General features: G+C 38.6%; 2 protein-coding genes and 1 pseudogene across 5 annotated transcripts; 1 reads left to right on the plus strand and 2 right to left on the minus strand.

Annotated features, from left to right (window-relative positions):
- Positions 1-10,825: 10,825 nt before the first annotated feature.
- Positions 10,826-17,601, minus strand: LOC113299134 (mitochondrial inner membrane protein OXA1-like). Of its 3 annotated transcripts, none has more exons than XM_026548088.1 (10): positions 17,491-17,601; positions 16,258-16,743; positions 14,663-14,753; positions 13,629-13,676; positions 13,288-13,346; positions 12,759-12,834; positions 12,521-12,652; positions 11,919-12,026; positions 11,575-11,629; positions 10,826-11,455 (listed from the first exon to the last, which is right to left on the minus strand). In XM_026548088.1, exons 2-10 carry the CDS (start codon positions 16,725-16,727, stop codon positions 11,205-11,207), a joined length of 1,290 nt encoding a protein of 429 aa, XP_026403873.1. In that variant the 5' UTR covers positions 16,728-16,743; positions 17,491-17,601; the 3' UTR covers positions 10,826-11,204. The 3 variants fall into 3 exon arrangements, with proteins under 3 accessions (XP_026403873.1, XP_026403870.1, XP_026403871.1); XM_026548085.1 differs by having other exon boundaries at positions 10,927-11,455; positions 16,258-16,746; positions 17,491-17,599; XM_026548086.1 differs by having other exon boundaries at positions 10,927-11,455; positions 17,509-17,595.
- Positions 17,602-18,791: 1,190 nt separating this feature from the next.
- On the minus strand, positions 18,792-42,623 carry LOC113293198 (annotated as a pseudogene).
- Positions 42,624-42,963: 340 nt separating this feature from the next.
- On the plus strand, positions 42,964-46,586 carry LOC113299135 (putative E3 ubiquitin-protein ligase UBR7). Of its 2 annotated transcripts, none has more exons than XM_026548090.1 (5): positions 42,964-43,285; positions 43,452-43,610; positions 43,954-44,214; positions 45,400-46,098; positions 46,215-46,586. In XM_026548090.1, the coding sequence occupies exons 1-5, from the start codon at positions 43,205-43,207 to the stop codon at positions 46,257-46,259; spliced, it is 1,245 nt and encodes a 414-aa protein (XP_026403875.1). In that variant the 5' UTR covers positions 42,964-43,204; the 3' UTR covers positions 46,260-46,586. The 2 variants fall into 2 exon arrangements, with proteins under 2 accessions (XP_026403875.1, XP_026403874.1); XM_026548089.1 differs by having other exon boundaries at positions 46,249-46,586.
- The last annotated feature ends 25,503 nt before the right edge of the window (positions 46,587-72,089 follow it).

Below are 72,089 nucleotides of genomic sequence, written 5' to 3' on the forward strand. Positions count from 1 at the left end.
GCTTAGGTTCGCGTTTGGTTTCGTTTTCCTAAGGCGGGCAAGAAGGAAACGGTGATGAAATCCGAGTCCTTATCTTAATTTGGCCAGGCCTTGCCCTTTACTAGGAAATTAAAACAACCGTATTCAAATCCTCAGCATATATTCACCTTAAGGCATACAATGAAACCCCTGACAGGGGATTCGCGGGTGTTTCGAAAGCTTACCTCCCGTACCAGACGGGTGAAGAACCGCTGAAGTCGACTCGGGCCACGACTCCTATGTCATGTGCGAACCCGAGGGTCCGAGACGATATTGTAATCGTCGTCCTTCCCTGCAAACAGTTTTATATTTAATATACTCTTCCTTTGGGTTTAAAAAAAAAAAAAAATTGTCCAAGCCCAAAGTCCAATAAAGTGCAAAAGAAAAGAAATAAAAAACAAATAATTACAAAAAATGGAAGGTCTCTAAAAAAATAAAATAAATTCTCTCTTTTTTTTTTAATTTTTCTTTCGCTTTTTTTTTTGTTTGCTTTGTCTTTTTCCTTCTCTTTTGGCTTTAAGCTTTGATTCCAAGTCTTTAGTATCCAACTTCAAACCTGTAATACAAAGACACACCCAAAGAAACGTAAAAAGAACAAATGAAATAAAAAAAACCTAAAAATTCTACCTAAGCACAAATCCGCGTCGGCGGCGCCAAAATGATTTTGTTTTGATGATGTTGTAGTAATGAGGTTCAAACTCTCGGACTTGTGAAGATTAAATTTAAAGATTTAATGAAATTATATACAAAAATATTAACAAAGTGGGTGAGAGATAACCAAGACACTAGAATCCACTATTACACATGAATGATGTCAAATATTTCATAACTCTAATTATCCTTTTAATCCTTTATTTCTTAATCCACAAATAATCAAACATATTATCAAAAATTAATTGTATCCCTTAAGCATAGATTATCTAACCAAAGCATAACCTATCTAATTGAATCACAACTAATGAAGAAAATTATGTAAGCTTTTAAGAACTCTGCAAAAGCAGTGATTGAGTGAATTATAATTAAATATTAGAGAAAATGAAATAGTTACCCATTGTTCATGTGTGAATAGCTTCATCCATTGCCTTGGTTACGAGAGAATTAGCCGCTCATCATGTTGGAAAACCTCTCAAAGAATTTCATTCATGCTAAAAAATGGTTTACAAATGATGAGAATATGAGAAATACAATAAAATCGGGTTTGTAACAATTATATTTGTTACAAACCAGAGAACTACGACTCTCAGTGACCAAATAAGACTGCTGATGTTGTGTCGCAAACGCTGTAGCAAATAAGTCTGCCTGATGTACGACGCCCAGGTGTGAGTCGTTATTACTGTGGGAAAACGACTGCTGGTGCAGGTCCGTTCTTCGTGTTCTTCGTGTTCATCATCAGTAGCAGCAGCAGAAACCGAGTTTTGGAAAATTCGAATTTCTTCTTCTCTGGCTCTCCTCATCCCCCCATACTCTCGACACCCTTTCTACTCAACCTCAGCAACCTATTTATAGCCAACAGACCCATCGAATCTCGCTCATTCACTCCATATAATTCTCTTTAACTCGTCAGTAAAGAAAATATTTCTGGGAATATTTTCTTTCCTATTTCATCTTCTCACGCGTTTTCAAGCCTCCAAATTACCATATTTAACTCCTTCACGCTCCAACAGGATGTGAGGGTCTTCCATGCACGCACAAAACACGTTGAATCTTCTCAAAATCACGTGAAACCCGTGATATACACGAACTGCCTGTTTTCAACCCGTGAATTGTTTAGCTGATTCTAGCCAATTCTGGTCGAACCAAACGCCCACAGTGTGTTTAATAGGCCATATCACAACTATCTACCAAAAATCAGCCATTGAATCTCCCTAGAACACGTTCAACAATTCGATCAAAAATCTGCAGAAGTGTTCTCCATTTTCCCGCCAAAAACAAAATTCAAATGGAGAAGATGACCTCCCCCTAATCCTGTACTGGGGTGCGAATAGCAGATGCCTTTTGGGGTGACCCGGGGTGCCCCTTAGTAATTGAGGTGCCCCTTATCCAACGGTGAGAGTCCGAATAACACGTGTCCTCCGGGGCTTTTACCAACTTTTCGAGCCGAATTTTCCAAAAAATGTTTATTTTCCAAAGGTGCGTAAAAACACATAAAACACCAAAATTAGTGCAAACTCGAGTGCCAACAATATATAGTATTGAGATCAAATTAAACACAAAAATGTGTCTATCAGATAACCCGATCTTAAATCTAGCTTCGAAAAGAATAAAGCTTCATGTAGTTCATCTAATAACTCATCAATGACTGGAATAGGAAACTTATCCTTGACAGTAGCCTGGTTTAAAGCTCTATAATCATCACACATACGCCAAGTGCCATCTTTTTTCTTAACTAACAAAACAGGAGAAGAGAAAGGACTCGTGCTTGGCCTAACTAATCCTGAGTCTACCAACTCTTTAACAATCTTTTCGATCTCACCTTTCTGGTAATGTGCGTACCTGTAAGGTCGTACATTGATTGGAGCACTCCTAGGTTGTAACGTTATGCGGTAATCATGGCTTCTCACAGGTGGCAGCATTGTGGGTACCGAGAACACCTCACCAAACTCTTCAATTAATTCTTGTATCTCCCCTGGTGTCTCTTGACTAATTTGTGCTTCTGAACATTGGTTGATTTTGCAAAAGAACCCAGTTGATCCCTTATTTAAGAGTTTCTGTATGCTATTGATGTTGGCTAACTTTACTTTATTTTTCTTATCTCCTTCTAGTCGAATACGTTCACCATCCCTCTTAAAATCCATGGTTAAATGTTTGAAATCTCAAGTTATAGGACCCAACGTTTCTAACCATTGGACTCCCAGAACCACATCGCATCCACCAAGTGGCAATACATAAAAAGTTCCTTTGAACCCATATTTATTTAACTTATAATCCAGATCCAAGCATCTTCCTTCACAAGTCATTCTAGCATCATTATCTAACAACACCTCAAAAGTCTCATCTTTAATTATCTTAATTCCCATTCTTTTAGGTGCAATCAAATTCTACGTACGTATCTGTCAAAAGTAAGTTATTTCACAACTTCACCATCTGTATTAGTAGAAGAGTTTCGTTGTTATTAGGGTTTGTTTTATTAGCATACGTCAACAACATTACGTCTCTAGCCAGCAGCAGCGATTCCCATCTCGTATACTACAGTCCACAATTTGTCCCAATACCTGTTTTAGACCCAAATCAAGCCTAACGGTCAGACCATTATCTGTGAAGCCCAAAGTTAAGCCAATTATCCGTGAAGCTATCTATCAAGCCAACAGTAAGCCAACAGTTACCCAATTTCTACACCATTATGTACCAAACAGCCGGCAAGAGGTTATTATGTCAGCAATTCGATGGCACAGATCCCGAAGGTTGGTTATTTCAAGCACAATTAATTTTTGAATTCCATTAAATTCCGTTGGAAGAGTTTGTGAAGGTAGCTAGTGATCACCTTATTGGTAGTCCACTCAAATGGTATAAGTGGATGCAAGATTATATTTCAGGCTCTTGGAAGAATTTTTGTTTTGGTTTATTAAAGCGTTTCGGAAGTGATGATCTATCTCTTGTGTCTGCTAACTTGCAACGAGATTTAGATAACAATCGTGCTTATTGGAGATCCGCATTCCAAGATTTTAAGGAGCGTCAAAGAGCTGAAGTTGTTAATGTAACCAGATCTTATTGTTCCATTATTGAAACTTCAAAATCCAGTGAGCCGATTAAAATTTCAGATACAGTCAATATTCCTCTGGAGGCTGTCGAAAAAGAAAACCAGGTTATAGGTGCACCAGAAGCGGACCTTGGGGGCAAGGTTCTTTTTAAGGAGGGTGGAATGATAAGATCACATGTGGATCCAGTATCACTATATGTAGTGGAATTTGAGGGCAAGGTCCTATTCAAGGAGGGTGGAATGATAAGATCACATGTGGACCCAGTATCAATATATATAATGGACTTTGAGGGCAAAGTCTCATTTAAGGAGGGTGGAATGATAAGACCACGTTTTATGGAACCTGTCAACGGTGTTGACCCGACGCGTCACTCAGGAATATTTGACATGTATGATCCTTTATACGGATCAAATCTCTCAAGATTGTGGATGCCACCCTGGCACACAAATCCAATGGAGGCACAAAGCATTGGATAAGCATAAATTATTTATTATTAGAGATAATATATTTATTTAGGTATTTTATTATATTTTAAGTATTTAGAGTTTATATTAGTTTATTTAGAGTTTATATTTGTTTGGAATACTATTTTGGGAGTAGTATTGTTTTCTTATTTTCCAAGTAATGTAGCCTATAAATAGGCCTTATCAGTTTATTAATAATAACAAGAAAATTATTAAGCAAATTGTTACCCCTTGGTTTATCGATTTCTTTGAATCATGACCTTTTGAGCTTGAGCTGCTGGCCGTTGAATAAGAAACAAATCGTTTCTTATCACCTTGTGCTTCAATCATCAAGGCCAACACCTTAAGCTCATTTTGGTTATTCATGCATCATATGCTTCACTTAGCCAATTTGCTTGACAATAACAATACCACTCTTGCATTGCTAGCTTGTTTGCACTGTTCAAGCTTTGGCCCTGCCTTGAACTAATGCATAAACCAACTCTTGGCATATTCTACCTTCTTGCATCATCCTTGAGTTTGGGCCAACTCAATTCCATGGATATGCCTTAATGCCAACATCGCATGTTGCATCTTGTCACTTTGGCTTTGCCTTGGCTTTCCCTCAATGAAGCTTAATTGTGTCGGCCCATAAGCTTCATTACTTAGCCAAATGTCTATACAGTGTAGCGCTTCCTTTGCGCGTCACTGGCTATGTCGGATCTTGTTATTTCATCACTTGACAATCTATGCAGTATCGCGCAATTATTGTCGGACACTGACTTGGCCTGCAACACTGCAACGCACAATCATTATGTGCCACTTGCATGACCGGTCATAGCTAGCACACTGGACTACAAGTTTTTTTGTCTTTTCGGAACGGTAACTACTGTATTAATTTTAATATAAAAACAGAGTTTTTTCGAGCGACGTGGTTAACCGGAGCTTCTGGTTGATTCTGGCCCCACCATTCTAAATTTCAAGAGAATCTTTTGGTCCCACGAAATATTCTTCGACCAATAACATTCAAGAGTTATTATTTTTACCAAAACCAATGAAATCTAATAAAATCTTATACAATTACCAAATATAAATATGGAAAATCAACTAAAATATATGATATCCTAACAAAATCAATATTTGTCAGGAAGATTTAAGCAAAATCAAACCAGAATATAAACTATTTATGAAGATTTCATTTAAAATTAAAATAAAAAAATATTGAAATAAAATCACATCAAGATATGCATTGTTCATCACGATTTCATCATTAAATTAAATCAATCATAAAACTAAATAGAAAAAAAATGTTCAATGTCCAATGTTTAATAACATATATTATAACTAAATAAACCCTGATTACAATTTGAAACTACTAATAATTAAACTGACCCTGATAGCTATTTACAATTACAACTCTAATCAAATTAAAGGAATTGATTAACTTTTTTTAAAAGAGTTATTGATACGTACCGATAAATCTGTGCGTGCTTTTTCTTATGCGAAAAAAATGATTGTCAATCTTGTCCAAAAGTAAAAATACAAAATCATTAATAGAAAATGTTGGTGATACTAAAACATAATATTAAACTAAACTTTGAGAACACAAGAACACAACGGACGGGAACAATGTTATTTTCTTAATATTGTTCATTACATAAAAAGATATTAAAAAAAGAAATAATAATTGATATACCCTAATATATATTTTTTTACCAAAAATAGTGCAACAAGTAAATGTGATAGTCCAAACATATAAAATTAGATATTATTTCTCTTTATATCATCCACTCCATAAAAAAAACATTAATTCTATTTGTAAGCCTTGTGAAAAGAAACTCAATATTTGTTGACCAAAATATAGTGCAAGAAGTAATTTGTCGATCCAGAAATATGAAAATTAAAGAAATATTTAGATATTGATTAATATTATTCTTAAAACAGAGTTGTTTCATATGGAATTTACACTACGTTGTCTCTCTATATAAAGTCCGCCCAAAAGCCAGAAGCCACAATTTTGCACGTTGCTTCTCTCTTCTATGATTTTGTCTTCTTGGGATTTAAGGTTTTTGTTTGTTTAAAGCTCTACTTTCGTTTTGTCTGTTTTGCAGGTATCCTCAGATCATTCATATCAAGCGTCTGTTGTGGTTGTTGTACCCGCGCATACATGATACTTCAAACAATATCAAGGTACAAACTCATTCTTGCAATTTTTCATAAAAAAAAAAAAAAAAAAGCTCATTCTTGCAAATATTGTTGCAATATAAATCAAACACCGTAATTGTTTTTTTGTTTCCCAGTCCCAGGTCCAAATGATGCTTTTTGCACTTATTATTGCCTCAGCTGTTGCTAAATCAGTAAAGTTGTTTGCTCAATTTCGCATTACTGAACAGTGATCATGTTCATATGATTGTTTTCTGTTTTTTTTTTTGTTGTTGTTGTTTTTTAAGGCTTGATGCAACCCTTCTTATGTAGGGAGTTGGGATTAATCGATCTGTATTAGCTGAAATAGTATTAATTGGCTTTAATGTTTGAATCTTAGTTATTTATCAAATATTCGTCCTATTCGAGGTATGCTAATGGTGAAGAAAGGGATAACAATTACATTGAAGAAAACTGCGTGTCAAACCTGAGGAGTTTAACAGTTTGTTGACTTTAATAACTCTCTCAATGATCTCCTTCTCTCTGCTGTTAATTCAAGCCTTGTTTCATAAGGTAATTAAACCTTCATCTATTTATAGAGTTACTGAACCTTTATGCAATTGTAAGTTTCCTATTTCATTTGAGTTTTAATATGTTTTGCTAGATCCTCCTGTACTTTTGCACGTTACTCTCTAGATGAAGAAATAACAAACTTTCGTACTGGGGTTTTACAGGTTTATGCTACGCGAGCCACTCAATTTATTTAAATTTCACGGACTACCAATGCATTAAAAGTGATCAATTATTAGACATTTACTTTCCTTTATTTGAAAATCTTTAGATATTATATTTGCTATTTTTTGTATGACTAGGCATTGATGGGTGAGAACTTATCATTGAGATGACTAACTAAAAACCAAAAATGCTCTAAAGATTGTGTTTATAACCACACTTACTTGCTTTCATGTATAAAAAAAACACTCTTACTTTTTGGTTATTTGTATAGATTTTGGGTTTTGAATCATAAGGTCAAACAAAATTAATTAATATACTGTATTTTTTGTTTTCGCCTCTGTAGGTTCACTGAGAAGGGTAATCACTGATAACTATTACCTCCTCCACTTTTGTCGTCTGATACAATACTTGAAATAATTAATATACTGTATTTTTTGTTTTCACCTGTATAGGTTCATGAGAAGGGTATTACAAGCTTACAAAAAAACCAGGAAAAAAAGGGTATTACACTGATAACTATTACCTCCTCCACTTTTGTGATCAGATACAATACTTGAAGAGAAATACGTAAGAAATACAAAAAAAATATAAAAAGTTACAGGCTTGGCCCATTTTCGTCTTCACCAGCAATGGGAAGTGACACACCAAAAAGCAAAAGGGATAGACTGTTAAGAAGTAAGAACATTTTCAGAAGTAATTCAGGGGGCAGTCATTATTCAGAATAATTTAAGAGCAACATAAAGACGTATTTGCATGTTAAGTAGATATGGGAGTTGATGACCTGGTCGTATTTTCTCAACTGCGATGAACTGATCGGTGAAGAATCTGGAAAAAGCTAACTAACAACATTAGCATCATCCATCTGTTTATCCCATTTGATACCAATTTAAGGCTAACTAACAACATTAGCATCATCCATCTTTTTATCCCATTTGATACCAATTTTTTCGTGGATTTTTATTTCCATGGCAGATACAATGCATGGCTAACATGGCGTGCGCTTGACAACATTAGTGATGTAGTTTTAGATGGAATGACATACGTACAGATAAGGATACCTGGAGAAGATTAAAAATATTATCTTTTACAGCATTGACAGTAGATTTCATAACACCTTGGACCTGTCTTCCAAAAGTTCGAGATGGGATATCATAAAGAAAAAGAAAAATGCAGTCAGCGTGACAAAGATAGCCGTCTTCCAATTTGCATAATGACAAGGCATCAAAATATTGTATAATTTGTAGATCGACAGTGGGCGTAGTTTGCAAAGAAATAATCATGTCAGATTTTCTAATCAAATTCTAATCAAAGTTGGATTAGTATCTATATTTCTAATCACAAATGCTTTAAAGCAGTAAAGGTTGGGATTATAGAGACTAACTCAATTAAGAGTCTTCTTTTCTCATTCTTAGTTTACAAATGCCCTTTCCCGCGTCAAAGCAAATCACTCACACAGTAATGTCAACCATGTTGTTGAAACAATAATATTAATCGTCATATTAGCATCAACTATTTACTTAATGCCATATAAATGTTGCTACTAGAGTATATTCAGTTGATCGGGGAGCTGCTTTGCAAAAACCGGTGGTTTCAGCTAGAATCACATCCCTTTTCATTTGGTCAGTAACAAAATAAAAAGCCCAAAATCCTATTTACGTACTCATCAGTTTCAATGTAATAACCTACTACACTCATAACAGTAACAACAGTTGCCTGGTATCGATTCGATTTGGAAATGTACCCAATGTTTTTTTTATGATTCCGTTTAATTTGGTCATATTCATAATTTATAAAACGTCAATTTGATTAAATAGTTCCCCATATACATAGTTCTAAAATAGTAGCTTTCCCGTTAAAAATCTTTCCTCCTAAACAAATCAGCTTTCCCTGTAACAAAAACCTAGACTAATGTATTACACGGGATGCAACTCCAAATAATTAAATTACCAAAAATATATCGAATAACCCAGCTCTAAGTTATTTCCTGCATCCGTGCTGGTGAAAGGTGATGTGATTTGGTGTTGGTTATTTTATTTTACTATTAATTTGTATTTTGAACTGTATGATATAATCTGAACCAAGCCATCAAAGGTGCTCACCTGATTATTTTTTTTCCATGTTTGTGATTTTCCATTGTCTTTGTGTGTCTAATTTTCAATGGAGATGGAGATATCGTTGAATCACCATGTTGGAGAATCTATTTAGTTAGTGCAATTGTAGTCAACTAGAATGCATACTCTCTGTATCGATTTAGTTGACTATGCTTGTCTTTTGTCTCTCTCGGTAAAGGTATGTAGATGCTTTTGGTATCTTGAACTGTATGCTTTCGGTAGCTTCCTAGTACCAGCAGTGCAATTGAAACCTATTGGTACAGTTGATAATTAGTCAAAGAGCAGCACCATTCAGCTACCCAAATTATATGAGTCGTTCGATCTATGGCTACTCTTTTGAAAATTTGTACTAATTCTACGTGTCACTTAAAGTCTTAAACTCTACATGAACTAACATTTTTATTTCTCGCATCGTAGGTGCAAAAAATACAGTAATTCTTTGTACGTGGGATTTGGAAAACCGGAAAAAAGTTCCACCTTCGAGATTATCTTATTTTACTGATTGCCTCATATGTATTTGTTTTGGCTCTTTTTTCACCTTACCTTTTAAAATTTAGTTCCTACTCATAAAGTTAGATGTCCAGTAAACGACAACGCAAATAGATCATATGAACTTATGGCCAGTTTACGTGTTGTAGAAAAGGACCGCATGCCAGAAGGATTAACAATTCGAGCTAGGAAGGGTTGTAACAATAGACATTTTCAGTGTCCACAGTTATGTGACTTTATGATATCTATATATCACCAGAATATGGGTACAATTACACATCTATGCAATATAAGATCATTATCACGAGTTGATGAGAAATTATAAGAAAACCAAGTATCTATTTCTTTTTTTTGCGAGAAAAGAATCATTCAAGTTTGTTTTAGCATTAATTGTTTAATGGTAGCTTAAGCTTTTTATAGTCCTTTCCCTAATTTTTATACCATACACACACAAGAGCATGTTTAAAGACTTTCCCTTAGTCTTAAATTTATTCCTTCTCAAAAAGTATTGGCGCTACATTTTGTTTTTAAACGATCTCAGCCCTGTGCGATTAATTTTGTGCACTTTTTGCTTCTATCTCACAAATCTACACATTTATTATTGATCCTTTGTTGAGTTGAAATAATCTCAATGACTTGATTATAATCTAACCATTATAAATCTACTAATGAAGTAAAGGCATATGATGACTTGATGGACTAAAAGAGATAAGAATATACAGGAGGAAAAAGACACGGGCTCTGAAAATTTAAGGTGTACCAAAATTTGGAGGAAGACTGAAGCCAAAATAAATACGGCTTCGAAGACAACAAAGTGCAACGCAAGCCTATGACTTAAATAAAAAATTTATTTGCACTGGATTTTTATAAGTTTATAAATGTCCTATTAGTTTTAAAGGTTTTGTGCTTATTAAATTTTTAATAATGTAATTTATTTTTAATGAAATTAATTTTAAAACATAGATTCACAAATTCATAGGTGAAAATAAACCCGTGCGTAGCACGGGTGATAAACTAGTTTTGTTAAAGCACAGCACTTTTCCTACTGCAGGAAACTTAAAAAAGCATTTATTGCAACACAGATGTTTCCACGTATCCTTGAAAACCAATAGTTTTCAGTAAAACAAGTAACCTAACCAATTTGTACAAATATCCAAACGAAAGTGAAGACATGGAACTCCTACGTCTGTTTTCAGTAAAACAAGCCAACAGGATGTTAATTCATAGAGTTTGAAACCCCACTAGAACAAATTAAAATAAAAAAAATTATAAAAATATAAAGGGGAACAACTACAATCATGATCTCTTTCTTTTTCCCATCGAAAAAAATAAATAAATACAACTGATAATTTCTCCCGCTCTCAAAAATAAGATATAAGCAACAACTGCATTCTCGGGCATTGATTGAACCCTATACTACAATTTTTGTATTCTCTACTGATCACAAAATTAATTCAACTGTTGGATTTTTTCCTTTATTTGGTTCACTATACCAGCTTAATGCAGCAACATGTCTATCCAATAAATTATGACAGTTACACTTCCAAGGAAATAAAAGGTTGGGCAGCTCACCTCTTCTTATTTTTCTTTTTTCCCTTAACTTTTTTTTCTAAACTTCTAATCCGCTGGCTCATTACTGAAGACGATGCTGGTTTGCAGTCAGAAATTTTTTCTGGCTCCGCGATTAATGCAGGAGGTGCCTGTTTAGCTATGAAACTTTTGTAGAGTTCAGAAATCGATTGCTGCGGGGTAGAGGTAGTGGATGGTGGGGGCAGATCAGGAAGTCCGAGAACATTTCTCACCTGAGGACGCTTAATAACTAATAAGAGGAATAAATGCATAGATCAAATGTTAGTCAAAAATAGAAAATAACATAAACTTCAAAAAGAAAAATGGACAAGAAACAGCCTTCTTAAAAAAGTTAAGTGCTGAACTCACATAGTCCATAGATAAGTGAAAAGGTGTTGGAGGTAACCCAGTAACAAAATATTGCCTGCATAAAACATATTTCCAAAGATGTGACTGCTTCAATTTTTGAAACTTGTAACATTTTGCTTTGTCGAATTTCAACATTCTAATAGAACTTTAAACATTGTACCAAAAAGAAAAAGAAACGCTAAGCGCCTACTTCAATTTAAAGATATTTTTGTATGTTCAATTAGCAATCGGTAATCCTATATTTTTACTTTTGCAACCTAAAATAACAATAAGAAAGAAAATTCTGTCTTATCAGAATCAAACTTTTTAGATTGGATTCTAGATGCAAAAATGAACTAACATACCTTGGGAAAACTCATCGTAAAGGGAACTGTAACAACAGCAATAAGCCTAGAGAAGTTCTTCATCATGCCAGCATTAGGATTGCCTTCCATACCCTCTTGCATATTGCACTACGAGAAGCACAAACATTAATTAATAAAAATAACAGTCCTCTACCAATTTAAAAACTGGGTACATAAGATATATATCTTGGACATACGACATGAAGTAGTTTCCCCATATATAATACTGACTTGATCACTGATTGGCTATATTCATACTCAAGATATTATTACAGTTAAAAGCATGACGCTACAAACTGAATGTTGCATCAGCATTTGGATTGAAACTGTGAATGAAGCTTCCCAAAGTCGAGAGTTTATCAAGAGCAATATTTTAATCGAGTAATCGTAAGTATGTTTTACACAGGTAAGAATATGTGAGTTAAGGAATGCTAACATGATATCTGACGTCATATAAACACATATCTTTCTAAGCCAGATATCAGTTCCTTTCAATATAAAAGAAAAACTTAAAAGGAAAAACTTGAGCGTCTATACAGTATAAGGCATTAGATGCCTTAGAGAAGCTAAAATTACTTGGTTAAAGGGACACAGATGCCTACCTCAACTGTAAGCAAGAAGGACAGTGCTGTCAACACCGGAAAGATGTATAACGAATCTGGAGTTGTGAGGTCAGTAAACCAAAGTACTCCACCCTCTTTAAAAGATGGAACTTTCTCTACCATGTTATTAATCTACAACAAACAACGACCAAAGAAATGACATACTATTTAGATTGGCTAAAATATAACCCAAAGCAAGTGTTGTCTAATAATATAGAACTGATTCTAAAGCACTTACAGCCAGGAAAAAACTGATCATGATGGGACCTTGGATTAAAAGACCCTTCATCGGAGTAAATGGACTAACGCCATGCCTGCAGAATTAGAGTAGGTAAGCACAACGAAGATGGGTAGGATAGAGAAAAAGTGGTTATCAGCTTTAAACAGGTTGTAAGCTATTAGTCTATTACCAAATAAGGAACACTTGCATGCTGTGTTTAGTAGTGGTGTAATCTGGGTCAAAACTCACCTAATCATTCTTAAGTTTCAGAATCAGATGATTCGGTCAATCAGTACAAGGTCAAGGAGTTTAGTTTCCATTTTTACCATTTCGCACAATTTCTGTGTAGCAAGGGAAAAAAATATAGATTTTGTGGTCAGGTGGTGCCATAAATATTCGACACAAATTGAATAGTATGTACTGGCGTGTGAGTAATTTTATGTTTTACTCTGATGAGACAATGGTGGGCGGACCTAGTAGGATATAGGGACACAAACAAACAATAATAGTAGGTTTCTCTCAATCCCGTAAACAATAAGTAGTTTACTTTTTGAACAGAGCCTTCATTCGTCTCTGACCTTCAGCATGAAGTTTAGGATCCATTGCCTGAAAAAATACAAAAAGCATTGTTGATGAAAAATTGACAACATACCAGTTCAGTAGCTTTATATGCAAGTCCACAGTGGCCATGGGGAAAATAGTATACCAAGATTGTCCTTGTAAAATAAAAAATGCATGGAATTTGCGCCCTAAACTCTTATTAATACAAAATAATACTACAAGAGATTAATTTCAAGTTTAATTCACAGGATGGAATGCTAATATAGAATCGCAGAATCAAGGTTCTTGGCTAATTTTGTAAATAAATTGCATCAATGTGATCCATACCATATTCTGCATCTCATCTTTCAATGCTTCCAACTCTGGTTTCATCAACTACATATAGTAAACATGAATCAGCAACAACGGAATGCAAAAAAAAAAAAAAAAAAATTTAATGACAGACTTAAAAAGAATACATAAAATGTTGATGATCATCGACTACATCATGATAGAATTTCCTATCAAACATGATGGAGGAACATAACAGCTTGCAGATATGACTTGTCAAAACTGGGCATGGACATGCATTGCTTAAAAAGGCAAAAAGAGAACTCAAGTGATGGAAGGTGTTGAAACCATTTTTGTAAATTGTTGGACCGGTTATGATAATGAAGCTATCAAATTCAATATAAAAGAAAAAGAAAGTACAATTAGTAGGACGACCATGTCTACTAAATTAGCATAGCATATACAACTGTAATTCAGATCTAACCAAAAGAGTTGCAAAGTCCTAGTTCATTTTCACTCGGGCGATCACTTTCTCTATATTCATGTTATGAATAATGATCCTGCCATTCTGATAAGTGATATAGATAACCTCCCATGCGCGTGATACATAACACTTAACGAGCCTGTAAAACAAATTAAGAATACAATGAAAGAGAATGCAGTTTCTGCGAGAAATGATTGACAGCCTACTATGAGAAAGATAAAACAACCCCAACCTAAGCGATCAACAAATTGGAAGCCTGACATGCCTTAGCAACTTCTTTTTGCTGACTCAGGATCTGATCTGACTCGGCTCATACCTCATGAGGTATATGATTCAGATACAACTTTGCACCTGAATCTCCAGGCACATATTTGACTGGATTTAAAAGTTTTAGAGTCAAATGTAATAAGTCAGATGCAGGTGTGATAAGCCAGATTCAAATGAGACAATTAAGCCAGACATAAACAACCACCGGGTAACTTAATACATCTTTCGAGTTTCACACCAAATCAACCAACCAATGAGAAATGTTCATTCCCAACATTTATATATATATATATATCTTAAAACAATAATTAGGACAGAACTGAAACTCAGTGCCACTCACAGAAAGTTTCGCAGAGGCTTTCAGCTGATGAATTGATAATGGAAGTGTGACCAATCGAATCATAAGTGTTGTAAATGCTATAGATGCCCACCTAGAAAAGAAAAGATATGTTTTGTTTAGAATAAATATTGAATCCAGATAAGATGCAGCGCAGAAAGAAAGATTCTATGCTACACTGTTACAAATTACAAGCGATGTCTACCAACAACGTTTCACTAAGGTATGCTTTACATTGTAGATCTGTAGTACCATGTCCGTAATAATAAAATTGGATGCAGTTCATGTTCTGTGCTCTGTAGTTACCTTTCTTATAAAATTCTAATGGAAACGACCTGTCTAACAAAAATTTTAAACCTTGAGTTAGAATACGTCAACATCAATTGCTATGAGAGAAAGGTCCGACTACACCCCATGAAACATTATTCTACTATGGTATTGGCTACAAGGAAATGAACTTCCTCGGAATAATATCTTTTAGTGAAGACTTGTACAGTAGAAAAAGGTGCAGCTGAGTTTCTTCGGAGTGTTTTTTAGTTCATTAATGTTCTAGATTTTTCTTGCAGTTCCCTACTATGTCATTCGTTGTTGAGTATATCCCTTTTTACTGTCACTAAAATTTACGACAAGTAAACAAAGATCTGAACACACTTTCTGTCTATGGTTGTCTAAAACTCCAACAAACTTTCACTACAGAGTACTTAAGATTGAAGGACTAGTATCATGGAAGATTTGGACACACTTTTCCGTCCATGGTTGTCTAAAACTCCTACTACAAACTCATACTCCTGCTAATCTATACCTCTCTAATATCACATAAGTACCCTATCTTCCTTCACCTTTCAAACAGTAACAGATTCACTCAAACACAAGTGATGAGATATTTAAGTACATTTCTTGCTTGTGAGAACAATTTATTGATCTTTGTTACTTATAAATCTAATATAACAGTTAATAAAAAGGTTTTTCTTACTAACAGAAACAATACACAATGGCGTATTGAATAGAATTATGCACCATCAAAAGTTAAATTAATCTTGTCAAGCATCTGAGACCTCGAAAAAGATACAAATATATCTAGTAAAATTGTCACTGGAAGGTCATAACATCATTCCATGAATCTAATCAGAGGAAACAAAAACTCCTGAATAACAGAGCCCTATATAATATGCAACCTATTATGCCCAAAGACGAAAAACAAAAATATATCTATTAAAAGTATTCCAAGGTTCCAATCTGAAGCAGCAAAATGCCCTATTTTTAACATTGGTACAGTACCGTAATTGATTATACTTCTAGATGGCAATATAATCCTGACTTATTTCGAGTTACAGGTATTACTTTCATTTCATCAAAGGATCATAAATACAAAATGGAAAAACCACAAAACAGTCGCAACTTTATAGATAAGACATCGGCAATGAGCAATACCCTTTAACAACATGTGAATTTCTTCAAGTGGCTAAGGAGAAAATATAGCAGCCACACACTAAGCAGAATCACCAACCATAAGATTATCCTTAAGAATGAAAAGCAATCAGCATAGGAAGAACAAACATAGTTCAAATAAGCAAAACAGAGGCAAGCCAATTAATTACCAATCAAAGCCAGTCATAGAATGATTAAAATCAATCAGATGTTGTAATGCTGCTATAGAGAAGAACGAATCGGCAGCTGCGATACTAACTTCACTTACAACAGGGACCTGAGATGCTGCAAGTTCCGCACTCGTTTCTGTTAGAATTTCAGTAACATCACCAATGTACTCTATTTTATCTGAGCCTCCTCCAATTGCACCAGTAGAATAACTACAGAATGAGGAACCAATTCCAGGAACAAACGAGAAAGAAGAAGATCCTCCCCTTCTGAAAGCCCCTGACCCAGCAAATATATTGGTCATACAGGTGTTTTTACGTTGCACGGGATTACTAACTGTGGGTCGAGATGGATCTATTGCAGGTGGTTGGCACTTGTTATCATCATCCTTATGAGTAATGTATCCAAAAGACGGGTGCAGCCGCTTCGAGAACAAGATGACCCTTGTGGAGATACTCCTCCTGCAAGCCATTTTTCAAAAATGTGCCCTGCTGGAAGAAAAAGTGGTTGTTGAAAATGCAAGGAAACCATCATAATATCAAAAGAAGAACGCTCTTGAAACAAGTCAGGTAATATCATATCAAAATCAAACAAATTTAATAAGATTTCAATTAGTTTATGAGGCGGGAAATTAGCATCCCAAGTTTTACATAAATGAGTGATTTACATGAGAGAAATTGAAAATTAACATGTTTTAAACTATTTGGTAAATAAAACTGGGTATCAATTAATATAAGGTATTTCACAACTGATTACACAAGAAACAACAAAGTGTATACATTTGATCTGTGATACAAGCAACTTATACTTAACGTCGAGATCTTTGACATTTCAAACAAAAGAAATTAGGAATTGGCCATATAAAAAATAAAAACCCTAAACCCTAAATAACAACTTGGTGGCTGAATAGATGATGCATTCATTCCCCTCACTACAAACACCAGTAATCCATGAAAAAATAAGAAGCATAGTCCAATCTTAGTGAATTATACGCACCACTGATTCATTCAAATATTAGGCTAAAATGCTATTGATGAACGTATTGAATATGAATCACTAATTTCACACATTACATGTTCTTTGACTGAATCAGTTAAGAATAAAAAGAGATAATTTAAACCATAAAAAGGAGAACTTTTTGGATTAAATCAGAAGTACCAGAAAGCAGACCAACTGAGTATTTGATGGCGCGATACTAACAAAACTTAAAAATATTGATAAAATTAAAGACTTACGAATAATATGATGTGCACCTTCTCAAAGATAATATCGTGTTGTTTTTCTCCGAGCAGTCTCAGAAACAAATCGAAAGAACCACTTCCAGTTCTTCTGCTACAAAGCTCTCCTTTCTCGCGAGCTATAGCCCTTGAGTTTAAGGTATAAAATGACAAATATGTCCTCAGGAGTCTTCCCCTAGTAGCGGTGGCGGTTTCATACTTTCATTTGCAAGACTGCTACAAGGGTACCAATACGTGGACAGTTTGAGGTTTTGTTTGAGGGCTACCACTGAAACACCAAATCGAGCCATTGAAGTAAACTCGAAAATCTCTTTTAACCATCTATTTTCTCGATTCATCGTAAAGAATTTGGTATTTGCGAATTTCGAATTCAGGTCATTGGTATTATCATCCAGACTTTACTACTGTATTGTAGTGACACCAATTTTAACTATTTATTTTTGGTATTAAGTATTTTATTTTTGATTAATTAGTGTTAATTCAATCGATTAATATATATTTAATCTTGTTGACCTGAAAATCAACGAAAGTTAATTGATCACCGAAACATGAAAAAGTTAGATTTTTTTTTTTGCAAGAACATCAACCGAGATTCGGTGGTAACCATGAACCCTGCATCCACACATACATATTCGCCTATTCGACGCTAACATTACTGCACAATAAACCCCTCCCAAGATAAACAAATTCAGCAACCAGAGGTTTTGCATCCAAAGTAAAAGTTTAAAAAGCAAGAAAGGCTAAGAAATCTCGTCTAAGTTGGGCTCTACGAAATAACAACATCTCGCCTCTAATATAAGTATTGGTACTTGATGCTCATATAAAAGCAGTCATGAATAAAAATAGAACAATAAAAAAATATTCACCCATGAAGAGCCTGATTTGGAGGATCCATCCCACTACAATCACAAAGAGGGTCACCTCTCTCTCAATGATGATGATAATTTTGAAGACAGTGAAGTATAATCCACTGAGTATAATGCATTCATTGCTTTCCATGTATGTAGGCATGTAATTGGGACATAAGAAAAATCGATGTGCCTTTTCTAATCGCATAATCAGCATGCATTTTGCAAAAAACAGGTCACAGAAAAGAGTGCACCATGGTTTGCAAGAGAGTTGGTATCCCTGTTTCTTAAATTTCTTGTAAATTTTAATAGAGAACTATAAGAGAAATAAGGTTGATGTCGGAAATCTAATAAACCAGAACAAGAGTTTATGTGCGTCTTTTTTGAAGAGCAATAATTAACTTTTAACACAATCGATATTTACAAGATGTTTTATTTTCATCACGAATCCTATCGAGATTCAGACTTAGTACCAGTCATCCTTTTTGAATACAATGAGCCAACTGCTAGAAATTCAGAGGGAGAATATACCATTGAAGAAAGAGGTTGAAAATTTGAATTCTCAATGAACCGGAATAAAGCCCATTTCAGGTTGTAGAGTGTGTATTTAAGAGCCTTGGTCCAGTTCTCTTGCTTGTTAAAGCTCTGTGTGATAGAGAAGGTCTCCACTTTATCATTCTCAATTCTATAAAGCATACAGATGTACAAGGTTAGCACACACAGGAAATTAATATATCTAAAGAATCTAGGCATGTTTACTTATAGATGGAAATTATCCAAGTGGTTTCTGGTCAACTGAAGCACTGACATTTGGGTTGTTAGGCAATCACAACTCTTAGGACTGGAAGTTTATAGTTGTAGTAAAAGTTTAGTTAACCTAATGGTAAATAGGATCATCCCTACAAATGGAACACCTACTCCCAGTCCAATTAGTCAACCAATCACTGAATGTCGCATGTTGGACTGGACCATAAATTTGGATTGCAATTAGTGTTTTGCAGATTGCAGATATCGAACACTAGAAATACGGAAGCTGCTCAAATTTGCATACGCATAAATTCGAAATGAAACTTTTTGTTAACTAGGTCATTTGAGTGTCTACATAGGGTCCAGTGTTTCCATCCTTAAAACCCATTTGACGAGTCAAAACATGTTCGACTCTCCTCTTCCACATTTATTTAGAAACCCTAGCCAAACCCTCGCACAACAAAGTTCGGCCCACAATTACCTGTAGAAGTCATCTATGCAATCGTAAAGCACTCAATTGCACTAAAATCAAAATGAGATGGATAAAGAGAAAACCATTAAACCTGTACGGAGGAATAAAGGGAATCAACCCGGGTTTATTTATTCGCAACATTAGCAAACCCTAGATTTATAAAGGAATATGACCCTAAGAGAACCCAAGAATTGTCAAAGATGAAAAAGATTAGGATGAAGTTGGTAGAGAACACAAGAGAATCGTCAATAGCAAGACGTCAAATTTCCACAAGCACCTGTAAAATTGGTTTGCAGTTGCACTACATAATTTTTGCACTTCATTGCATGCCAATGGATTTTAGCATCACCTGCAATTAATCACCCGGTGGACCTACTAAGACCCACTCCCTCCCTGGACTGCTTTCAATTCCATTCAGATGAATTAGTGAAAATGACGTATCTAACTCTAAGGGAAGAGGGTAAAAACATACTTGTCAGAAGTTTCTATTTACTTTCCTATAATCAAGTCCGTAAATTCCTCCTACATAACAAAATAATTCATTTGGAGACTTGTACCACCACCGAGATTTTAGCGAATCTCTCTTCCAGTAAAAAAAAAAGAGAAGGTGATCTTACTTGTAAGGCAGCTTGAAGCACTTTTCCGGTGGAATGTTGTTTTCTTGATCCTTAGAATTTGCGAACTCAGCAAACTCCTTACGGCATGTTAAGAACAGAGTCATTGCCTTGTCATAGCGAGTGCTCCAAAATAAGTTCACAGGACCAAATCTATTGAGGTCATGGATTTAAATTATTAAAATAAATAGATAAAAAAAAACTAATAAAAGAATGAAAAAGTCAGACATAAACAAATGGAGAAAAATTGAATGAAAAAGTCAGACAGAAACAAATGGAGAAAAATTGAATGAAAAACTACATTTGTGTGGCAAGATGTGCAAATATTTTATTTTTTTATTTACCAAAAAAAACAACAGATAACATGATCTAGCAGTTCAACCCATAGACAGATTCCTGATTTACCCCCACATTTTTCAGTCTTCCAACTAGGTTTGCAATGGCAAAGAATGGTTTCTGAGTGGAACCCACTAAATGGTGGAATCAAACTCCTTCTACCTACCCTTTGTATTGAAACTCTCTAACTAGATCATGAAGTGGTAGATATAAGAGACCATTAACAAACTCCTTTTTTTTCTACAAATTATTTAGTCAAATGCAGTTAAATATCAAAAATACTCGGTACGTACAGCTCGTATGTGTTGTTGTTGCTATCCATAATTCGAGGTTAGCTTCCCATAGAAAGAATTTTGGTTTGGTACCTGGAAACCTATAAATTAAGGAAAACTCATGAACAATTAAATGAAATAACGACTTTCCGAGCGAAGATGATCAACATATCTATTGTGCGTCGAGGTCAAGTGACTTAAGAAATTAGCATTACCTTACTGCTACTAGGTAGTTCAGATAATACCTACTCATATTGGTAAGTAAAAAATCAACGAGGAAGTGGTGTATATGGTGAGAAAATGTTTTCAGGAGGGATCCTTCCAAGTTCAGACTCATAAGATAACGTCAATCTGAAATTGTAATCCTGAGAACTTATATACAGAGAAATGTAGAATCGACTAAAGGATACGGAAACTTTGGCCTGAAGTATTGAGCCATTGTGTGAAGGAGAAGACATGCCTGTCCCCAGGCAACATTTACCTCATCCTCCTCAACCTAAATATTGAAGTAAAGAAACATATCAAAAGTCGTGAGAGAACTATTAATCACCAAAACTGAGAAGAGACCCTTAGTTCTTGAGTCCCTAGGAAACCATTTGTCATGTTTAAAGCTTTAAATGCAAGCAAGTGACCTAGTTGCAAAACATCATATCGGGACCTTCGGAAGACGGCCAAGTCGAAAATTGTTTATGGTTCCAAATTCTCCCTCATGTGATATTGGAAAGGAATCATTGAGAACATTGGTTCGCTTCAAAGATTCTAAATGTGCTTGTGAAACTTCAATCTTTTCCAATATCGAGTCTCTTTCTTCCTATGGATCACAAAAACTTCAGAGTTCACAGTTGTTGGCTTCACGGGAAGCAATAGATAAAAAAATAGAGAACACAAACACCAATTCGGTATAACATTCTCCAATCCAAGCTTTAAAAAAAAACTAAATGTTATTTTTCTGGTAAAAAGCAGGATGATTAACAAATAGCATGAAAGAACATACAACATCTTCTAGATTTAAACAGATTTATTAAGATCAAGTTATTTAAACAGATCTATTCAGATCAAGCTAAAAGGTTTTGGTTGAATGAAACTAGCAAGTGTGTTAGAGCACTGCTCGGTCGAACTCACAAGCGTTGCTATCTCAAACTTGTTTGTCAATGTTAGTGATCAAAACTATAAGTCTTGATTTCTAGTATACTTATAGATGTCTCGGACTAGGATATATTGTGTAGTTGAGCATCAGACTTCATGACGTTCATCATTTGAAGACGAAGAACTACTAAGGAGAGCTTGTGGAACTTCATTAACAAAAGGTATGTGGAGAATGAAACTCATCCATCACTTCGAAAGTTTATTTCTACTCTATCTCCTATATTGAGATATAAGTCGTAGTGCTATACAGTTTTCTATTATGCACATTTGATATTTCGAGCTGAGTTTAAATCGCTTACATATTTCTCGAAATATGTGTTGGTAAGCTTTCGCTTCAACCAAGTTCATTTTATATTCTTGACGAAGGTCAAAAGATGATCATGTGAAAATTGTCGAGTAACATCTTACATGGTTTGCGTGATACAATCATTTGGTGTAGACTTGGAATGTTTCGTTATGATTATTTCAATAACTTGAAAATTGCTTTGATGCTAATAGTGTGTGAAAACGGCTATTGTCATCCTCTAAGAAAGTTTCAATGATTGAAATAGAGTTTAGAACACTTAACCAATATTGGATTATGAACATGTTATGCACTCTTGCATATATGTAATCCATGTCCGGGAACCATAGTATGTGTTAGAGCATTGCTCTGTCGAACTCGCATGCGTTTCTATCTCAAGCATGTTTGTCAATATTAGTGATCAAAACTATATGTCTTGATTTCTAGTTTACTTATGATTAAGTCTCGGTCTAGGATAGCTAGGAATAGTTGAGCTCCAGACTCCATGGTGATTATCTTACGAAGACGAAGAACTACTCAAGGAACCAGTGGAACTTCATCCGACCAAAAGGTATGTGGAGACTTGAACTCATCTGTCACTCAAAAGTCTATCTACTTTATCTCCAACTCTTGAGACAAAAGTCGTATAAGTATGATAGTTTTCATACATACACATTTGCTATTTCGAGCCGAGTTTTCTCGCCTATCTTTTTCTCGAAATATGTGTTGGTAAGCTTTTTCTTTAACCGTTTTCATCTTTACTCGTGACGAAAGTCATGATGACGTTTCAATCTTGAAAATAGATTTGATGACGATAGTCGATTCTTTATGTCTAACGACTATTATAACATTATAAAAGAATGTTTCAATGATTCAAATGTAAAGTTGAGATTACGTAACCAACTATGGATATAAGCATATATAGTGTGTTTGCACATTAGTGTATAAATCCATGTGCCGGAAACCAAGTGCGTGCATATGTGTGCATGCGGTATTGGTGAAGGAGACCCTTGGTACGCGTACCCGTACGCGTACTGGCGGAACTTTTCCTCCCGGAAAATTCTGCTGAGTTGAGCGATCTGATCTTGCCATTTTCTATCGTACGAGTTCAATTGTAAGATTGGCTTTAGATTATATCTCCGATAGGGCAGGATAAAAAGAAATCACAAACATCTTCGTCTCATCGTTTGTGATTCCGCAATATCTAGTTTCGCTACCATACAATTTAGATTATTGTGAGGTGATTGATAATACTAGGATGTTCTTCGGGAATATAAGTCTGGTTTATCAATTGGTTCCTGTTCACCTTGATTTATCAAAAGACGGAACAAAACTTGTAGGTTTATCTGTGGGAGACAGATTTATCTATTATCATAGACTTTTCTGTGTGATACAGATTTGTTTATTAAAGTCTTCGACTTTGGGTGGTAGCAACTCTTAGTTGTGGGTGAGATCAGCTAAGGGAATCAAGTGCGCGGTATCCTGCTGGGATCAGAGACGTAAGGAGCGGAATTGTACCTTGAATCAGTGTGATATTGATTAGGGTTCAACTACAGTCCAGACCGAAGTTAGTTTGTAGTAGGCTAGTGTCTGTAGTGGTTTAATACAGTGTGGCGTTCAATCTGGACTAGTCCCGGGGTTTTTCTGCATTTGCGGTTTCCTCGTTAACAAAATTTCTGGTGTCTGTGTTATTTCTATTATGCATTATACTTTGTTATATAATTGAAATAATACAGGTTGTGCGTTGTATCGATCAATAGTGAAATCCAACCTTTGGTTGTTGATTGGATATTGATTGATCCTTGGATATTCGTCTTTGGTACCATCCAAGTTTATTCCTTGTATTTGATAAAGACTCGCAGATTTCTATTTGCTTGAGTAAAGATCAAATCAAGAGAAGAGATATTAACTCCTTGATATACTTTTACATAGATTGAGTCTGACTGTCTAGTTGATTCTCTAGAAAGTGTATTGGAGTTAGTCCATACAGATTGCTAATCGAAATATTGGGTGTGGTTGTTAGACCCCCGCCTTTCAGTATGCATACCCGTATGCGTACCTGTTGGTTTGTGAATTCCGAGAACCTAACTACATGTACCCGTATGCGTACTGGCGTAAGGTTCATATCCGAAAATTTCTGCTGGGTTTGGAGGTATGTGTACCCGTTCGCACACTGGCGAAAATCAAACTTGGTCCGGCTACTTAAGTATGCGTACCCATTTGCGTACTTGAATGGTTAAAGTTCTAAAATCGTTTGTGACATGAACTAATACATTTTGTGAATACCAATATTCTGTGGAGCACGTGTCACGATCTTAGTGGCCGCATATATACCTAACTGTGTAGCCTTCGCTAAACAGAGAAGCCTGAGTAACAAGGGATACCTCCGCAGATCTACTTTATCTCATCCCAAGAAAGAAGGCGTGAACGGTCAAGATAAGGAAGGAAAAAGCCTAGTCTATATAGAGTCAGCTGGCGAGGGGACTGAGGTAGATGACGCATCCAATCAACATTAAATGCTCAAATCTCTTATCTACACGCATGAATCTAGGCACGTGGAGAGAGAAAGCGTGGCAGAACCCGATCGGCGGAAGCTGGCGGTGAACGAAGGTACAACCTGTACTAAGGTTGGGTAGTTCCCGAAGGAACGTGGGCCAGCTGAGGTGGCGAAATATAACTGGAGAAAGTACGCGGTGGACGAAGGTGCCATTGGTACGAAAGGTATATAAGCAGATGATGGACCCAGAGGCAACAAAGATATACCTGGAGCAAGAGGGGCTATAAATATCAAGCTTCACCAACAAACTAAAGGCATTCAATATCTAGGAGGGAAGATCTAGTCTTAAGCTTATACCTCTTTAATGTTTAGAACTTAAGTATTTACTTCCACTTGAGTTCTCTCTATTACTTTGGGAAGCATTTAAGATCTTTGTAACCTCCACCACTTAATACAAAAATAAGCACTCATTACCCCGTGGATGTAGACAAATGTCGAACCACGTAAATCTCTTGTGTCTCATGATAGCTTAGAAGCTTTTACATTATACTTGTGTTCTTCGTTGTTATTATGATCTTAGATATCATTTATTACTTGGCAGTATCGGTTCAACGGAGGTATCAATACTATTTAGTATCAGATCCTCAGAGCTATATACATTACATAAACTACGGGAAAACGAGTAGTCACAGTTTGGCGCCCACCGTGTTTTGCTCACGAACCTGAGTTTAGGCACAGTTTTACATTTTACTTATACATCTTCTGAAACGAAAGTATTTGTGTCTCACCGATGAATCTCACTCTCTAGTGATTCGTTCATCCATTATTTGTGTATGTTTTTGAGTTCATAGCCTCTAAAAACGTGCCTGATTACAGATCCACAACAAATTTTTCAAAAAACATATTCACAAAATGCCAAAATGTTTGTTTTATACTAAAACAATCTTTCTTAAACAAAGTGCATCTTAGATCTGAGAACCTTTGACTGATAGAGGAATCTCAGTAAAAATTTAAGGATAAAAGATCTTCCAACGCATTTAATAGCCTTGTTTTTCGCAAGATCTGACACCCCCCTTTTTCATTGGTTTTCAACATTTTAAGGTTGTATTTTCCAAGGATGTCATAAGCATTTAATACCCGTCTGTCAAAAACATTATTTCAGTCATTTTTCTGAAAAAGCTGCTTAACAGTCTTCTGTGTCAGAGCATTAATAGCTACTTTTAATGAAGGTACCCAAGTAGCAGACTTCTACGATTTTTCTGTAACCGCAGGATAACCAAAGCCGAAGGCATGCAGGAACCAACTGATGTACCAACAAGCTCACGACCAGCTATCACAAGATGGGGATCCCAAAAGACATCTCAAGCAAACCAAAGGAATGAAGAGGAGGACGGACAAAGCGAAATAACAAGAAGAACAGTTGCTAACAAATCGCCTATTCCTGCTGAAGGGATGGGGTAAACATCAGGAGCTCAACCAATCTACGGCATGCCATTACCGGAGCATGCTACAACTACGAAGTCACCTGGGGCCAACGCAGGGTTACCCATAACCTTAGATCCTACGGGGCGAGGTTTGGGAAACCTAACTCCAATTCAGATAGATCCAGACGCGCCAATTATAGAGGAAGGAGTGGAAAACTCTGAAGATCCAGCAGACAACACTCCTCAGGGGGGTGGAACCCACAACGAAGACCAAATGGCGGCACAAATAGCAGCTTTGTTACTCCGTAATAAGAAAAACGAAGATGCAATGCACGAGATGGCCCAAGAGAACCAGGACCTCAAAGGTATGTCAGACATACAAGTCGAAGGTTCCCAAACTCACCCTCCACAACCGAGGCGTGAAAATGGGGCTATCTCAGGAAGACGAAGGGTAGATCTCAACACACCAAATGTGAATCAGCCTAAGGGAGCAAGGAGAGCGCACCATGATCCAGATGAAACGTATTCAACATACAAGCCCTCTCAAACCTACTACGACGAAGCATTTTCCAAAGATGCTCACAATGTGAACATGGTCATGGAGCAAATGGAGAAAATGCGGAAGGAGATCCAAGACCTAAAAACTGGCCACGCAGGCGCAAGACTAAAAGAAGTACTACAGGAGGCAACCACGTCACCACTATCCTTTCGCATTTTGAGGGAAACCATCCCTCCGAAATGCCCGGTACCTACGTTCCAAGCATACAACGGTACCTCAGATCCCGCAACCCACCTACGGTATTACACTCGTGTCCTTTCCCATTGGGAAAGAAACGAGGTGGTACTTTGTAGGTACTTCCCAGCAAGCTTGACGGGATCATCACTGGCCTGGTATGAAAACTTACCAGCAAACTCAATTGACTCCTTCGAGCAATTATCTACGGTATTTTTGGAGACATACATGTACAACAAATCAACAAAGGCGGGGTTAGATAGGCTATTTTCTTTAGCTATCGGTCCCCGGGAGACACTGATGCAGTACACACACAGGTGGAAAAGACATGCCAAGCAATTGGAAAAGTCAATCCAGAAATTAGCATAAATTTCTATAAGTACGGACTTGATAGAACCTCAGCCATCTTCGCGGAGCTTCACAACGGAGCCCTCAATTCCGAAGGCGAGCTCAGGGTTGTCCAGGACCGTTACATCAGACTCGAAGAAATCCAGAAGAACAACCCCAGGGCAAAAGCAAAGCCAACAACGACTCCACAACGAACTAACTCTATGGAACCAATTCCGGAGGTATCTAATCGACAAAACGAAGCCGGGAGCAGAACCAATTCTCGAGACAAGCAATCCAAGCACGGATATGGAAAACGAGGCAAAGGAAGAGAAGAATTTATGGATAAGGTCTACACGAAGTTAAACACAACTCTCTCTCACATCCTAAGCAAGGAGAGAGCAAATCCAGGCTTTCATTACCCTAATACTAGGGGAAAGCAGCCAGAAAAGACAAAGGAGTCTAAGGAGTACCGTGCGTACCACCAATACTACGGACATACTACTGATACATGCTACCACCTGCGTAACGTGATCTAAAGATTCATCGACGAAGGAAAACTCATGGAGTACGTACAACTGCAGCCAGCGGAGACTGAGGAGATCCCAAAGAAAAGGGTAGAACTACCTCAGGATGGCAAATACATCAACATTATCACCTTCTCCAGCGGAGGTCAAGAAGAAATGCTCGAAGATATCCCCGAGTTAGCTCGAAACAGAAAGAAGATTGAATCCCATGAAGTGTTCAAGCTAAGTGGACCACCCACTAGCACTTGGGAGGACTGGATGGCCACGCCATTAACCTTTTCAACAAAGGACGTCAACCAGGAGGTTGAAATGCACAACGATCCACTAGTAATCACTCTTCCAATACATGGATGGAACGTTATGAAGGTCCTTGTGGATGGGGGAAGTTCGTTAAATGTATTATTTTACGAACCCTACCTACGCATGGGTTTGACATCAGAGCAAATGGATTCTTCCACTTGCACAATATATGATTTTAATGGATCAGTCTCAAGACCGAAGGGAGAAATCGTCTTGAAGGTACACGCAGGACCCTTAGTAACCAATACACGCTTCTGTGTGGTGGACTCACCTTCGCCCTACAACGTAATTATAGGCAGACTATGGGTCCATCGACTTCGAGGAACAGCTTCGACGTATCACCAGTACATACGCTTTCCTACACCTATGGGTGAAATGGAAATCAAAGGTGACCAGAAAGACGCAAGGCTATGCAATCTAGCGGAAATCAGACTCAACGAAGAAAGAAGTGCTACTCAACAACATGAAAGAAAGAGACGTAAGGCAAATACCAAGGAAGTACAGGACGCAGCCTTATCAGTACCCAAAGCCGTCTCAGACTCGGAGACAAGCACCTCCACTACTCCAGGCGCAGATGTCTCCGCCAAATGACAATTACAGAAAAGCACTACTCAAATCTGCTCATCGGTAGAACCAACAAAGAAAATCAACATCGGGACGGAGGAAGAACCAAAGATGCCCAACATCGGAACTTTGATTGATGAAGAAGAGGAGATGCAACTACAAAGGCTACTAAAAGAATATGCATATGTCTTCGCATGGTCAATGGAAGACATGCCGGGAATCGATCCGAATTTGGTCTCACACCACCTTCGGCTCAGACCAGAGATACCACCGTTCAAACAACACATACGTAAAGTGGCAGACATCTACCACGAAGGGGTGGAAAAAGAGTTGCAAAAGTTACTTGCAGCTGGATTCATACGAGAAGTCAAATATCCCACTTGGATATCAAACATGGTCATTGTTCCTAAGAAGAATGGAGGTGTACGCATTTGCATCGACTTTAGCAATCTCAACAAGGCGTGCCTCAAGGACAACTACCCACTGCCAAATATTGACCAGCTGGTCAATGCAACCGAAGGCCACCAAATGCTATCCTTCATGGATGGATACTCAAGCTATAACCAAATAGCCCTTGCGGAAGAAGATCAGAAGCATACTGCGTTCTTTACCCCACGAGGCTTGTATTGCTATACAAGGATGCCTTTTGGACTAAAATACGCGGGGGAAACATACCAATGATTAGTAGACAAAATCTTCAATCCATGATATGGCAAACATATCGAAAATCATCCAGGTAAAGATAAAGCTCCATCCCGGTACCAAAGAGGGTCGCATCTACTGTACTGATATGAAAGGAATGCTGCCAGACAATTTTTGAGACGTGCTGTTATAGAACCTCTGAAAGGGTGAGCCATTCGAATCCTAACAGAGAAGATGATAAAATCTGTTATTCATGCCAAATTGAGTTTTTGACCAAAAAAGAAACTAATCTGCACTGATGCACACAAGAAAACCATCAACAGAATAGAAACTTAAGTAGGACTTCGCATATTCAGTGTAGCTTGTAGGAAAAATACTGGAGGTATACGTAGACGACATGCTCGTCAAGAGCAAAGAAGCAAAAAACCATCTCTCGGACCTAAGAGAGATATTTGAAGCCATGAGGATCTACCACATGAAGGTGAACCCGGACAAATGTACGTTCGGAGTTACCTCAGGAAAATTCTTGGGTTACTTGGTCACCAAGCGAGGAATCGAAGTAGACCCTGAAAGGGTCAGAGCAATAATGGAGATGCCATCTCCGCAAACCCTAAAAGGAGTGCAAAAGCTCAGTGGAATTTTATCTTCCATGGGAAGATTCATATCAAGATCATCAGATAAATGCAAAGCATTTTTTGACACACTAAGGAAAGGAAGCAGATTCACATGGACCGAAGAGTGCGAACAAGATTTTCGCAAGATCAAAGAGTACTCAGTATCAGTACCCATCTTGCAGAAACCGGAGCCAGGCGAAATACTCACATTATACCTAGCAGCAACAAGCTATGCTGTGAGCGCAGTGTTGGTACGAGACCAAGGGCAAGGAGAAAATCCCGTATACTACATCAACAAGACACTCAGTGCAGCGGAGCGTAACTACACCAAGGTGGAACAACTCATATATGCCTTAGTAGTGGCAACACAAAAGCTAAGAATATATTTCGATGCACACACCATCCGAGTTTTCACGAAAGCTCAAATAAGTCAAATCCTCGACAACACAGAGAAGATTGGAAGAGTGGCAAAATGGAATGCCATGATCAAACAATTTCACATAATATTCGAAACCAGGAAAGCGGAGAAATCACAAATCTTAGCAGACTTCTTGGCAGACCTACCTCTGAATGATGAAGCTGAGATAGACGACATCTCAGGAATGGAGGAAGACAAGACGGAACCAGAGGATATCTTGGAACCACGGAACTCACGAAGGTGGGAGATATTCGTAGATGGCTCCTCCAATGGAGAAGGCGCAGGTATAGGGATCATGATAACAACCCCTACTGGAAACCGACTCATCTATGCATTCAGGTTAGAATTCGAACAATACACTAACAACATCACGGAGTATGAGGCAGTCATACACGGCCTACGCTTAACACATGAGCTGGGCTTATCAGATATTCGTTTGACTAGTGATTCACAATTGGTCATTAGACAAATAGAGCTCAAATACCAAACTCTGGATCCGATACTATCTTCGTATCTTAAGCTAGCATAGGAGCATGCGTCAAAGATCAACAAGGTCACATTCACACATGTCTGCAGAAAAGATAACAGACACGCAGATGCCTTGGCATTTATATCATCAATGTTGAGAGACAAAAACACTACCTCAGTCTAAATTAGGAGAATTTATGAACCTTCGATAGAAGGACTAACCTCCGACACTGAAGAAACCTTAGTCGTCCAAACAAGGGCCATGGGGGAAGCAGAAAAAGAAAAAGAAGATGAAGCGATGGGAGAGCCAGATAACGAAGCTGCTGAGTCTGATAAAGATCAACCCACGTCAAATGAAAGCAACGAAGACGAAGCTGAGGACGATTGGAGAATCCCAATTCACCAGTACCTTGATGAAGGTACCTTCCCCACAGACGTCAAAGAAGCTCGAAAACTCGAATCAAAGGCAGCAATGTACAGCCTACGAGACGGGATACTGTATAGAAGGTCATTTCTTGGACCTTTGATGCGATGTCTCTCACAAGCCGAAGGTAAAAGGATACTGCATGATATACACAGCGGAGAAGCTGGAAATCATAGCGGAAGAAGGTCTTTGGAAATCAAAGCCAAAATGCAAGGATATTATTGGCTATGCATGAACGAAGATGCGAAGAATGTAGCAAGGCGTTGTGAAAGATGCCAACGCTATGCTAGGAAGATTAAAGCACCAGTGACGAAGCTTAACTCGGTCATCTGCCCGTGGCCATTCGCCAAATGGGGAGTTGACATTGTTGGACCCTTGATAGAGGGGACATCAAAAAGAACATACCTTATCGTAGCTACGGATTATTTCACCAAATGGGTGGAAGCAAGGGCTTTGGCAAGGATTAGGGACACAGATGTCTTTAAATTCTTGTTCGAGCAAATCATCTGCAGGTTCGGGATACCAGCCGCCAGTCTCTGACAATGGAAAAAGGTTGGAAGGAAAGAACATAGACATGCTCTTCAACACCTTCAATATTTAGAAAAATAAGTCTACTCCGATATATCCTAAGAGCAATGGACAAGCGGAGGCCACTAATAAGACGATAGCAATGAACTTAAAAAAGAAGCTGGGGGCATACAAGAAAAGATGGTGCGAGCAGCTTCACAATGTCCTTTGGGCCTACCGTACTACTAGAAGAACAGCCACGGGAAAAACTCCGTTCTTACTAACCTAAGGAGCCGAAGCAGTCATCCCAACGGAGATAATACTGCCAACAACAAAGACAGAGGCATGGGAAAAGAATCTGACAACAGATCTTATCCTGGAAAAGCTTGATGACCTTGAAGAAAGGCGGGAAGTAGATCTGCAAAGGATGGTAAACTACCAACGAAGGCTGGCTCGTGAATACAACAAACGGGTAATTCCTAGAAACTTTGTGGTCGAAGAATACGTACTACGTCAAATACCACCATATCAAAGGAAGAAAGAGTGGGGGAAGCTAGCTCCGACATGGGACGGGTCCTACATTATACACGATATTGCTGGAAAGAGTTCATACTACTTAAGAAATCTCAAAGGGAAAGTATTGCAACACCCTTGGAATGCAATGTACCTAAAGAAGTATTATCCGTAAGAGAATGGTTATCACTCAGGAGAAAAAGGGAAGGGGCAATAACCCGCCATGTTCTATACGTGATCAAAGGTACTACAAACCAAATTAATCAATGAAAGAAACTTTTTGCTAAGAAAGAGTGCATGTTGATTAAGTACAAATTGGGTTAGAAAAGACACCCTCCATCAGAATTAACGATGAGGCAAGGCACGACATAACTGCGCATATGTCAATCTCGGATCCTAAGGGCAAATGAATCCCACTGAAAGGCAAATAATAAGCAATATATACCACAAAGAGAGATACCTTGTCGAAGTAAAGAAGCAATCGCGCTGAACGCGTATGGTTACAGGAAAATTATTACCCACGTAGGAGCCCTCGCCACCATGGTACCTTCTGGCCAAAGGATACTTGGGTAGGATGATGAATGTTCCACCAAAGGTTAAAAACACCTTAGCACCTTGTGATGACTCGAATGTGCAAACAATTAGACATAATACGTCTATATATACATATAATAATAAAGGTACTAAAATAAGTACTACCAAAATAAAACTAACACATCTCAAAGTTGCAGATGACGAAGGTTCAGAAAATAATGAAGCATTGTTTCAAGGAAAGGAGACAACAAAGGCCCCTCAACTGGGGGCACAATACATCAAAGGAGTTCGGTTGAAACAAGGTCAGCATAGCACAATCAAGGGTAAGGAAGGCGAGGGAAGACAACACCCTCAGCTTGGAGCTCAGCCTCCGCAAAAGCATTGTTAATATAGTCAATGACAGAACGCTTGAACTGCGCCTTCATTTGGGAAGCTTGCGCTGCTAGGTCCGAAGCCGATTTCTGACGAAGCTCCCTAATCTGAGCGCTAAGCTAATCATTAGCTTGCTGAAGCGTCTCAGATTTAAACTTAGCAGCAACATCAAACTGGCTAGATATATCCAGCTGAGATATCTGGCCCTCAAGGCGGTTAATCTTGGCGTTAGCACCCACCAACTGCTCTTGGAGGCCTGCAGACACAAAGGGTATCAGCAACAAGAACAAGGAGCTAAAGATACAAAGTATTCTACGGAAAAAATAATTGTCCTAAGCTACCTTCGGCATGACTAAGGGACTCTTGTAAACTATGTTGAGCCTCAGCAAGGTCTACCTCAGCCGTATCAAGGTCTTCCACAAGGGTATTCCTCTCCGTCCGAAGATCATCAACATCTATCCGGAGCAAAGCATTCTCAAAGGATAAAACTTGGTACACATTCTCTAACTCTTCAAACCTTTTTACTAAAGATGCATGAGACGTGGAAGAAGGCATGGAGCTGGCATCAATAAGTTTGTTCTTAAGAGAACAAACCTCAGAAGTTAAAAAATTACGCTCTGCAGTAACCTTAGCTAAAGAAGCACAAGCAGCTTCAAAATCGACATGATATTTCTTGCGAATAATTTCTTGGGCAGAGAGACGCTTCTCGACTAAGGCAATATCCTCCTTTTGCTTTAAAATGAGACTCTCCTTCCAGAAAAGGGCTTCGTCACACTCCTCACGAAGCGAAGCCATCTGCTTCACTAAGTCTGCATTATGAGCGGACTCAAGGGAAAGCTGGACCTCATAGTGAACAATTACGTTCATTAGCCTATCAGAATTCTTTTGATAATACCAAACATCGGAGGTTAACTTGGCCACTTGATCTCGAAGACATCTAAGTTCATTAGAGCTGTCGGCTGGCGGACGAAGGTTGACTTAGGACTATGCAACCAGAAAGTAAAGAAAAAATCTAAGGAGAAGAAGAAACAAACCTATGGCTTTAGAAGACTCGCCAGCTAAGACAACATCAGCAGATTTGCGACCATCCTCGGCAACCTTAGCAGCATTATTAGATCTCTCAAGAGCCAATAAACAAGCTTCCAGAGATCTCTGGGTTTTCCACAGATCATCCTCCAACGAAGATATCTTAGCAGCAGAAGTAGCATCACTCGACGAAGGCTGCTGAGCAACGGAAAGAGCATACTCTTGACGAGAACGTTCCAATAGGGCACTCAAATGAGTGCATTTAGCCCTATAAACCTTGAATAAGGTATAACCAACATCGACCTGCTTGCAAAGCTGCAAACAAAGGAGTATAAGGACGGAGGAAGGATCAGATTAAGAAGAAAAACGATAAGGTAAGAATCACTTACTGAGAACGCTGAAAGATGGGGGACGAAGTTAGCGTAGGTATCCATGAAAGCCCCCATCTCTTGGATGCTACCCCTACGGATCTCACCAAAGATCTGACTGGAGCGGAGACAATCAGGGTCAAAGAACAAATCTTTGGCAGCACGATACTGAGCAGAAAACACGTCCAACTGTGAAGCTATCTCGAAAGAACTACCAAGATGATGATGATCAACTCCAACATAAAAGGGACCCTTGGAATCCCGCAGAATGGCCTCAAGAATAGCGTCATCGGAACTACCCAAGCTCAAGCTCTCCGGCAACCTACCTTGGATAGATTCAGCGGCAACTCCCTCGTTTGTATGAACACAAACAAGGGGCACGACTGCTGAACCCTCACCACGACGAAGAGATGGCATGGTGGAAGAGTTAGGAACAGAAAGAGGAGCTTGAGAGACGCCCAAATCCATGTCATCGACATAAGGAAGATTACCCAGTCCGGTCCAATCTGGTGACGAAGGTGGGGGTCCAACAGCTTTGCTAGCGGGGCAGTAGAAACAGACTGAGCACTTCCTAGTGAAGCAGGAACAACATTGAAGGAGAAGCTGGCTAGTGAAATCACAACCTTCTTCTTCTGTTGAGAATCTGAGCTACCAACTCTCACCGTGGGGGTAACAACCTTAGCAAACGAACCACTTGATTGAAGGGAGGTAGCAGGAGACGAAGGGAGACTCTTAGAAGCCACAACAACAACTCCATCAGCAGCAGGAATAGCGGGCAAAGCTTTTCTAGGAGCAGAAAACAAAGGCATCTTCAAGGATAACGTAGGTGCAGGGGATTGAACGTTAACATGCTCTACTAGCTGAGCACCAGTACCAACAAGAAGGTTCTCACCCTCAACTGAAGCAGCACGGACAGGTCTAGGGTTATCTTTGGCAAAATCCTCATCAATATCATCCAAATGAGGACTAAGGTCAGTATCCTCGATATCCTCCATGTCTTCGTCACCGGGTCCCTCACCAGCAGCATTGGGATCATCATCCAAAGCATCAAGATCAATCACGGTCTTCAAATTACCCTTCCTCTGGGAAGACTGTAAAGAAACACATGTGTCAGCTAAGAATCAGGGGCAAGGTACTAAGGGACTTACAAGCACAAAGGTATGATAATGATCCTTACCTCCGCAGGCATTTCAACCAAAGCCTTTCTCTTCCTAGTCCTTGTGGCCACAGAATTACCAGCAGAGGCTGGAGCAGTCCCAACATAAGAAGCAGTGGCAGACTGCAAAAGAAGACCATTAGAACAAAGATATCAAAGCAGATAAAGATATCTAAGCAGACGAAGATATTAACAACAAAGGTACCTCGTGAGAAGCAGCAGGATTAAAAATCCAAGGCTGATACCCATCATACTTCTCAGGAAAAGAACGAGCTAAACGAGGGACTGAGGGGTCCGCAGTGGTGAAACCATAAGCCCAAGGACCAACCACACGAAGAGAAGTACGAGCCAAACGATCATCATGATCAAGACGAATGCGGTCAGACTTTGGCAAAGGAAGCCTAGCAGAATAAGGGATGTTAGTCAAACCAGTCTTATCAATCTCCTCCAGCAAGCGAAGGCTATCACCCTCCCTAATCTACCTAGCAGTAACATGAATACGACGAGGACCAACACTCCAAGTAAGAAGGTTGCTTTTTTGAATAGCATAAGCATACGTAGCATTGAAGTTGGCAGGGGTATAGTCCCCCTGCTTAGATCTCCCTTCAGCAAAGGGGTCATAAGACTTCAGAGTAGTATTTCTCTTGCTACGATACCAGCTTTCGCGAAGGGCACGCCAGTAATTACCAGTATACTGGTAAATTCCTCGGACCTGGGTCTTGTTTTCCGGATCATCCCTGGTGGACAAGACGTCATAATACAAATGATCCCTTCTACTATACAGAGGAAGAAGCATATCTGCGTACAATTGGCCAACACTAATCAAAAGATTATTCTCATCATAAGGGAAATCCCGAATGTGAGACTCAGTGAGAACATCAGGGCCATTGACGAGGAAAATCTCGAACTTATGAAGGCGAAAAGACTTGGTAATCTCATCAATAGAAAAATGAGCAAAGCTGTCCTTGTCGCGCAGTTGGAGCCTCTGAAGCTCATAGTGAGGAGGAGGAGGAGGAGGAGGAGGAGGAGGTGGAAGATCCTCGATAACAAATTCCTCCTCAGCGACCGTAGCCACCTCAGTACCAGCATGCACCTCATAATCCTCAGGAGGAGGAGATGGCGTAGCATCAGGATGATCCATTCGCGGAGGAGGATCAGTCGACGAAGATATCTTTGGACCCTTACGCGTAGGTTTCTTTGGAAGCCTCATGATGCCTAACACCAACAGGAAGAACATCTCCATCAACAATGGAAGAAGAAGATTGCAATTCATTCAAAAGTGAATTGGGGGCAAAAAACCGACGAACTTTGGGCATGGGTTTCACTTAACCAACCAAAGGGGACAATCTAAACATATCATGGGGGAAAATCAAAAACCTTTGATCACATGATCAAAGATGCATGGGAAGAACTATAATACCGAAACCATCATCAAAAATCAAAATGGAACAAAACCCAAGTTCCCATACAGCGTAAACAAGCAAAAGAAAGCAGGAATTCTCACATGCAAGCATAATAAGCGACATCAATAAATCTCCTAGTCCGACAACGATACAACAGGGGCAAGCATGGAGAAAATCAAGACCAAATACGGGTATCACTTACTTGTATGATCGGCACAGTGGAGCCAAAGCACGCGGAGAATCAAGGAAAAAGGGGATCAGTTAGCAGCAAAAGAGTATCTCAATAAAAGGGATAAAGAGCGACAGTTCGAAGAAGAAGAGGAAAGGGAGTTAATAAAATTCCCTTCTCTTTGTTCCCCTCTTATAGGCGGCTGGAAAATCCAAAAAATTTGGATGTCCCGAAATTCAAGGGGAAGTTATTGCATGAAAGGACATGTAGGGACCACCCAATCGGTACGTGCAAAATTGGCGGCGTAACGGAAGTTTTCTTCCATTTCTACCAAACGGTATAAGATGAAAGAAAAGGGGCAAACTGTGAATACCAATATTCTGTGGAGCACGTGTCACGAACTTAGTGGCCGCATATATACCTAAATGTGTAGCTTTCACTAAACAAAGAAGCCTGAGTAACGAGGGATACCTCCGCAGATCTACTTTATCTCATCCCAAGAAAGAAGGCGTGAACGGTCAAGATAAGGAAGGAAAAAGCCTAGTCTATATAGAGTCAGCTGGCGAGGGGACAAAGGTAGATGACGCATCCAATCAACATTAAATGCTCAAATCTCTTATCTACACGCATGAATCTAGGCACGTGGATAGAGAAAGCGTGGCAGAACCCGATTGGCGGAAGCTGGCTGTGAACGAAGGTACAACCTGTACTAAGGTTGGGTAGTTCTCGAAGGAACGTGGGCCAACTGAGGTGGCGAAATATAACTGGAGAAAGTACGCGGTGGACGAAGGTACCATTGGTACGAAAGGTATATCAGCAAATGATGGACCCAGAGGCAGCAAAGATATACCTGGAGCAAGAGGGGCTATAAATATCAAGCTTCACCAACAAACTAAAGGCATTCAATATCTAGGAGAGAAGATCTAGTCTTAAGGTTATACCTCTTTAATGTTTAGAACTTAAGTATTTACTTCCACTTGAGTTCTCTCTATTACTTTGGGAAGCATTTAAGATCTTTGTAACCACCACCACTTAATACAAAAATAAGCACTCATTACCCCGTGGATGTAGACAAATGTCGAACCACGTAAATCTCTTGTGTCTCATGATAACTTAGAAGCTTTTACATTATACTTGTGTTCTTCATTGTTATTGTGATCTTGGATATCATTTATTACTTGGAAATATCGGTTCAACGGAGGTATCAATACTATTTAGTATCAGATCCTCAGAGCTGTATACATTACGTAGACTACGGGAAAACGAGTAGTCACACATTTATATAATAAGGAATGCAATCTCTGCAAACCGTGGCTATAATGTTCATGAATTGATTCGAGTGAATCAAACCGATTTTGCTTCAATTGTGTTCTTGTATACTTCTATGAGAATATAACAATTGAACTACTCTTTAACTAGTTTCATTTGAGTCATTTGAACTAGTTATGGTTAAGATGAATAAGTGATATAAGAGTGTTCATATGGCTAACTTCGGTTAACTACTGCTGAGCCAACATAGTGTACACGCTTAGGTACGGTTACTCAAACCTAAATGAAGGTACATTTCATTTGTGTATAACAAGCTAAGTTCGATCTAACGGTTGAAAGATATTAGCTTGAATCTAATCAGGTTTTCATCTAACGGTGAATATTGAATGCTTTGTTACCAAGGTAACCTAGATTGCAAACCCTGATTTGAAAACTATATAAATGAGAACTCTAGCAACTGGGAAACCTAACCCCACACTTCTGTGTGATACTTGCAACTAGAGTCGATTCTCCTTTAACCTTAGGTTTTTCACGAAACCATGTAGGTTAACGACTTGAAGACTTCATTGGGATTGTGAAGCCAGACCCAACTATTTTCTCTGTAGGTGCGTGTTCTGATCTTGCACTGTTCTATCGTATTGAGTACTATTTTCTCTAAGATTTGCTCAAGATTGATCTCCGATAGGCAAGATAAAAAGTAGTCACAAACATCTTCGTCTCATCGTTTGTGATTCCACAATATATTGTTTCGCTTCCATACGATTAAGATTATTGTGAGGTGATTGATAATACTAGGCTGTTCTTCGGGAATATAAGTCTGGTTTATCAATTGTTTCCTGTTCACCTTGACTTATCAAAAGACGGAACAAAACTCATAGGTATTTCTGTGGGAGACAGGTTTATCTATTCTAACAGGTTTTCTGTGTGAGCCAGATTTGTTTATCAAGTCTTCGACTTTGGGTCGTAGCAACTCTTAGTTGTGGGTGAGATCAGCTAAGGGAATCAGTGCGTAGAGTCCTGCTGGGATTCAGAGACGTAAGGAGCGCAACTGTACCTTGATCAGAGTGATATTAACTATGGATCAATTACATTCCAGTCCGAAGTTCATTGGTAGTAGGCTAGTGTCTGTAGCGGCTTAATACAATGTGGCGTTCAAAGCTGGACTAGGTCCCGAGGGTTTTCTGCATTTGCGGTTTCCTCGTTAACAAAACTTCTGGTGTTTGTGTTATTTATTTTCCGCATTATATATTGTTATATAATAGGAATATCACAGGTTGTGCGTTAAGATCAATCAATTAGATAATCCAACCTTTGGTTGTTGATATAAAGTGATTGAGACTTGAACATTGGTCTTTGGTACCGTTCAAGTTATTTCTCTTATTCAATCGGGCTCGCAAATTCTTATTTGTTTGATTGCGGATTGAATTGAGAAATAAAGATATGGCTCCCTAGTATACTTTTTTATAGATTTAGTCTAACTGTCTAGTTGATTCTCTTGAAAGTATATTGGAGTTTGTCCTACTCAGATTTACGAACAAAATATTGGGTGTGGTTGTTAGACCCCCGCTTTTTCAAAGTGGTTCATTGTTTATTTAATGGGAAGTGCTACTCCACGCCCCAGTCACCGCCTTTTTTACCGCCCTAGCAATACTGTCCACACATCTAAAGCCCTAAATCTCGATATTGGTAAACCCCTTTGGGTGAATAGCAAATCTAGAAGTGAATAATATGAAAGGGGTGATATATTAAGGAAGTGAATAAAGTTTGTGTTATTTCATTTTGATTGGGTTGGGCGGTAGGAATTAGATGGTGATGAGTTTTGAACACGAGTTATGGTATCAACAACCCATCACTTTACCACTCTACTATAAAGGAATCTACGTCGTTAATAAGGGTTCCAAGACAAAGCAATAGTTTCTAACCTAAGAACCTACCAGTTATCGTTTGCATATCTACTCTAAGTTCTAAAAAAATACACAAACCAAGAACCAACATATTTACATAAAAATACTGAAAGATTTTAAAATGCACTAGCTGAAGGAGTCAATCAGATAAGACAGATCAAAATACATGATGTCTAGTTAACAAAAACTAGAAATTGTTGAACTCGTGCCAATACCTATTTACATTCAATTGACAACAGACAGATAGTCAACAATTTTTGGGGATGGAGTGGGGAGAATAAAGAGAAGACCCAACTAATGATGCACCTTTATGAATAATAATTAATCTAATTTACTACAGCTTTTGAGTAAACAAATAATAGGTGTTACAACTTACCGTTCTTCTAGGTCTTTAAAGCAGTTAGATTTTACTTCAAAATCCTTCAATTCCGCATCAACTTTTATCCACTGTTTCTCAGTTTCCTTAATTGTTGCTTCTAGTCTTCGTTCTTCTTCCTCAATCTTGAAAAGGTAACCACAAACCAGTAAAAACAAAAAACACGTAAGACAAGATATTGCAAAACTCAACTAGAAGACCATTACATAATAAAGAATCCAAATAGCATAAAAAAGAGTAACATAATTTCTTATTAAGTGTGAAGGAAATGGTAGCTTCTTAGAGATGGTTAGAACCAGATGACAGACAAATTAAGAAGTTAAGATAGAAACCCTATTAAAAAGATGGACAAATTAGGGGAGATGAAGCTGATTTTCACCACTTTCAGTGAGGAAATAGACTTAATATCATCACTATTAATATAACATGCAGTAAAAATGACTCAAACAAGGTCTATAAAGAAAACTAGAGAACATCATTAATGATTTAGTCAAGTCGTGAAATAAGAACTCAATCTGCTCAGCATACACTAAACACTATTCACTAGCACAATAAGTAAGTAACTTATTGGCGAAGAGAATTTCCTTCCTTTCCAAAAAGTAAAAGACAAGAAGTATGAGTTTCGTGATGCAAACTAAGCACCTTTAACTTTTCGCGAAAAAAATCAGCCTCGCTTATGGCGTCACGTGACAAGCTTCATACGCTTTTATTTCCTTGTTCACATCGTCAACCTCTTTATCAAGTTTATCATACAATACCCGCAAACATTCCAAACATAAAGGTTGTTCAGCCTATATATACGCAACAGAAAGTAACAATTTCACAAGGTTTATAACAAAAGCTTCAGATTCATGGTCAAAGATAATAGTTTGAATACTAAAACAAAGTGAAAAGATAAAAAGGAAGTTTGAGCATTATACCTGAGTCTGAGTGGTGCAATATCAAATGCACGTTTCAAAAAAGTTATACTCAAGTGGAAACCAGAATTGTTTGGATGCAAATGGTTACCAGGAATTCCTCCAGATGACGGTAAATGGGCTCCTCCATCTGAACCAGATTCACTATTGTACATGGACGCAGCAGCTGGTGGAAACACAACAAAGGAATCTTCTATTGCTTTCCCACTGGCACTGGTATCACCTGGTCCACCACGAGGCCGGGGAGGAACACCACATAGTGATGAATTTTTTTGCTTCTACAAAACAATAAAAGGAATAATGCATTTAGTTGAAGCCATAACACTGCTTGCTCCTCCATGAATAGAAGAGCCTTGCATTCCTGAAACACATGCCTATCTTTTACATTAAATTGGAAATTCTGAAGCTCTAACCAACTGAAACACTAAGATTCAGTACAAGCAACATGGTTAAAATTTGAGTCTCAAACAATTTTAAAGCCAAATAGTAATTTAATCCATTGAAACTTAGGATGCAAAGGAAGCAAAATATAGGCTGCCAATTTGAGATTCTTGGAATTAAGCTAGCCTAGTCCAAACACGTCAACATAAGATTGAACTATTGTCAATATTTGAAGAAAAAAAAAATGGTTTTTCTCAATTTCAAGAATCGACGATTAAATTATTCCCAACTTCTAATTAGATTAACTACTAAGATGAGCACTCATTGAAAGTTCCATAGTTGTAAGAAATTCAAGTCAAAATTGAAATAAAACAAACAAAATTTAATAATTAAGAGATGATTGAATAAAACTCTAACCAGCACGAGAAGCAGATTCATTTACGTAAGAATCAACACCGATGATACAAAGTGCGTGACAACAGTTTTGACACTGCCATCTAGGAAGATTTGGATCGACAGGAAAACTTATTCCTTTGTCCGATGAGATATCATCTTTCATGGTATTACGATTTCTTTATCGTCTACGGAACCAGAGAGAGATTTATAGGTTGATTTGGGGTTTTACTCGTTCCAACTTCCAAAGATATGTGCATTTATGGATATTTCCACCCAGCTCTTCTGAACGCATTGGTAGTGGTACTTCCACTTTTGGGCCAAGAGGTCAAAGGGTCGGTTCCGGTTCCGAAATTGGTGGAACCGGAACCGATGAAACACCTACCCAAATACATATCGGGTTCGGGCACCCATCGGTAAAAAGCGGCCCTTGCAGGTCGCAAGTAACGCGACAAATTTTGGGGCCTGATACAAATGGCGGGAAAATATCACTAAAAGCCCACACGGCTCAGAAATACATATAAAATATCCCCTCCACTCCCCCCACTCTCGCTCATACCCCGCTTCAGAAACCCTCCCTCGATGCCCTAAAAATGTTCGAAACGTTTCATTAGATTCTTTACTTGAAAAACTTCTTTCCTCTTCAGTAATCAAAGACCTTTACTCCAAGGGAATAAATCTACCTTTTCTTTAAGTACTTCGTATTCATCTTATAAAATTTAGGGTTTCTTTTGGATTTTGAGCAAAAGCTTCGATTGTTAGAAATCATGGCTGATGTGTTTGAGGACGAAACGGAGCATACTGTATCAATCCAGGAGTACCTTAAGGATGTTGAAGAACAAGAGTTGGTACGGTTAACATCTCTTATGATTTTGAAATTAGGTTTTTTTTTTTTTGAAATGCCAGTATAATTATTAAAAATGTTGGATTTAAATTAGGGTTTGATCTATACTTCAGTATTTTTTTTTACTTTGGTTCTGGTTAATTTTTTGTTAACTTGATTTGGTATTATAGGAAGCTGATTTGGTTTTGGGAGGTGATGAAGGGAAAGAATGTACATACTCAAAGGGTTACATGAAGAGACAAGCTATTTTCTCATGTCTTACTTGTACTCCCGATGGCAATGCTGGTGTCTGTACAGCTTGTAGCTTATCTTGCCATGACGGTCATGAGGTAAATATCCTCCTTTTGATTTGTTCAGAAATTACTTTGATTTAAGTTTTGTTAAGAATGGATTAAACACTGGTTTTTTTTTCACTTATGTTTATCTGAGATCCTTTTGGCCTGTGTTGATCTGGTTTTCAAGTTACTTATAGGAGTTGCTATATGTTGATCGATTGTGTCTCAGTCTATGAAGTTTGAATTTTATGCAAGTATTTTGTATAATTTTATTACTGACAGTGTATCATATTTGCATTTCGATACAATAGTAGCTTCCCCCCTTTTGAAGTATGAAACATTTTACTTAAATATAGAGGCTTATTCTTGTTAATTTTCTCGTTATGACTTGCATAAGATTGTAGAATTGTGGACGAAGAGAAACTTCAGGTGTGATTGTGGAAATTCAAAGTTTGGAGAGTTCTACTGCAAGCTCGTGGCAGATAGAGAACCAGTAAATTCAGAAAACTCATACAACCAGAATTTTAAAGGTGCATACTGCACATGCCATCGCCCTTATCCTGACCCAGATGTCGAAGAGCAGGTGGAGATGATACAGTGCTGTATTTGTGAAGATTGGCTTCATGAGAACCATTTAGGTTTTGAACCCTCTGATGAGGTGGGTTGAATTACGTTCCCTGTCCTTGACTATTTATTTTATTATTATATTTCTGGATTTTCTTTTTTGTTACTGAAATAGTAGTTGTGTTGCTTTCCATGTCTCTGTCACTTAAATTTTGGCTTCGGTAAAAGTTGAACTGCATTTACCACTGTCATTCATCCTGGTATTAAAACATCTGCTTATAAACTTTTGAAATATTGGTGTTTTCAAACACAGATGCTAGTTTATACAGCTATACCCGTTCTTTGGACCTGCTTGCTAATTTATATCTTACTTTTGGAGCCTACCTGGATATATCATTGGACATTTGAAATGTTCCGCATCTCGTGTTTTTCTCCAAGTTTGTTAATTTTCTAATTCAGTTTCCACATATAAAGTGCGGAATGGGCTCTCTAAACTAGGTCAGGGTATCTATGTCTAGCAAACATCGGATGTAAATGTCTTATAATTTTGGGCTGTTGATCAAGGATCAAGCGTTTGACATTATTGATTGCAACAGGGTAATCCTGGTTGTATGTGTTCCAATAGCTTAATTGGTTAGTAACCCTGAACCTGTTACGCAACTTAAAGCCTCTTCCCTGAAGCAAATCGTTTGTAGTTTCCATCTTGTGAGCCAATTTCTTGTGGAAAGCACTATAATTATATTTTCGGATGTTTGTCGGTTGTTTAGAGATGATTTTCACTTGAACCAAATTCACTTGAACCAAATTCACTTGCTAGCCGACCAACTTATGTAACTAACCAACTGTTATGGGATGTGACAGTTGATATCTAGTGTCTTCTAACACGAGAAATAGCAGAAACTTTCATGATTAAGGAAACAAGTTAAAGTAAACCTAAAGCAAAATGTAGCAAGCAAACTAATTACGATGATATGGTAGAAGACTCGTCACAATTCCCCCAAGATCTTACACCCACATGTTGATTTGCATCATATAAACTGCCATCAACTGTATCTGCTCTAGCGTGCACGTGTGTGTGTGTTCTTTGTTAACTCTCAAAATTCAGTTTTTTGAATATTTTTGTTGTTACCCTTTTTAGTGAGAATTATAACAGTCGATGAAACTAGTCGATGAAACTATATAGTTTTATCTATATGGTTACTTTCATATTTAATTTTTTAGTTTTTTTTTTCATCTGACAGAATGTACATTTGCATTGTCTTCTTTGTTCATCGTACAGATACCTAGAGATGAGGAAGGAGAACCCTTATACGAGGAATTCATTTGTGTTGCATGTGCAAAGAAGGTCTCTTTCTTGTCTCTTTACCCTCCATCAATTTGGGCAGCAGTTAAGGAAGGTGAGGCTTCTACAGATGGCAACCAAGACGGTGTTTTGACAGATGCAGTGGGTGCATCTTCCGAGAACGTCTCCGGTCATTCTCTCGTAGATGATAATAAAGCCTCTGGGAATCTTGAGAATAGCATGGAAATGGTTTCTTCAATTGTTTGTGCTGATTTCAAACCTGTATTGCCTCACAGGGATGAGTTACTTGGAGAATCTTCAGAGAAGAAAAGGGGTTTTGAGGAATTCTCTCGCGACACCATTTCTAGTCCCAAATGTGCTCTTGGGCTGGATCTGAGTGTTACTCCATTCATTCTAGAGAAGAATAAGCCCATGTTTCTTTCTAAAGTATGGAGAGATCTTCTTTGTAGGTGTGAGAAGTGCATTGAATTCTACACCAAGAAGGGCATAAGGTTCTTAATTGAGAAGGAGGACTCGATTGGGGAATATGAAAAAATGGGAAAACAGAAGAGGCAGGAGAAGTTGCAACAAGAGGAAGGAGCCGAGCTGAATTTTCTCAATAAACTCGGTCATGTTGAGAAAATTGAGATCTTGAGTGGCATTGCAGACATGAAGAACGAGCTGTGTTCTTTTTTGGTATGTCCCATTTTCTCCTATTGATATAATTTTTCATGGCAGTACTTGTTTTTTGCAACATATTTAGGGTTGAAAGTTGCTTTTAGAATAAGGAGTTCTGATTTCTTCACCTTCAGAGGCTCTCTATCATTTATACATGGTTTTCGGCAGGAGTCGTTTGATTCATCGAAGCCTATCACACCATCTGATGTCCATCAGGTGTTTGAAAATCTTGCAAAGAAACGCCGTTCCCAGTAAGAATCAGCTTCTTCTTTTCCTGGTAGCCTTAACTAGCTATTTTGGGTTTTGGACTATTCAAGACGTTAAAACTGAATGTATAGTTTCTAAATTTAGTATTTTAACTTAGACAGATGTGCTACATTTTGTTGTATGTGGTAAAGTGAGGTGATCTAATTCACTCTCACCAGTAAAACCAACGTGGGGTTCTCTTATTATATACTTATTCATATATTAAGTTTATGGAAGCAGTTAGAAGGACTCGACTCGAATTCTTTTTTTTTTTCGGAAGTAGGGTTTGTCTTGAAATCTTCCTTATGTCAAGAAGAGTACTTGGCATATCCCGAATCTTGCAACCTCTGCCTATATATATCTCATTTGTATTTTGACATGAGGACTGACATGTACAGTGCTTGTGCACTTGTACGTACTTTCATGTTACATACACAGATGCACAAATGTATGAACGTGTGGTTCTGTTAGCAACTGTGTTCAGTTATTTTGAGTATAGGAGCGAAGAGTATTCAGTTGGGTTTATACTTTATATAGCCTAGTTTAATTGGGGGCCATCGGAATTAATTGGGGGCATGCACTAGAAGACAAAAAGGTCACCAGAATCTAATTTGGGTCACCCCTTATAAAAATATTTTTTAAATGACCAAAATGCCCCTAAATGATTAGTGTTAAAATTTAATTAATTAGTGATAATCTTAATTAATTAGTGATAATCTTACTTAATTAGAGTTTAATTTTTTTTTTCCAGATTTTTTCTCTGCAGTTTTTAGTCTAATTTTTTTTTTTTTCTCAAGTAGTATGTATTAAAAAATTTCATTGACGACCCTCAACAGTCGTTAATGTTTAGACTGTTTAAGTGACGACTCTAAACTGTCGAAGATTCATTAATGGCGGAAATGTACGACAGTTTTGGGTCGTCATAAAAATGATCAATTCCCTGACGACCCTTTAGAAGGGTCGTTACTGTTTTGGTTACGCATTTGACGACTTAAACAATCGTTAATGTTTTGGAAATGTCATTATAGACTGTCGTTAATCTCTAAAAAGAGTCGTTAGTGTATGACAGTTTAGAGTCGTTATTGTTTTGATCATGATGTATATGATGATCCAAAACTGTCGTTAATGTCGGTGCAGGGTCGTAATGAGGGTCGTTACTTGAAAAAAAATATTAATCAAGGATAAAATAGTATATTCATCTTCCGATTTTTACACCCCTGAAAAATTTGGGAGGCAAATAAAATTCCATGGCCCCCAATTAAACTAGGTTATATAGGATGAGTCTTTAGGAATATGATTTAAAGTTTAATTTCTAGGGAAATAATCATTTGGTGATTTTTTAGGTGGTCCCTTAAATCAGTTTAGACCACAACTAAGGGACATCTTTCTGGTCATTTTGACTGTAAGACTTTTTTTAATAAATAAACAAGGAAACCTCCAAAGTGATCGGAAGCATAAAAGAACTAAGTAATATTCAAACCGAATCCCGTAACCAGAATCTCGTATGCGCTGTGAGAACGTAACAAAAGAACAAAACCACCGGGAGAATTTGAATAGATGTTTGCTCGATTCGTAGCAGATAAGAACATCTTTAATAACCACATGATAGAAATGTACCATAAGTTTCATTTTGAAGAATGAAATATGAAAATGTCTTTTTAATAACCACCTGATAGAACTGTACCATAAGTTTCATCTTGAAGAATGAAAAGACAGAAAATGTGATGTTCTTCTTAATCGAAAAAACTAAAGATGGACCAAATTTCATAGTCCAATTGTGGACCAATGAAATCCGGCCATTCAATTTTCCAGATCCCACTTACATCTTAAAACCCCACCCCTATAAATCTCAACCGTCCACGAGATTGGTCCACGTTTTTGGTCCGTCCTAGATGCGTCGCTCGTTAATACCCTTATTACACGCATGCGTGACTCATAGTTGGAAATATATAAATAAATTCATGTACATAAGTATTCCACATTAAGTAGCCGAATCCTGCTCAAGTAAAGGTTCGACTTAATATTCCATTTAATTAGGTGGAGCCCTTCTTCCCTTTACTTTAACGTGGGAGGAAACCCTATGTAAAAATAAAAATGACTTTATGTATTTACTCCATTGATATTCTTATTTATTTTTCAATTACCCTCCCCGTTGTTTTGTATTTGTTAAACAAGTATCAGGCAATATTGATATGGAACTACCCAGGAATAATCATATCAATTTAAGTTCATACTAGCGAATCACAAATTTTCCCATCACCGACCGGTTATGTGGCCGAAATGTGGATCCATCCTCTGTTAGAAGCATCTGCATATTTGATGATCAGATTTACGAAGAGATACCCGATCGAATCATAATATTTCCTCTCACCTAGATTGATCGCCGAAGATGGAGTACAAAATGTGGTTCAAACTTCCGGAAACATTTTAATGATCAAGACATAATCAAATGTCGATCGTCCATAGCAACAACTTTTTCTTTATTCAAGTAAACATCTTTTTAAATTCAAAAAGATTTGGAAGGAAGCAACTTCAAAAAGATTCGGAAGGAAGCAGTTGTTTGTTATTGAAACAACATTTAAAACTTTATAGTGTATGTAATACTACTGAAAATATGATGGTACCACTACACCAATGTTATAGTTTTATAATATATGTAAGACAAACCAAAATAAAATGAACAGTTTCCTACACTCCAATTAATCTGTTGAGCACCGGTATTAATAGTTATTCGGCACTACCAATCCTAAATTATAAATTGCGACATAATTTTAATATACCAAATGTCAACAGTGACAACGGATTACATTGAAACTGTGGAATGTTAAGAAAATCATGAGAATTTATTTTTCGGTTCTGCCAAACATGTATTAGATTTCCACTGCAAAACATTAATATATGATACGAAGGTTCAATGGAGAGGAAAAATTATGTTTCGAGTGGGAGAGAAAAAATTGTTGGCAGTACGTGTATCTGTTGTGTGTTGGTTTCAACAGTTTTTTGTATAACACGATGATTATGTTATGTAGGATATTCAACTAATGTACAAGATTGAATCATATCTATAAAGGCGTAAATAGTTCATGCGTTTTAATACCATTTTAGTTTGATTCGCAACGTTATTTATCTGATACGTTCGAATCTGGGTATGTAAGAAAATATATAACTAGCTTTACGGATTAGGAGGCAAAGTAAATACATTTGCACGAACCCTACAGTGAATGTCCCTATTGTGGAAAGTGTGAAATGATCACCTATTGTTAAATCATATAAACTCTAGTTGTATCTCACTCCAATATTCTCCTTTCAATCCGCAAATTTAGAATTAGAAGAGTAGATGCGTAAAATATACAACTTAAAGTTATTCGATTTATGAGTTCCTCCCAGTTCCAACAATTTTCCTCGAATCACAATTTCTTGTCTCAAACATAGCCTATGGTATATTAGCAAAGTGAAGATCCTTCTTCTTCTTGCAGATCAATCATACCAAATTATCATCATACACCCTGGTAACGAGGTTTAACATAAATTATCCCCGCACCTTGATTGGTGGATGGAATATTGGTCGGGAATGTCCTAATTACATGGGGATTGGGTACCAGTAAAAACATCATGCAACAATTGTAATAAATATATAGTATTTATAGTTTTTTATATGTAACAATATTAAAATTATAATATATAATTTGATTATATCAAATATAATGTGTCCCGATTTTATGTAATGAACACCTTATTCAACATAACTTTGAGGTTGTTGAATAGTTATTCCTCTAACGAATCGTCAAAAATAATACAAGATGGTTCGGTAAGTTCATCATATAAACATCTGAATCCAGGTTCATTACACAAAATTACGAATCCGAAATGGTCATAATGGGACACTCAATAAATTTGATGATCCACGTGTAAGGTAAAAAAAATGACATAAATGAGTTGAGGTGTTATAAAATATATCGGTTGTCCTTCTTAAAGTACCAGATAGGATTAGCTTTGGTCAATAACACAAATAAATAGGACATAAATAGGAGAATAGCATGTATCGAGATTATTAAAAATCAGGAAAATTAGGACTTATATAGTTAATAAAGGGAAGTGGTCAAATATTCAACGAAGTAATTAAATTTATGTTAACCGAATAATAGAGTTTAAAGCCTTTAATATACTTCAAGTACATACCTAGTAATTATTTTTGTATAAAACGAAACTTTGGCCTACACGTCAATTCACCGGAGTGGTTCATTTTGGTCAAGAGAGAGTTCTGTCCAAAAATATTTTTTTTTATGAAATTCGATAAACCTTACCACAATATTTTTCATGTTTATACGGATGAGTTTACATCATTCTGTAATCTTTCAATCATGTCACGATTTTTCCTCTCAAGTATGGGTTATTATCATCTTCAAAACATCTTAAGGAGTGAAATTGAAGACGAATCACGATTTTTCCTCCCATATTATCTTGTTTTTTCCACATCCACAATATGAAGGAACTTAGGTTACGTGATCGAACCCTGTTTTTCTGTTTTCTGCACATCTGCAAAATGTAGGAACTTAGGTTATCTTTGCACACACTCGTCATATATTTTTTATGTTTTACCAAAATATAATATTATTCCTTATATTATGACTTGAGAAAATCTTTAATGGAATGTTTCTTTTTATTTCATCTTTGTATGCTGGAAACGAATTTGAAAAAGCGGGGGTCTAACAACCACACCCAATATTTCGCTTAGCAATCTGTATGGACAAACTCCAATATACTTTTAAGAGAATCAACTAGACAGTCAGACTCAATCTTAATAAAAGTATATCAAAGAGTTATATCTCACTTTCTCGATTCAATACTTACTCAAGCAAATAGAAATATGCGAGTCTAATTGAATACAAGAGAAATCACTTGAACGACACCAAAGACCAATGATCAAGGATCAATCAATTTCAATCAACAGCCAAAGGTTGGATTTCCCAATTGATCGATTCAACGCACAACCTGTGATATTTCAATTATATAACCAAATATAATGCAGAAAAGAAATAACACAGACACCAGAAGTTTTGTTAACGAGGAAACCGCAAATCCAGAAACCCCGGGACCTAGTCCAGATTGAACACACACTGTATGAAGCCACTACAGACACGAGCCTACTACAAACTAACTTCGGTCTGGACTGTAGTTGAACCATAATCAATCTCACACTGATACAAGGTACAATTGCGCTCCTTACGTCTCTGATCCCAGCAGGATACTACGCACTTGATTCCCTTAGCTGATCTCACCCACAACTATGAGTTGCTACGACCCAAAGTCGAAGATTTTAGTAAACAAATCTGTATCACACATAAAAATCTACGGTAATAGATAAATATGTCTCCCACAGAAGTACCTACGAGTTTTTGTTCCGTCTTTTGATAAATCAAGGTGAACAGGAACCAATTCATAATCCAGACTTATATTCCCGAAGAACAGCTTAGAATTATCAATCACCTCACAATAATCTTAATCGACTAACGAAAGAAGATATTGCGGAATCACAAACGATGAGACGAAGATGTTTGTGACTTCTTTTATATCTTTCCTATCAGAGAAATCAATCTCAAGCCCATCTTATGATTGTACTCAAACACGATAGAAACAACAAGATCAGATCACGCAACTACAAAGAAAATAGTTGGGTCTGGCTTCACAATCCCAATGAAGTCTTCAAATCGTTAACCTACATGGTCTCGATAGAAACCTAAGTTTAAAGGAGAATCGACTCTAGCTAATACAACTAGCTAGTTGTATTAGGTTTCCCAGTTGCTAGAGTTCTTCTTTATATAGTCTTTCAAATCAGGGTTTGCAATCTAAGTTACCTTGGTAAGAACGCATTCAATATTTACCGTTAGATGAAAACCTGATTAAATTCAAGCTAATATCTTTCAGCCGTTAGATCAAACTTAGCTTGTTACACACAAATGAAATGCACGTTTATTTAGGTTTGTGTAACCGTACCCAAACATGTACACTTAGTTGGTTCAACAGTAGTTAACTAAATGGTTAGCCATATGAGGACTTTCATATCGACCATATTCATCTTAACCATAACTAGTTCAAATGACTCAAGAGAACTAGTTAGAGAGTTGTTCAATTGCTTAGATCTCATAGAAGTATATAAGACACAATCGAAGCAAAAACGATTTGATTCACTTGAATCAATTCATGAACTTTATATCCACGGTTTGCAAGTATGCATTCCTTAGTTTATGTAATTTTAAGTTCACGAATAATCGTTTTTAAAAACTAACCCACTTAAGTACGCATACTGGTATGCGGACTTAAGTACCCGAAATAAGTTGTTTTCAGTTCACAAACTCCAGCAGAAATTCACGGGATGTGAACTTCCGACAGTACGCGTACTGGTACACGGACTTCGGTTCCGGTTTTCCTGAGCAGCAAAGTACGCATACTTTGGTTCAAGGAATAAGGACTTACACACGCATGAGTAATCACACAATATTTGTATCCTTTCAAGGTTATATTCTAAACTCTCATTTCAATCGTTGAAACATTCTTAAAGGACGTTATATAGTTGTTGTTCACAACCTATTTTTCGTCAAAGCGATTTTCAAGTAATTGAAACTAATATGACGAAAGTAAAGATGAACTTGGCCAAAGAGAAATCTTACCAACACATATTTCGAGAAATAGATAGACGAGATAAACTCGACTCGAAATAGCAAATGTGTATAATCATAGTCTACATAGCAATACGACTTTTGTCTCAAGATAGGAGATAGAGTAGATAGACTTTTGAGTGATAGATAAGTTCAAGTCTCCACATACCTTTTAGTCGATGAAGTTCCACCAGTTCCTTGTGTGAATGCCAATATTCTGTGGAGCACGTGTCACGATCTTAGTGGTCGCATACAGAATAATTGTGTAGCCCTCGCTATACGGAGAAACCTAAGGGGCAGAGGATACCTTCGCAGATCTACTTAATCTTATCCCAAGAAGGGATACCTCGACGACCAAGATGGATAAAGTAAAACCTAGTCTAGAGAGAGGCAGCTGGCGAAGGAACAAAGTTAGATGACGCATCTAATCAGCATTAAATGCACAAATCTCTTATCTACACACATAACCAAAGCACGTGGAGAGCAGTGACGTGGTGGAATCTGAGTGGCAAAGGTTAGCGGTGAACGAAGGTACAATCTGTACTGAGGCTGGGAAGTTCCCGAAGGAACGTGGGTCAGCTGAGGTGGCATAGTTCGACTGGAGAAAACACGCGGCGAACGAAGGTACCATTTGTACGGAAGGTACATCAGGAAACGATGGATTCAAAGATAACAAAGATATACCTGGAGCAGAGGGGGATATAAATACCAAGCCTCACCAACAAACTAAGGGCATTCAATATCCAGGAGAAAAGATCTAGTCTTAAGCTTATTGCTCTTTAGTGTGTAGAACTTAAGTATTTACTTAAGTTTGAGTTCTCTCTATTACTTTGGGAAGCATTTAAGATCTTTGTAACCACCATAACTTAATACAAAACAATCACTCATTACCCCGTGGACATAGACAAAATTCGAACCACGTAATTTCTTGTGCCTCATGATAACTTAGTAGCTTTTACATTATATTTGTGTTCTTAGTTACTATTGTGATCTTGAACATATTTTATTACTTAGCATTATCAGTTCAACAGAGGCATCGATACTACTTAGCATCCGATTCTCTGAGCTGTATACATTACGTAGACTATGGGAAAATTAGTAGTCACAGTTTGGCGCTAGAAGGTTTTGCTCACCAGCTTGAATTTTCATATTTCGTCATTTATTTTAACTTACCCATCGTCTTTAACGAAGAGATCTAAGTTCAACAGCGATGAATCTCACTCTCTAATGATTTGTTCGTCCATGTTTTCGCAAGTTCTTGGAGTTCATAGCCTCTAAAGACTCGCAATTTTACAGATCTACAAAAATTTCTCCAAAAAAGTACTCACAAAATGTTAAAACTTTTTTTTTTATACTAAAACAACCTTTTTCGACAAAACATCCTTTAGGTATGAATACCTCTGACCGCAGAGAAATCTCAGTAAGATTTAAGGAAAAAGATCTTCTAAAGCATTTAATAACCTCGTTTTTTGGGGATTTGACACTCTTTTTAAATTAGTTTTCAACATTTAAGGTTGTTCTTTCCAGGGGTGTCGTAAAAAATTTAATACCTGTCTTTCCAGACGTAATTTCAGTCTTTTTTTCTTCTGAAAAAGCTGCTCAGCCGTCTTCTGTGTCAGAGCATTAAGTGCTACTTTTGACGAAGGCACCCAAGTAGCAAATTTTGTCATTTTTTCTGTAACCGCATGATAACAAAAGCCGAAGGCATGCAGAAACCTAGTGATGTACCAACAAGCTCACAACCAACAGTTACGAGAGGAAGATCTCAAAAGCCGTCTCAAGCGAATCAGAGAACCGAAGCAGAGGACGGCAAAGAAAAATAGTAAGAAGCTACCAAGCCACCTATTCCTGCTGAAGGAATGGGGCAAACATCGGGAGCACAACCATTTTACGACATGCCATTGTCGGAGCATCCTAATGTCACACAGCTATCTGCGGCCAACGCAGGGCTACCCAGAACCTTAGTTCCTACGGGACAAGGGTTAGGAAACCTAACTCCAATCCAGATAGATCCCGATGCACCTGTACTAGAAGAAGGAGTGGATAACTCTGAGGATCCGTCCGACAGTACTCTTCAGGGTGGTGGAATCCACAATGAAGATCAAATAGACTGAGGATGCAATGCACATGATGGCCCAGGAGAACAAGAACCTAAAGGATATGCTAGACGTGCAAATCGAAGGTTCCCAAACTCACCCTCCGGTAAAGAGGCGTGAGAACGGAGCTATCTCAGGAAGACGAAGGGTGGATCTCAACCCACCAAAGGCTAACCCAGCAGGGGGAGCCAGAAGAACACGTCATGATCCAGATGAGACGGATCCAACATACAAGCCCTCCCAGTCCTACTACAACGAGACATTTTCTAGAGATGCTCACAATGTGAACATGGTTATGGAGCAAATGCAGAAAATGCGGAAGGAGATACAAGGACTAAAAACAGGCCACGCAGGCGCAAAACTAGAAGAGGTGCTACAAGAAGCGACAACATCTCCGTTGTATTTTCCCATTTTGAGGGAACCCATCCCTCTGAAATGCCATGTACCTACGTTTCAGGCATACAACGGTACATATGATCCTGCAGCCCACCTACGGTACTACACTCGTGTCCTTGCCCATTTGGAAAGAGATGAGGTAGTACTTTGTAGGTACTTACCGACAAGCTTGACGGGATCAACATTGGCATGGTATGACAATTTACCAGCAAACTCAATTGACCCCTTTGAGCAATTTTCTACGGTGTTCTTGGAGACATATATGTACAACAAGTCAACAAAGGCAGGGTTCGATAGGCTATTTGCTTTAGGTATCGGACCCCGGAAACATTGATGCAATACACAGACAGGTGGCAAAAGACATGCCAAGCAATCGGGAGAGTCAATCCAGAAATTAGCATTAATTCATATAAGTATGGACTTGACAGAACCTCAGCCATCTTCGTGGAGCTTCACAACCGAGCCCTTGATTCCGAAAGAGAGCTTAGGGTTTTCCAAGATCGCTACATCAGACTTGAAGAAATCCAGAAGGACAACCCAAGGGCACAAGCAAAGACGACAACAGCTCCGCAACGAACCAACTCTCTGGAACCAATTACGGAGATACCTAAGAGGCTAAATGAAGTCGGGGGCAGAACCAGATCTCGAGACAAAAGATCCAAATATGGAGATGGAAAAGGAAGAGGAAGAGGAAGAGGAAGAGAAATTTTTTTAGATAAAGTCTACACAAAGCTAAACACCACGTTCTCTCACATTCTAAGCAAGAAAGGAGCGAAGCCGGGTTTTCCGTATCCTAACACTAGGGGAAAACAACCGGATAAAACAAAGGAGGCTAAGGAATACTGTGAGTACCACCAGTACTACGGGCATACAAATGATACATGCTATCACCTAAGGAACACGATCCAGAGATTCATAGACGAAGGCAAGTTCATGGAGTACGTGCAGATACAACCAGCTGATACTGAGGTAACCCCCAAGAAAATGGTAGAACTACCTCAGGACGGAAAATACATCAACATGATTACCTTCTCCAGCGGAGGTCAGGAGGAGTTACTCAAAGACATCCTCGAGTTAGCTCGAAACAGAAGAAAATTATAAGCCCACGAGGTGTTCAAGCTGAGCGGTCCACCTACTAGCACTTGGGAAGAATGGATGGCTACGCCATTAACATTCTCAACAAGGGACGTCAACCAAGAAGTTGAGATGCACAATGATCCACTTGTGATTACTCTTCCTATACACTGATGGAACGTCACAAAGGTCCTCATTGACGGGGGCAGCTCATTGAATGTATTATTCTATGAACCTTACCTACATATGGGTTTGACAGCTGAGCAAATGGATTCATCCACTTGCACAACATACGGTTTAAACGGAGCAGTATCTAGACCAAAAGGAGAAATTATCTTACAGGTGCGCGTCGGATCCTTAGTAACCAATACAAGGTTCTGCGTTGTGGAAGCACCTTCGCCATACAACGTAATCATGGGCAGGCTATGGGTCCATCGACTGCGAGGAACAACTTCAACATATCACCAGTACCTTCGATTCCCTACACCTATGGGTGAAATGGAAATCAAAGGTGACCAGCAAGATGCAAGGCTATGCAATCTGGCAGAGGTCAGACTCAATGAAGAAAGAGCTGCTTCCCAACAACACGAAAGAAAAGGACGAAAGGCTAACACCAAAGAATTGAAGGACGAAGTCTTCTTAGTACCCGAAGCCACCTCAGTTCTGGAGACAATCACCTCCGCCACTCCAGGGGAAAACGTCTCCGTCAAATGACAATTACATAAATGCACTCCTCAACGACCTCAGAAGCAAACCTTCTCTCCAGTGGAACCAACAAATAAAATCAACATCGGCACCGAGGAGGAACCAAAGATGATCAACATCGGAACTTTGCTAAAAAAAGACGAGGATATGCAACTAAAAAGGCTACTACGGGACTACACAGATGTATTTACATGGTCGACGGAAGACATGCCATGAATTGATCGTAATTTGGTCTCTCACCACCTTCGGCTCAAACCAGAAATGCCACCATTCAAGCAACGTATCCGCAAGGTGGCAGATATCTACCAAGAAGCGGTAGAAAAGGAGTTGCAAAAAATACTAGCAACATGATTCATACGAGAAGTCAAGTATCCCACGTGGATATCCAATATGGTAATCGTACCTAAGAAGAACGGAGGCGTACGAATCTGCATCAATTTTAGCAATCTCAACAAGGCGTGCCCCAAGGACAGCTACCCGCTGCCAAATATTAACCAACTGGTCAACGCAACCGAAGGTCACCAGAGGCTATCCTTCATGGATGGCTACTCTGGTTACAACCAAATCTCCCTTGCAGAAGAAGACCAGGAGCATACTGCATTCTTTACCCCACGAGGCTTGTATTGTTATACAAGGATGCCTTTTGGACTAAAGAACGCGGGGGAAACATACCAGCGATTGGTAGACAAGATCTTTAAGACATAGATAGGAAAGATACTATACATCTACGTGGACGACATGCTAGTCAAGAGCAAAGAGGCAAAAAATCACCTGTCAGACCTAAGGGGGATATTTGAAGGCATGAGAAACTTTCACATGAAAGTAAATCCGGAGAAGTGCATATTTAGAGTAACCTCAGGAAAATTCTTAGGGTACTTGGTAACTAAGCGAGGAATAGAATTGGACCCCGAAAGGGTCAGAGCAATTATGGAAATGCCATCTCCACAAACACTAAAAGGAGTACAAAATCTAAATGGAATCTTACCCTCCATGGGAAGATTTATAGCAAGATCATAGGATAAATGCAAAGTATTTTTCGATACACTAAGGAAAGGAAGCAGGTTCATGTGGACCACGGAGTGTGAGAAAGCCTTCCAGAAGATCAAGGAATACTTGGCTTCAGTGCCCATCCTACACAAGACAGAGCCAGGTGAAATTCTCACCTTGTACTTAGCAGCAACAAGCTACGCTGTAAGCGCAGTATTTGTACGAGACCAAGGACAATAAGAAAAGCCCATATACTGCATCAGCAAGACACTCAGTTCAGCGGAGCGTAACTACACCAAGGTGGAGTAGCTTATATATGCCTTAGTAGTGGCAACACAAAAACTAAGGATATATTTTGACGCACATACCATCCGAGTATTCACGAAGGCTCAGATAGGTCAAATCCTCGACAACACGGAAAAGATTGGAAGGGTGGAAAAATGGAATGCCATGATCAAACAGTTCCACACCATCTTTGAAACCAGGAAGACTGAGAAATCACAAATCTTAGCAGACTTTTTGGCGGACCTACCTTTCAGCGACGAAGCAGAGATAGACGATATCCCAGGAATGGAGGAAGACAAGCAAGATCCAGAGGACCTGTTAGAACCTCAGAACCCACGAAGATGGGAAATATTCGTAGATGGCTCCTCCAATGAAGAAGGCGCATGCATTGGAATTGTAATAACAACCCCTACTGGAGACCAACTCATCTACGCATTCAGGTTAAAATTAGAACAATACACCAATAACATCACAGAATACGAGGAGATCATATATGGTCTACGCTTGGCACGGGAGCTAGGCCTGTCAGATGTTCATTTGACTAGTGACTCGCAGTTGGTGATTAGACAAATCGAACTCAAATACCAAACTTTGGATCCAGTGCTATCTTCGTATCTAAAGCTAGCTCAGGAGCACGCGTCAAAGATCAGCAACGTAACATTCAGGCACTCTGTCGAAAGGATAACAGACACGCAGATACCTTAGCATTCATATCATCAATGTTAAGGGACAGAAACACCACCGCCGTACAAATTGGAAGAATATATGAACCTCAATAGAAGGAGTTATCTCAGGTACTGAGGAGGCTTTGGCCGTTCAAACTCGAGCCATGAGAGAAGTTGAGAAAGAAAAAGAAGACGAAAGAGTAAGAGGACCATATAACGAAGCCGAAGAGTCTGACAAAGATCAACCATGTCAGACGGAGACAAAAAAGATGAAACGGAGGATGATTGGAGGATTCCAATTCACCAATACCTCGACAAAGGTACCTTACCAGCAGATGTCAAAGAGGATCAGAAACTTGAATCAAAAGCAGCAATGTACAACCTTCGAGATGGGATACTGTATAGGAGGTCATTTCTTGGACCTCTGATGCGGTGCCTCTCACGAACCGAAGGAAGGAAAATACTCCACGACATACACAACGGAGATGCCGACAACCATAGCGGAATAAGGTCCTTGGCGGTCAAAGCCAAAATGCAAGGATACTACTGGCTAAGCATGGAAGAAGACTCAAAGAACGTGGCTAAGCGGTGTGAAAGATGCCAACGCTTTGCCAGGAAAATCAAAGCACCAACAATGGAGCTAAACTCGTTCATCTGCCCTTGTCCATTTGTCAAATGGGGGGTGGATATTTTCGGTCCTTTGATAGAGGGAACCTCGAAGAGAAGATATCTTATTGTGGCTACGGATTATTTCACCAAATGGGTAGAAGCAAAGGCTTTGGCAAGAATAAGGGACACAAATGTCTTTAAGTTCTTGTTTGAGCAAATCATATGCAGGTTCGGAATACCAGCTGCCATAGTCTCTGATAATGGCAAACAGCTGCAAGGAAAGAACATCGACATGTTGTTCAATGCTTTCAACATCCAGAAAAACAAGTCCACTCCTATATACCCTAAGAGCAACGGGAAAGCGGAGGCGACCAACAAAACAATAGCAATGAACTTGAAGAAAAATCTAGGAGCATACAAGAAAAGATGGTGCGAACAACTACACAACGTCCTATGGGCCTACCGAACTACAAGAAGGGCGGCTACGGGAGAAACTCCATTCTTGCTGACCTACGGAGACGAAGCGTTCATCCCAACGAAGATAATACTTCCAACAATGAAAACAGAGGCATGAGAGAAGAATCTAATAACAAACCTAATGCTGGAAAAGCTGGATGATCTCGAAGAAAGAAGAGAAGTGGCTTTATAAAAGATGGTGAATTATCAACGAAGGCTAGCTCAGGAATACAACAAACGAGTCATCCCTAGAAACTTTGTGGTCGAGGAATATGTGCTACGACATATTCCACCGTATCAAAGAAAGAAGGAGTGGGGCAAGCTAGATCCAACATGGGACGGGCCCTACATCATACATGACGTCGCCGAAAAAGGGTCTTACTACCTAAGAACCCTAAAAGGTGAAGTATTACAACACCCTTGGAATGCAATGTACCTCAAAAAAGTACTACCCGTAAGAGAATGGTGATTACTCAGGAGAAGAAAGGAATGGACCTAAGCCCACCATGTTCTATCCCTGATCAAAGGTATTATAAACCTTATTAATCAATGAAAGAAACCTTTTTAGTTTCGGTTAACACAATTGGGTTAGAATAGACACCCTCCGTCAGGATTGACGATGAGACAAGGCAAGACATAACTGCACATATGTCAATACTCGGATCCTCGGGACGATAGTTCCCTTTATGACGAAATAAGAAAAAGTAAGATATCCCCTATAGAGATACCTTGTCGAAGTAAAGCAGTTTTCGCGCTGAACGCGTAGGGTTACAGGAAAACTATTGCCCACGTAGGATCCTTCGCCACCACGATACCTTATGGCCAAAGGATACTTAGGTAGGACGATGAATGTTCCACCAAGGTTAAACATACCTTAGCACCTTGTGATAACTTGAATGTGCGATAAATTAGACACAATACGTCTATAAACAAAATATTTATGCAATAACATATGTAAAGTAATAATGTTACCAAGATACGACTGACATGTCTTAAAAAGTTGCAGATAAAGAAGGTTCAAACCATCACGAAGCAGTGTTTTAAGAAAAGAAGACAACACAAGGGCACCTCAGTTGAAGGCATAATACAACAAAAAATTCAGTTAAGATAAGATGAATATGACCGGATCAGGGGTAAGGAAGACGAGGAAAGACAACTCCTTCAGCTTGGAGCTCGACTTCAGCAAAGGCAACATTGATATAATCAATGGACGAATTCTCAAATTGCACATTCATCTTAGAAGACTGAGCCTCCAGATCCGAAGCCGATTTCTGACGAAGTTCCGTCACCTGAGCACTAAGCTGATCGTTAGCTTCCTGGAGATCCTCAGCCTTGAACTTAGCAGCAACATAAAACTGACGAGATATCTCAAGTGAAGATATTTGGCCTTCAAGACGACTGATCTTGGCGTTTGCACCCACCAGCTGCTCCTGGAGACCTGCGGATACAAAAGAGTAAGTAATAAGCAAAGGAAACAAAGAATGCTACCAGAAATATAAAGGACCCTAAGCTACCTCCTGCATGGCTAAGGGATTCTTCTAAACTATGCTGGGCCTCAACAAGTTCCACCTCAGCGGCTTCGATATCTTCTACAAGGGTATCTCGTTCAGTCCGAAGATCATCAACATCGATCTGGAGTGAAGCATTCTCAGAGGATAAAACTTGGTAAATATTCTCTAATTCTTCCAACCTCCTAACCAAGGATGCATGAGACATGGAAGACGATGCGTAACCAGCCTCTACAAGTCTACTCTTAAGAGAGAATACTTCAGAAGACAAAACGTTACCTCTGCAGTAACCTTAGCCAGCGAATCACAAACATCTTCAAAATCTGCATGATATTTCTTGCGGATGATTTCTTGAGATGAGAGGCATCTCTCGACTAAGGAAATATCCTCCTTTTTTTTTTAAAATGAGACTCTCTTACCACTTAAGGGCCTCGTCACATTCCTCACGGGGCAAAGCCATCTGCTTCACGAGATCTGCGTTATGAGCGGACTCGAGAGAAAGTTGGGCCTCGTTATGAACAGTCACGTTCATCAGCCTATCAGACTTCTTATGATAATACCAAACATCGGAGGTCAACTTGGATACCCGTTCCCGGAGATGTCTAAGCTCACTAGGGATACCAGATGACAGGCGCAGGATGACTCAGGACCATGCAATCAAACAGAAACCAAAACGAAGCTAAGGGAGAAAGGAAATGATCCTATGGCTCTGGAGGACTCAACAGCCAAAGAAAAATCAGCAGCTTTGCGCCCATCCTCAACAACTCTAACAGCATTGTTAGCTCTCTTAAGGGCCAGAAAACAAGCCTCCAATGATGTTTGAGTCTTTATCAAATCATCCTCCAACGAAGATATCCTAGCAGCAGAAGCAGTATCACTGGACGAAGGAAAGGTATCTTCTTGACAAACACGGTCCAACAGGGCATTCATGTGAGCATACTTAGCCCTATAAAACTTGAACAAGGTGCATCCCATATTTATTTGTTTGCAAAGCTTCAAACTACGAAGCACAAGAACAAACGAAGGTTCAAAGCAAAGCATAAAGCAGTCAAGTAAGAAATCACTCACTGAGAACACCGAAAGATGCGGAAGAAAATCATCATAGGTGTCCATGAAAGCATCCATCTCTTGGATGCTACCCCTGCGGATTTCACCAAAGCTCTGACTAGAGCGAAGGCAGTCCGGGTCAAAGAAAAGATCCTTAGCCACACGATACTGAGCAGACATGACGTCCAGCCGCGAAGCTATCTCCAAAGAACCAGCTATATGATGACGATCAACCTCAGAAGAAAATGGACCCTTTGAATCCCGCAGGATCGCTTCAAGAATAGCATCGTCAGAACTCCTAAGGCTCAAACTCTCAGGTAACTTACCCTTCTCAGATCCAGCAACGGATCCACAAATCACTTGGGAGCAAGCGTGAGGCGCGAGCACTGAGCCCTCACCACGGTGGAGAGACGACTTGGTGGATGATCTAGGAACTGAAGAAAGAACTTGAACACAACCTAAATCCATATCACCAGCAGAATGAATATTACACAGTACGACCCAATCTGGTGACGAAGACGGAGGTCCGACAACCTTACTAATAGGAGCAGTAGAAATAGACTAAGCACTCCCCAATGAGGTGGGCGTAGCATTGAAGGAGAAACTGGGCAGTGAAAGCACAACCCTTTTCTTCGACTGAGAGCACGAAATACTAACCTTCATCACGGGAGCAACACCCTTGGCAAACGAACCACTCGATTGAAACGAAGTAGAAAGAGATGAAGGAAGGCTCTTGGAAGCTACAACAACAGCCTCAGTAGTAGCCGAGACAACAGGCAGTGCACCGCTGGGGGCAGAAAACGAGGGTATCGAATCGAAGTAGGAGCTGGAGCTTGAACACTAACAAGGATCACCAATGGAACATCACCACCAACTACGAGGTTCTCACCCTCCACAGAGACAGCACGGATGAGACTTGGATCATCCTTGGAAAAATCTTCCTCAATATCGTCCAAATGAGGGATGAGGCCAGTATCCTCAATGTCCTCCATATCTTCGTCATCCGTCACCTCCTCATCAGCTTTGGGGTCGTCATCAGATTCCTCAAGATCAATAATAGCCTTCAACTTTCCCTTTTTCTTGGAGAACTGTGGAAAAACACATGCGCCAGCTAAGGATCAGGGGCAAGATACTAAGGAACCTGCAAACACAAAGGTATGGCAATGATCCTTACCTCCGCAGGTATTGGCGTAGCTGTTTCAACCGAAGACTTTCTCTTCCTAGTCCTGGTGCCTATGAAATTACCAGCAGAACCCAGAGCAGTCCTAGCAGCAGAACCTGGAGCAGTTCCAGCAGAAGAAGTAGGGGCAGGCTACAAAAAAAAAGTCATCAGAATACTAAACAAAGGCTACAAAAAGGCACAAAATGAAAAACCTTATAGGAAAACGAAGGTTACTTCATGAGAAGCAGCAGGGTTGAAAACCCAAGGCTGATATCCATCATACTTTTCAGGCAAGGAAATAGTTGTACGAGGGACGTTAGGATCCGGTCAGACTTCGGCAAAGGTAGGCCCAAGAACCCACCACACGAAGGGGGTACGATCCCATCGACCATCATGATCAAGACGGATGCGGTCAGACTTCGGCAAAGGTAGCCTAGCAGAATAATGGATAACAGTCAAAACATTCTTATCAATCTCCTCCAGCAGACGAAGGATGTTACATTCCCTAATTTTCGTAGCAGTAACATGGATGCGACGAGGGCCAACACTACAAGGAAGAAGATTACTCTTCTGGATAGCATCAACATACGTAGCATTGAAGTTGGCAGGGGGTATAATCCTATTGCTTAGACCTCCCATCAGTAAAGGGTAAGACTTCAAAGTGGTCTTTCCCTTACTACGGTACCATCTCTCACGAAGGGCACGCCAGTAATTACCAGTATACTGCATAACTCCTCGGACCTGAGTCTTGTTCACCGGGTCATCCCTGGTAGACAACACGTCATAGTAGATGGGGTCCTTTCTATTAAACAAAGGGAGGAGCATACTTGAGGCCAGCTGGCCAACACTAATCAGAAGGTTGTTCTCATCATGAGGAAAACTACGGATCAGGGACTCAGTAAGAACATCAGGGCCATTAACAAAGGAAATCTCAAGCTTATGAAGGCGAAAATATTTGGTGATCTCAGCTAAAGATAAGTGAACATAAATATCCTTGTCACGCAGCTGAAGCCGGTGAAGCTCATAGTGAGATAGAAGATCCTCAACAACAATTTCTCCTACCTCAGGGTCCACAACGACCTCAGGGACCACAACCATATCAGTACCAGCAGGTATCTCAACATCCTCAGGAGGAGGAGACGGTCTAGCATCAGGATGATCCATCCGAGGAGGTGGATCAGTATACGAAGAGGTTCTTTGTCCCTTACGCGTTGTAGATTGGAAAAAACGATTTGTTGGTTTTTACGGAATTGAGGAGATGACCGTACGGAGGAGACTCCTTGAACCGAGAAAAATGCTTAACCTCACACAGATGCACTACAAGAAGGGAGTGTTTTAATTTCGAGAGATCAATATGTAGGACTCCTGCCTAACCAAGACAATGGTCGTTCCAAAGTCAGTTCGGTCACAAGAGAGGATTGGTCGATCTGTAGGAGGGAAGATGAGGAATGTGTGAGATCAATGGTGATCGAAGATTGTAGGTGTGTTGTGTATTCTGCATAAAGAAATAAGATAAGCTTTGATTGATTGAATTTGCTCTGTTGAGAGTAATTGCTCAGACATTGAGTTGTTGATCTCGTGTTGTATGTTTGACCAAAGATTGTCATGTTTTCAATCATGATTCAAAGACTTATTTATATTGCTAGAATTGTAAACACCTTGATCCCATGAAGTGTGACAGTTGCTGGAGTCAAAGAGTGGGGAAGTGGAAATCGTGTTAAAACCAGTTGCTCATCGTGCGGAGACTTGGTTTATTTTCTACCCACTACTTTGCTAACTCCTTCAACTGATTGCACGACTTGCTCACATTCTCATTGTGTGTATGAACACACGTGTCGTAGACCGCCAGACCAAAACCCTAGTTAATATCCCCCCATGTAACACGATTGATGTCTCGCGATTGTGGAGTCTTCAAGGCAGACGTGTATTTAGTTAGTCAGTTGCTGACTTCATGGGACGATGAGTCCTTGTATTGCTGAGTCGAACGTGATTTGCAAATGTTCTGAGACTCATGAATTGAACGTGTCTGTTGAGACAGAAGTATAATTGTCGAATAAATGTTTATAGTTAAGGTGAACAAATATTGTTCACTTGATGAATTGTTGAATATTGATAGTTGAACCAATATTCCTTAGTCTGAGCAAATATTGCTCATTTGAACGAATGTTGCTCGTTTGATGATTTATTGGTAACAAGACCAAATAAAATATTAATTTAAAATACTGGAACCGAGTATTAGAATGTTGACCACGGGATCAACGTAAAATTATTAGTGTTTGAATATGCTCAGAGTTATGTTTTGCAGAGCTTTGGATTTGAAACCCTAATTTTGATCAATTGCTGATCAATTGATGATTTACTGAAAATCAACCATGGAGAAGGAGGGACCGGATACATGGGATGATGGGTCGACCATGTAGCGCCCAAATGCTCGAGTGAGCAAATACGAAAGTCTCTTGAAGACCAGTTGGTGAAAGGATAATTAAATGCTGGTCTAATCATTTATTAAAATAATGCTCGTCTGAGCCTTAGGTGATAAAACCTAATTAATTATGAAGAGATGAGGGACCAACCAAGAGGTCATAAAACCGGCTCTGTTTGGTCACGGGATCGACTGACGATCATTCCATGAAATTCCAAGTTGTTTGGAAGGATTCTGGACCTAATACGTGCGATTGTGCAAATTAGGTCAAATTGTGAAAATGCATGGGACCGGATCCTTGCAAGTCAAAGAGCCAACCTTGGTCGGTCAAGGTAACATGCACACGTCGCCAGAGTGTCCATGTCTCAGTCCTGAGAATTTTGATATTTTCTGATGTGCGTTTGAGCAACATTTTGAGAAAATATGAAGAAATCAAGGATTTTGCTGAAACTGAGGAAACTTCATAAGATGAAGGAAATAATAATAATAAAATGAAGGAATCATGAAGTGTGGGACAGTCTATGTCCAAGGCATGACCGGCCGTCCAAAGAGCCTGGTCCCATGGCACTTTTCCTAATTTTATATTATTTTCATGATTTTAGGAAAATATCATGAAATCAAGGAGTTTGTTGAAACCAAAGAGTTTTGTTGAAATCAAGGAGTTTCTATGAGATGTGGGAAACAAATATATTAATAATAATAAAATAAGGGCGTGTAGGACCGGCTTGGGCATGGTCGGCCGGCTAGGGCCCGGTCCCACGAGTTTCCCTAATTTTATCCTTTTTCCCTAATGTGAAGGAAATATCATGAAATCAAGAAATTTCATGGGATCAAGGAAATAATAATAAAATAATAAGGAATGCAAGGTGTGGGACCGACCACAAGTAGGGCATGACCGTTCGGCTAGTAGGCTTGGTGCCGCACACCTTTCCTAATTAATTATTATTTCCTTGATGTGAAGGAAACACCATAAAACTGAGGAGTTTCTTTGAAACGAAGGAATTTTGTTCAAATGAGGGAATTTTCATTAGATCAAGAAAAATAATAAAATATAAAATTGGGCGTGGGACTGGCCACGACACGACCGGCCGGCCGCTGGCCTAGTCCCCCAGCGCCATGATTAATATTTTATTATTTATTATTTTCTTCCTATTTTGCATAGGTTCATCGTTCCTTCGTGTTTTGGAATGCTAGTTCGTGCATTCAGGTGCTCGTTAGTGCATTATTGCCGAGTACACTTGCACCATTTTGGTCGGGGCTTACTCGATAGTGGCTCATATGCCCGTACGTTGAATATTTATCACTAACCCATGGAATTCTGCTGGGAAGAACCACGAATTGAAGTAATGAAATATTATGAAGAACGTAGAATGTTTTCGAATATTCAGTTAATGAATTTAAGGATTAGAAATAATTAATTGATGGCTCTATACTAGCAGGCATGCTGTTTAGGAGCATTAATTATTAGAGAATTGGGTGATATGAGCTAGTTGAAGCGTCATATTTATTATGTATAGTATAGTCAGGGAAAACACGTTGTTGCATCCTGAAGACGTTATCGCTCTATACTAGCAAGCAAGATGTCTAGGAGCCGTCCAATCATAATGATTCTATACACATGTCTTTTATATAGTCAGGGAAAACATTGTTACATCCTGAAAACGTTATTGCTCTATACTAGCAGGCAAGCTGTCTAGGAGCCGTCCAATCATTCGATTCTATATAAAAGTAATTACTGAAATTGCTCAGTATTCATGAGATATGCCGTTGCCTCAGTTGAGAGACTGCATATTCACGTATGCTCTGAGAGACAATATACTCAGTCAGAGATTCTTGTGGCATGAGCTTTCATGCTTCAATGAGAGACATGAGCCTCATTACTCATCTGATTGCTGGATCAGGAGCATGTACAATTATGGTTTTACGATTTTAGCCTTTGTCGAAAATCCACCATCTACACGCGTAGGCTTCTTCGGAAGTCTCATAATTCCTAACACCAACAGGATGAACATCCTATTAACAATGGCGGACTGAAAATCACAGTCAACTCAAAAGCGAATTGGGGGCAAAAACAATCTTACTTCAGGCATGGGTTTAACTAAACCAACCAGGGGAAGCGATTTAAACCCACCATAATACGAAATCAAAGGTTATTCATCACCATGAGAAAGATTGCAGGCGGAGAACAATCATGGCAAAATCAACACCAAAATACGAAATGGAAGCAAACCCAAATTCTCATGCAATATGGAAAACATAACAAAAGCTTCAAATAACGCATGCAGACATTCAAGAACATCAAATGGCGATCATCGACAATTAATCAAAACTGAAGCAAGGAGAATCCAAGACGAAAGTCCAGACAGACAAAGAAGAAGTAGGGTATCACTTACTTGAATATGATGATCAAGTGTTGAACAGGAGCCTAGGCGAACCGAAAGGAAGATCAACAATCAACAGCGTAAGAATAATCTTTGTGAAAGAGACAGAAAGCGACAATTCGAGGGAGAAAAAAGGAGTTAATGAAAAATCCTCCCCTTTATTCTCTTCTTATAGGCGGCTGAAGAATCCAAAAATTTGGACGTCCCGAAATCAAGGGGAAGTTATTGCATGAAAGGACATGTGGGGGCCACCCAATTGGTACATGCAAAAATGGCGGCGTTGCAGGAGTTTTTCTTCCAATCCTACCAAATGGTAGAATATGAAAGAAAAGGGGCAAACTGTGAATACCAATATTCTGCGGAGCACGTGTCACGATCTTAGTGGTCGCATACAGAATAACTGTGTAGCCCTCGCTATACGGAGAAACCTAAGGGGCAGAGGATACCTTCCAGATCTACTTTATCTTATCCCAAGAAGGGATACCTCGAAGACCAAGATGGATAAAGTAAAGCCTAGTCTAGAGAGAGGCAACTGGCGAAGGGACAGAGTTAAATGACGCATCTAATCAGCATTAAATACACAAATCTCTTATCTACATGCATAACCAAAGCATGTGGAGAGCAGTGACATGGCGGAATCTGACTGAAAAAGGTTAGTGGTGAACGAAGGTACAATCTGTACTGAGGTTGGGAAGTTCCCGAAGGAACGTGGGTCACCTGAGGTGGCATAGTTCGACTGGAGAAAGCACGCAACGAACAAAGGTACCATTTGTACGGAAGGTACATCAGGAAACGATGGATTCAAAGACAACAAAGATATACCTGGAGCAGAGGGGGCTATAAATACCAAGCCTCACCAACAAACTAAGGGCATTCAATATCTAGGAGAAAAGATCTAGTCTTAAGCTTATACCTCTTTAATGTTTAGAACTTAAGTATTTACTTAAGCTTGAGTTCTCTTTATTACTTTGGGAAACATTTAAGATCTTTGTGACCACCATAACTTAATACAAAACAATCACTCATTACCCCGTGGACGTAGACAAAAGTCGAACCACGTAATCTCTTGTGTCTTATGATAACTTAATAGCTTTTACATTATATTTGTGTTCTTAGTTACTATTGTGATCTTGAACATCTTTTATTACTTAGCATTATCAGTTCAACAGAGGCATCGATACTACTTAGCATCCGATTCTCTGAGCTGTATACATTACGCAGACTATGGGAAAGTTAGTAGTCACACCTTGAGTAGTTCTTTGTCTTTGTATGATGATCGCCATGGAGTCTAGATCTCAACTACACTTTTTATCCTAGTCCGAGACTTAGCTATGAGTATACAAGAAATCAAGACTTATAGTTTTGGCAACTAAACTTGACAACAAGCTTGAGATAGCAACGCTTGCGAGTTCGACCGAGCAGTGCTCTAACAATATCCCCCTTTGTCAATTTTAGTGACAAAACTATCAATACATATGGAATAAAAAATAAATAAATAAACTTTTGTAGCTTCTCTTCCACATGCATGATCTCCTTGGTTCTTCAACATTACTCGAAATCTTCGTCACTTCCAAGTACTCCAATGATTCAAAAGGTTGTAAGTTTAGCATTATCGTTGTTGAAAATACGTAGCTATAACAATGAGAAAACAAGAGTTCTCAATCATTGTTACACAGTGTCATAGTATTATTATATAGTATCAAAGTTCAATTGCATTACAACTTCGACAACAATATTATGGTGATATGTATCACTCCCCCTTAGTCAATACTCCATCTCACATGGAAACCACTCCCCCTTACATAATGTTCCGAAAACCATATGTATTTATAGTGCGAACTACACATTAATTCTCCCCCTTTTTGTCAATAAAATTGGCAAAGGTACGAAAACTAGTGGGATCCTAATGAAATTTCCATAGAGACATTTCATGACCAAAAGAAAGCACAAATCAACTTTTTAGATGCCATCATATAGCCGAAGCTAAAAGCATTCATCAAGGAGTTTATAAAGATACAGGATAACCCCTATAATATTCCACAACCGCACTCCCCACAAAGATTTGGCAATTAGGCACAAGTTCAATTAAGAACTCTCCCCCATAAAATGTCATTCCCGAAAGAACAACAAGAGCGACCTTACTTTCACAAGAAAAGAAGGATTTCTTTGGACATAACAAATCACACACGATTATGAATTTGAATCCAAAATACTCAATTAAATTAACCACAAGAAAACCCATGATTAATTTAATCAGAAATGCTCAACATAAGAGAACTTATGGATCCACACAATATATACATAAAAATATGGATCAGAGAAGATCAATACTGCGGAATAGACAAGGATTCATTCTATTTTCCATCACTATTTGCACAATGACATACAATAGACATAATCCTCTTAAACAAAAGTTCATCCTATCTTCCATCAATATTTGCATAATGACATACAATAGGCTTAAAAACTTTTGTAATGTCAAAAGTTCATTCATTATTTTATTAATACTTGCATATCGACATGTGAAAGACTTAACTTTTGACAAAGTACGGGACAATCACAGTTCACGGACGCAAACACACATATCCCATAACACATTGCAATATATAAAACCATAAAGATTAATACTGCAAAAATCATCTTCCAAACAATTTTAGAATTTACCAAATAAACCTAAAAACAATGAAGATGAAAACACAAGAAATAAAATTCTCATCAGAAGATTTCCTAGACAAAATCAAAACAACTCTTAGAGAACATGATTCGGAAAACACATTAAACATAGCCAGCAACCAAAGATTAAACATGGACAATTTCATCAGTTGCTTTCTTCAGTTCGTTTTTCAGAAAATCAAGATTCCTTGTTGCAATTCCAAGTTGTTCACGTACGACCTCAAAATCTCGAAGAAGATTTCCGACCAGTTGTGATGACATCTGAACTGGTAGTTTATTTTCATGATCAACAACATTATAGCAGGTTATGAAAACAGGGTTCTCGTGAAACTCGATAGGCTTGCTCTTCTCAACATTGTCTTCCTTGTTGCATCCATCCATTGTGCACACAGAAAACAGGTGAACCTTTAGACGCTACGGAACATGTATGTACCAAAACTGAGTATGATACATATATATGAGTGTTTCTTAGGAAACCCTAGGGATACTCGTATACGTTCCGTGTGGGCCAGGTGTACGTGAACTTATGGTTACAACCTTGGTACGAGACCAAAAGAATAATGGAGCTAAATTTAGAAGAGGTCTTGAAAAACTCAAGAATCATTCTAAACAAAGGATGACTTTCTTAGTGCAAGGGAACA

This window comes from Papaver somniferum, chromosome 7, assembly GCF_003573695.1.
Source record: "Papaver somniferum cultivar HN1 chromosome 7, ASM357369v1, whole genome shotgun sequence".
In the NCBI taxonomy this organism is placed as follows: domain Eukaryota; kingdom Viridiplantae; phylum Streptophyta; class Magnoliopsida; order Ranunculales; family Papaveraceae; genus Papaver; species Papaver somniferum.

Bases quoted from the DNA above. Each gene is read 5' to 3' on its own strand.
- LOC113299135 (XM_026548089.1), top strand. From the start codon at position 43,205: ATGGCTGATGTGTTTGAGGACGAAACGGAGCATACTGTATCAATCCAG. The intron at 43,286-43,451 runs GTACGGTTAACA...TTGGTATTATAG, and splicing joins ATGTTGAAGAACAAGAGTTG to GAAGCTGATTTGGTTTTGGG. The intron at 43,611-43,953 runs GTAAATATCCTC...GACTTGCATAAG, and splicing joins CTTGCCATGACGGTCATGAG to ATTGTAGAATTGTGGACGAA.
- LOC113299134 (XM_026548088.1), bottom strand. From the start codon at position 16,727: ATGGCTTGCAGGAGGAGTATCTCCACAAGGGTCATCTTGTTCTCGAAG. The intron at 13,677-14,662 runs GTGAGTGGCACT...TACTATATGTAG, and splicing joins AAGCCTCTGCGAAACTTTCT to TTGATGAAACCAGAGTTGGA. The intron at 12,027-12,520 runs GTAGGCATCTGT...TGCTTCTCGTAG, and splicing joins CCTTCTTGCTTACAGTTGAG to TGCAATATGCAAGAGGGTAT.